Genomic DNA, 72,089 nt, shown 5'->3' with positions numbered 1-72,089 from the left:
GAGTGAGGCTGCGTCAGTCCGAGTGAGGCTGCGTCAGTCCGAGTGAGGCTGCGTCAGTCCGAGTGAGGCTGCGTCAGTCCGAGTGAGGCTGCGTCAGTCCGAGTGAGGCTGCGTCAGTCCGAGTGAGGCTGCGTCAGTCCGAGTGAGGCTGCGTCAGTCCGAGTGAGGCTGCGTCAGTCCGAGTGAGGCTGCGTCAGTCCGAGTGAGGCTGCGTCAGTCCGAGTGAGGCTGCGTCAGTCCGAGTGAGGCTGCGTCAGTCCGAGTGAGGCTGCGTCAGTCCGAGTGAGGCTGCGTCAGTCCGAGTGAGGCTGCGTCAGTCCGAGTGAGGCTGCGTCAGTCCGAGTGAGGCTGCGTCAGTCCGAGTGAGGCTGCGTCAGTCCGAGTGAGGCTGCGTCAGTCCGAGTGAGGCTGCGTCAGTCCGAGTGAGGCTGCGTCAGTCCGAGTGAGGCTGCGTCAGTCCGAGTGAGGCTGCGTCAGTCCGAGTGAGGCTGCGTCAGTCCGAGTGAGGCTGCGTCAGTCCGAGTGAGGCTGCGTCAGTCCGAGTGAGGCTGCGTCAGTCCGAGTGAGGCTGCGTCAGTCCGAGTGAGGCTGCGTCAGTCCGAGTGAGGCTGCGTCAGTCCGAGTGAGGCTGCGTCAGTCCGAGTGAGGCTGCGTCAGTCCGAGTGAGGCTGCGTCAGTCCGAGTGAGGCTGCGTCAGTCCGAGTGAGGCTGCGTCAGTCCGAGTGAGGCTGCGTCAGTCCGAGTGAGGCTGCGTCAGTCCGAGTGAGGCTGCGTCAGTCCGAGTGAGGCTGCGTCAGTCCGAGTGAGGCTGCGTCAGTCCGAGTGAGGCTGCGTCAGTCCGAGTGAGGCTGCGTCAGTCCGAGTGAGGCTGCGTCAGTCCGAGTGAGGCTGCGTCAGTCCGAGTGAGGCTGCGTCAGTCCGAGTGAGGCTGCGTCAGTCCGAGTGAGGCTGCGTCAGTCCGAGTGAGGCTGCGTCAGTCCGAGTGAGGCTGCGTCAGTCCGAGTGAGGCTGCGTCAGTCCGAGTGAGGCTGCGTCAGTCCGAGTGAGGCTGCGTCAGTCCGAGTGAGGCTGCGTCAGTCCGAGTGAGGCTGCGTCAGTCCGAGTGAGGCTGCGTCAGTCCGAGTGAGGCTGCGTCAGTCCGAGTGAGGCTGCGTCAGTCCGAGTGAGGCTGCGTCAGTCCGAGTGAGGCTGCGTCAGTCCGAGTGAGGCTGCGTCAGTCCGAGTGAGGCTGCGTCAGTCCGAGTGAGGCTGCGTCAGTCCGAGTGAGGCTGCGTCAGTCCGAGTGAGGCTGCGTCAGTCCGAGTGAGGCTGCGTCAGTCCGAGTGAGGCTGCGTCAGTCCGAGTGAGGCTGCGTCAGTCCGAGTGAGGCTGCGTCAGTCCGAGTGAGGCTGCGTCAGTCCGAGTGAGGCTGCGTCAGTCCGAGTGAGGCTGCGTCAGTCCGAGTGAGGCTGCGTCAGTCCGAGTGAGGCTGCGTCAGTCCGAGTGAGGCTGCGTCAGTCCGAGTGAGGCTGCGTCAGTCCGAGTGAGGCTGCGTCAGTCCGAGTGAGGCTGCGTCAGTCCGAGTGAGGCTGCGTCAGTCCGAGTGAGGCTGCGTCAGTCCGAGTGAGGCTGCGTCAGTCCGAGTGAGGCTGCGTCAGTCCGAGTGAGGCTGCGTCAGTCCGAGTGAGGCTGCGTCAGTCCGAGTGAGGCTGCGTCAGTCCGAGTGAGGCTGCGTCAGTCCGAGTGAGGCTGCGTCAGTCCGAGTGAGGCTGCGTCAGTCCGAGTGAGGCTGCGTCAGTCCGAGTGAGGCTGCGTCAGTCCGAGTGAGGCTGCGTCAGTCCGAGTGAGGCTGCGTCAGTCCGAGTGAGGCTGCGTCAGTCCGAGTGAGGCTGCGTCAGTCCGAGTGAGGCTGCGTCAGTCCGAGTGAGGCTGCGTCAGTCCGAGTGAGGCTGCGTCAGTCCGAGTGAGGCTGCGTCAGTCCGAGTGAGGCTGCGTCAGTCCGAGTGAGGCTGCGTCAGTCCGAGTGAGGCTGCGTCAGTCCGAGTGAGGCTGCGTCAGTCCGAGTGAGGCTGCGTCAGTCCGAGTGAGGCTGCGTCAGTCCGAGTGAGGCTGCGTCAGTCCGAGTGAGGCTGCGTCAGTCCGAGTGAGGCTGCGTCAGTCCGAGTGAGGCTGCGTCAGTCCGAGTGAGGCTGCGTCAGTCCGAGTGAGGCTGCGTCAGTCCGAGTGAGGCTGCGTCAGTCCGAGTGAGGCTGCGTCAGTCCGAGTGAGGCTGCGTCAGTCCGAGTGAGGCTGCGTCAGTCCGAGTGAGGCTGCGTCAGTCCGAGTGAGGCTGCGTCAGTCCGAGTGAGGCTGCGTCAGTCCGAGTGAGGCTGCGTCAGTCCGAGTGAGGCTGCGTCAGTCCGAGTGAGGCTGCGTCAGTCCGAGTGAGGCTGCGTCAGTCCGAGTGAGGCTGCGTCAGTCCGAGTGAGGCTGCGTCAGTCCGAGTGAGGCTGCGTCAGTCCGAGTGAGGCTGCGTCAGTCCGAGTGAGGCTGCGTCAGTCCGAGTGAGGCTGCGTCAGTCCGAGTGAGGCTGCGTCAGTCCGAGTGAGGCTGCGTCAGTCCGAGTGAGGCTGCGTCAGTCCGAGTGAGGCTGCGTCAGTCCGAGTGAGGCTGCGTCAGTCCGAGTGAGGCTGCGTCAGTCCGAGTGAGGCTGCGTCAGTCCGAGTGAGGCTGCGTCAGTCCGAGTGAGGCTGCGTCAGTCCGAGTGAGGCTGCGTCAGTCCGAGTGAGGCTGCGTCAGTCCGAGTGAGGCTGCGTCAGTCCGAGTGAGGCTGCGTCAGTCCGAGTGAGGCTGCGTCAGTCCGAGTGAGGCTGCGTCAGTCCGAGTGAGGCTGCGTCAGTCCGAGTGAGGCTGCGTCAGTCCGAGTGAGGCTGCGTCAGTCCGAGTGAGGCTGCGTCAGTCCGAGTGAGGCTGCGTCAGTCCGAGTGAGGCTGCGTCAGTCCGAGTGAGGCTGCGTCAGTCCGAGTGAGGCTGCGTCAGTCCGAGTGAGGCTGCGTCAGTCCGAGTGAGGCTGCGTCAGTCCGAGTGAGGCTGCGTCAGTCCGAGTGAGGCTGCGTCAGTCCGAGTGAGGCTGCGTCAGTCCGAGTGAGGCTGCGTCAGTCCGAGTGAGGCTGCGTCAGTCCGAGTGAGGCTGCGTCAGTCCGAGTGAGGCTGCGTCAGTCCGAGTGAGGCTGCGTCAGTCCGAGTGAGGCTGCGTCAGTCCGAGTGAGGCTGCGTCAGTCCGAGTGAGGCTGCGTCAGTCCGAGTGAGGCTGCGTCAGTCCGAGTGAGGCTGCGTCAGTCCGAGTGAGGCTGCGTCAGTCCGAGTGAGGCTGCGTCAGTCCGAGTGAGGCTGCGTCAGTCCGAGTGAGGCTGCGTCAGTCCGAGTGAGGCTGCGTCAGTCCGAGTGAGGCTGCGTCAGTCCGAGTGAGGCTGCGTCAGTCCGAGTGAGGCTGCGTCAGTCCGAGTGAGGCTGCGTCAGTCCGAGTGAGGCTGCGTCAGTCCGAGTGAGGCTGCGTCAGTCCGAGTGAGGCTGCGTCAGTCCGAGTGAGGCTGCGTCAGTCCGAGTGAGGCTGCGTCAGTCCGAGTGAGGCTGCGTCAGTCCGAGTGAGGCTGCGTCAGTCCGAGTGAGGCTGCGTCAGTCCGAGTGAGGCTGCGTCAGTCCGAGTGAGGCTGCGTCAGTCCGAGTGAGGCTGCGTCAGTCCGAGTGAGGCTGCGTCAGTCCGAGTGAGGCTGCGTCAGTCCGAGTGAGGCTGCGTCAGTCCGAGTGAGGCTGCGTCAGTCCGAGTGAGGCTGCGTCAGTCCGAGTGAGGCTGCGTCAGTCTGGCGTCACCAGTTGGTGGTCTGTCTCACGTTAGCATTTGTGTGGCAGTGTGTGTCGTTTGGAACACACACACACACACACAAGCACTCCGACGACAAACTTGAAAGCCAGAAAATGAGAGTCTTGCCACCCCGCCAGTAACAGTACTCACCTAGTGGTCGCCCGGTCGGGGCTTAGTTCCTGCATCTGGGCCGCGCCGTATAGAAAGGGGTAGTAGCTTCGCGGTCGACACGAGAGCAACAGGAGTGAAAGCACGACATCGGGCTAGGAGAGGGGGGGGGGGCGAGCTGCGACGCCGTGAGACGGACACTAGATCGCGTGTTCTGCGTCCGTTGAGGCGACTGGCAGCGGACTGTTCGGGAGAGCGTTGGGGGTGCTGCGCCAGGTCTTCGCCAGAAATCCCAGTTTATTATAAGTTAAGTAAAATTTAACAACTAAACGAAACACCAAATCTCCAATCACTTGTTTTCTTGGTGAAGCCACCAGCCGTTTTGTTTTGGGGTCGTCCCACCATTCTTCTCCATTTGCCCAACCGCGGAAAGGTGGTTATTTATGAATTGGGTGGTCCGTTTTTCCCTTGTGGAGTAGGGGCGGGTTAGAGCAATCTGCGGGTCAGCCTGTTCAGTAATCCCCCTGTCAATCTGCCATATGTTAATAGCTGCCTCTGTCATGTTTGGCCTTTACACCTTAAGCAATAAATTCGTTAACGCCGAATCCGACAAATTCCTTAAATATGTTTTTATCTTGCCTGTCATCTTGCGAGGTGGTATATGTGCAATCTAGAGCATGTTGGTACATTTTATGTAGAACTGGATTTCATGGATTATATACTAAAATGACCATTTAAATAAAAAGTTGCCACCCTTCCACCGTAAGAGTTCTTTTGAAAACAAGTTGCACTTTCGGTCGCCAATAATTTTTAATGTGAGTGTGAGAGAAATGGAAATGGTACAAAACAGCGTGCATAATTTGTGTGTTTGGTACCAGTGTGAGAGTTTGGTGCGTTGCAGATGTTAAAATTTTTAGTTTACAGATTACTTTCGTCTTTGAGAGGCTGTTGTGAGCGGTCATGACTACGGCCGTGTCAAAAGGGAGCGGCAAGGTTCTAAGGCCGAGAGCTCTTCCTGTCAAAAAAAAATAAAAAATTTATTTATGCCTCTGAATACATCGTAACTTGATATTTAAAGGGTGATGTCATATTTTTAGAAGTATAAACAGATTAAAGACTTCTAGGAATAAAATTTCAATTTATTGAAAAAATTTGAAGAAACGTATTAGTTACCATTGGCACCTACTTCCACGCTCACATAGTGTGATTACGAGCGATTCATCAAGAACATTAAATTCTTAAGAAAAGGTTTTGAAAGTACTTTAACACATTTAAATTCACAGTTCAATCTCAGTCGCTTTTCTGAAAACTTATAACTTACTGTATATAAAATTGCATAATTCAAGCTAAAATGTATAAAACATTTCATAATCGAATTCATTTTCAATCTCTGCTTACATTCAGAACTAGTAGTTGGCGTTTCTAACAAATTTATAATTAAAATGTAGATACCGTACAGAATTGTATAACGAATAATAAACATTTATTTCTGGATTCATTTACGAAATAATAATCGAAAGTAAGTATGGAAGAGAAACTACAATTTTTGTTAACAAATTAATTTTTACTAAACTCTTTGGAATATGACGATATTGCAGTGCTTGTGTTTCTCTTGTGTTTCGTAACGGCTATGGTCGCCGCAGTGCATAGTCATATCACATGAATTCGCAATTGCGAATAATGACTACCGCCAGCTATAGAATGGAATAACAGGTTCGAGTGCCGCTCCCGCACAAATTTTGACTAATTTCCCGCTTATCGCGAGAGGTCGCCGTACACTTTGGCTATTCGTGCACGGCTCACGGCCGGACCCAGGCTTTCATATGTCGTGAACCATACACAAATTTTCACTGTCGTCAATCCATTCTACAGCTGAGGGTGGTCATTATTCATTATTCGCAACTGCCAATTCATCTGATGTCTTTGTCACACTCTTCGGAAATACCATATTCCAGTCTTAAGCGTGCCTCTTATGTATTTTGTGCGAACACTTGTAAAAAAGCCGAAATTACTGCTACTAGAAACACATTAAATTGTGAACGGCACAGTGACCCTCTTAAGGATTTCTGTTTATGTTCTCGTATTATACTTGCACACACATCGTCCTTGCTGAAGTCACTGCGCAACGGGACTGGCGCACTGAGTCTGCAGGAAACACGGAACACGCACTTGTGACAGTTATGCTGCGGTATGGTTAACAGGTGCAGTACTGGGCTGGATCAAAGTGACACCGTAACTGGAGACGTACTCCATAGGTCAAGGCAGCGGGACTACGATTCTTGTGGGCAAATGGTCCCAATAGCAACCAGATTCAACGTGAAATTCTGGCTGCATTTGCATTAAATGCAGTGTCACACCCAGCCTTGGTGGAATGGTGCCAATATTGTGACCAATGCCGCAGAAACATGAGTGTCGTTTGTGGTCGATGTTGATGTCATTAGTTCCAGATCGGCATCAATGTTCAGCCAATCGGTGAACTGATCTGCAGCGATGTCAATATGCTTGGCCTCCGATAATGTACAACTTATTATTTGAAGTCTCCTCAAATTGAAGAAACTCTCCTCTCAGATCGAAATTGGACACTGGGTAAGAATAGCTGCAGCTGTGAATATTTCAATCTGAGAAAAGTTGCAAATGTTGAGCTTTTAGAACTGATAAAAATTTCAATAAGGATATTGATCCAAAATTGCTGCACACACATGGCGGAAGTTTGCGATCTTCATCGTTGTCCTACCAACCTATTCAGTACTTCCAATGTACAGTTTTCCCATATACCGTCTATGTCAGGACAGAGGTATCAAATGCACACTGTAACCGGAAATTTGCCATTCCTGTAAGACTGACCTATGATATGACTGCACTGATGGGTAGCCATTTTTATGCTGAGCGCTGCTGGGACCAGCGCGACGTAGCCTTGTTCATCACAGCACATCAACTGGAGACTGTTACAGCTCAGAGTACATTGAACAGCTGCCGGTGGAAGCCGAGGGTAGAAATGGCTCGGAGCACGGAAAAAGTTTAAATTTACAAAACACACCGAAAAAGATTCTCTTTTGCAAAACTAACCTTTTGTCAGACAACATGTACCACTGGGTACGCGATGAAAAATTTTGGTGGCAGCACTGTGCACCGTTTGTTAAGTGGAAGACAACCTTAATATCAGAAGAAAAAATGATGTTCGTTATTCCGCATCCATGTTCCTTTTTGCTGGAGCGGATAAAAATGCGGAGCAACGAACATACACTTTCTTCCCGAGGCTGATCTACCTACGACGTTACTCCCTATGACATTCAATGTAAACATGTAAAATGTTTTACGAGTTCCGAAGTGTTTCGTCGAGGAACTTAACACGGTAACAAATTTCGACGATTCCATCCCAGTTCTTAATTCCTCACCACCTGTTATATTTGTGATTGGTGTATAACCTATGCATACGCGGAACTGAAATGTTGCCTTTCTGAAATTGACAGCGACACCATTCACAGAAGACCACTAAATACAAACGCTATATTCCACTGATCTGATTGTACGTACGTGTGATAAAAGTAGCATTGGTTTTAACAACTAATTCTACGTGATGCTCGTTTTGTCCACAACTGTACGAGACCGCTCGCCTTTTCGTTATGCTGACCCGCACAGCTTTGAAGTCTGCTACACAGCACAACAGGCAAGGCGACCAAGTGCTACCAACATACTACGCACAGTCGTGAAACTGGAAACAGGTTGGCAAAGTTCGGGTAGTTTGTCAGTCATGTGTAATACATTTACGTGTTGTGTTCAACACACTAATAAGCATTAATATAGTAAGATAGAAACGCAAATTAAAATAAGCTGAAATTTATTTTTATTAGTACAGTTCATACTGCTTTCATTTATATCTCGATAACTGTTTCAGTTAAAGTACCCCAGATCGTTACAAATTAGACCATTTCGCGGCCGAATGCACTTAATATTTCGCTGTGTCAACGTTCAGACCGGTCATATTGGATTAGCGTTGTTGACCTATCATAAGAGTGTGCAAATATAGCAATTCATGAAGATTCACAACGAAATTCCGTTAATAATCATTCAGTGCCAAACTTAAGTCAATTCAGTTGTTGACATAGGCGGAAAAAGAAGGCAGTAACAAGTATGAAATTCTGGAGGAGTTTCTTTATTCTGTACGGGTGCCCTGTGGATGTCAATATGAGAGCAACAAAACGTATTGGGGGAGCGAGAATTTCTTAAAATTGCTTTACTGGTGGTCTGACTGACTCCATCGAGATAAGAACCGGAAACAAACGAGACCTCCATTGCAGTAACAAACACCGTTCACTCAGCTAGCAGACAACCCAGGCAAACAGCCCTCTATTATTATCCCAGACATGAATAAGCCGCCAATTTCGCAATGAAAATGGCAAAATGATCTGCAGTTTGTTGCATAAAGCATTCTAGACTCAATAACATGAATTTTCTACCTTTATGTCATCGCTTGTGTGACAGTATTTTATTTCGATAAACATCGCGAATTACTGTTATTAGCAAGTAAATCTAGTAAGATAATTCTGCACCATCCCTCGAAGTAAACGCCGACATAGCTGCCAAACGTATTGTACAATGTTTCGATTTCTCCATTACACTCGCCACTGCAAGCAAACGTTCATTAGCCAAAGTGTTTGTGAAGCTAGCTAGCAATGGGAATGATCGCACTTGAAAAACGCGGTGCCATTAATACTAGGATCTGAATTACCACATGTATAGGCAAATTGATTTTATTTGCATTCCTGTAAACGTGATCTGGATCGAAAGCGTAGCTACGATAAATGTTCTGATGTATCAACTGCAACCATAACATTTCGAATAAAGAATAGGGGCAATTATTTGTGTGTCCCTCATCTTCAGTAACTGTCGTAGCCACTTTCGTAGTTAGGACATCGTCACCTACATCGGTAAAAATGGAACCCTACTAATCTCACTTTCTTGTCCGTCTAATCGTCTACCCAATCCTTGAAACTCATTTACCTCGAGTACGGGTTGACATAATAAGCGTAAATGTATCCCACATCCTGTGGTATACTGTCCCGTATTGATGCAAAAAAGTGAGCTATGTCGACGCAGTTTAAAGATACGGCCGTTTATGGCAAGAGAATTTACGCGAAAGGTCAAAACATGACGTAAGCAGTTTAGTTGCATAGTTCTTAGAGCCATCAGTCCCCTAGACCTAGAACTACTTAAACCTACCTAAAGTAAGGACATCACACACATAGATGCCCGTGGGAGGATTCGAACTGACGGCGCAAGCAGCCGCGCGGGCCGCGATATGACCATGTTGAACGCACGGCTAATCCGCGCCGGAAAGCTCTTAATATCGTCTGATCACCGTGTGCATCACCAGAAGTGAATATCTATTTAGCAACACCAGTCTACTTGATAAACGTTTATTGTCATCGTAATTTATGTAAATGCTCTTTGACTAGAAAGGTATAATATTGAGACAGTAAATAACAAGAGGAAATTTGCTATAATAGCGAATAATTGAGAATTCGTAGGCATGAAGGAGTCAGTGAAAGCAGTCAGACAATATTTGAAACTAAGACTTCCAATCTGACAATTTGTGGAAAAATGTCATCCGTGAGAATAAAATTAATGGCAGTGCGATTAGGTTCCTGATCTATATACTGTTTAAAATTTACGTAGGAGCGCAGAATATTAATGAAGGTTAAATTCTTTACTTAAACCAGAGTACTGGATTCAGTCCTAGCATAGACGACAAATATGTTAACTGTTAATTACGATTTACACAAATTAAAACTCCCAGTTATTCTTTATATCTTGAAACTTGCTTCTTTTCTTCTGTGAAAGTGAATATAATTTAATTTTATCATCGTACTACTAGAGTAGTCTCTCAAAGCGGGCTGTAAATGGTTAAAATGAAATTAACTCATTACCTCGTCTAAAATGAGTTTTAGTTCCTGTTCCACAGCAGGCACCTCTCAATATTTTTTTGCACCTCATGTTTGGCCAGATGTGGTCAAACGGTGGGTCTCATGAAGCAGCACTGTTTAGCGGTCACAAACTAAAGTCTCAAAAATCAGTAAATAAAACTTTTCTTCTTCTGTTGCTCCGAATCGCATATACCAACCGCCCTCTGCTGCACGTCGACTGCAAGTCTATTGAGTATTTGATTTTTCTCTTATTTTCGGGACTCCTTACCTCCTCTTCTAGCCCAACCTTCGCTCTCCAATTACGCGTTCATAGGCAAGCTTCTCAATATTTTTCATTTGTGCTGCATTGCTTTGTACCCTTCTCGCATGTACACGTGGCTCAAATGGTTCACATGGCTCTGAGCACTATGGGACTCAATTGCTGTGGTCATTAGTCCCCTATAACTTAGGTTAGTTAGGTTTAAGTAGTTCTAAGGACATCACACACATCCATGCCCGAGGCAGGATTCGAACCTGCGACCGCAGCAGTCGCACGGTTCCGGACTGCGCGCCTAGAACCGCAAGACCACCGCGGCCGGCTGTACACGTGTTCCATGTATTGTTTAGAGACGGCATGACTAAAGTAAATTAAATATCACATTTGTTTGTCCAGATTCCACTTACAGACCTATTTTATATAATTCTAAGGAAACGCAGCAAAAAGAAACTTCTAAACAATCAGCTGCGACAGCTGTTAGCAGCATCAGCGGAGGTGTTTTTTCCAGCTCTTAGTATCGCATATAGCCTCATTCGGCTTCCACAACGGCCCGAAGTCTGTTGGTCATGGAGCCCTCAACTCTAGCCACGTAAGCAGGAGTTTCAAGGCACTCATTCCAAGCGTCATGAATCACATAAGAAAGCTGTCCAGAGTCGACGGTGACTGTCCCTTTTCCCGTATTACTGGGAACAATTCTGCTTAAATGTTCTCAATGGGATTCATGTCAGCTCCTTTAGGTGGCCATTCCATTGCAGTAGTATTACAATGGTTACCGAACCACCTCTTAACTAGACATGCCATATGAATAGGCGAGCGATCTTGCTGTCACAGAAGGCAACGTCACGTTCTCCAGAACTGATATGGAATTGCACGCATCGAGCCTTCCACTTCCCGCAGGAGCCCACATCCTTCGGCCGATACCCATACCGTTACCGACTCCCTGCCACTCCTTCAGCAACTGTAAATATATTTTCGATTGTGCCTAGAACATTTTGGCCGGTAAACAAGTTTTTTTTCCTGATGATGCCCAAGATAACTTTTTCGTCCGAGAAAAATCACTCGCCTCCAAAACTGGAGAGGTTTGTCGACATTTTCAGCGGCAGAAAGCAAGGCGAGCTTCTCTGTGGGATACAATGTCTGTCTCACAGCAGCGCTTCTTGCTCTCCGTAACACGTCGTCTAAGGGAAGGTGGACTGTTTCTGCTAACAGTATGGTCCAAAGTCTGCCCAAGTGGGTGGGTGTCACTGAAAAGGCGTATCTGCCGATCCTGAGCTGCTGGTGTTTTTGCGGCGACTGCCATGAGGCTTTCTATTCAGGTTCCACCCTCTTCCTTTCGTCTAATCCACCAGGCTACCTTCGACTTGTGAAGACCCACAGTTCTAGCTACATAGCAATTTGAAAATCCCTCTGTATGGAGTACTATTATATCGCCCTTGTCTTCCTCAGCCAGATGGGTAATTTAGCGTTGAGTGAACGATTCGTTGCGGTTAGTATGTGCTGCAAAAACAGCTCTAGAATAAAACGGACTTCCTCCACCACGACTGCAGCCACAATGCAATGGCCAAGTATGTGAACCACGGAAATCGATGGCATAAACGAGGGATGGCAAGCTCGTACCATTGTCATTACATAATGGAGCAACTTAGAATGTAATTTTCTCAGAATGGACTGGTCCTCTCTTGTCATTTATCACGATAAGGAATGACATGAAATGTTTCTTGCGTTAGGCCTGCCGTATATGCAAAACGTAAACATGACGTTTCTGAAAGATCAGGCAACATGAAGAACACACCGTAAATTTCAGCTGTAGAAGGTTGCCTTATAAGTAAAAGGTGTTTATCCTAATAACAGTATTTTGTTAATTACATAAAGATCCCGATTGATTATCACACAAACGATGAAAAACTGGTTCAAATGGCTCTGAGCACAATGGGACTTAAACCTAACTAACCTAAGTTCTACGGGAGTGATGACCTCAGACGTTAAGTAGTTCTAAGGACAGCACACACATCTATGCCCGAGGCAGGATTCGGACCCGCGACCGTAGCAGTCGCTGAGTTCCAGACTGTAGCGCCTAGAACCGCACGGCCACAGCTGCCGGCCACAAGCGGTGACAAAAACGTGAAATTTCTACCTTGCGAGTGCTGAATGTTCTGAACAACAGAAGCTGCAGATCATTTTGCCATATTCATTGCGAAATTGCCGGGTTATTCACGTCTAGTGTAATAATAGAGGGCTGTTCGCGTGGGTTGTCTGCTAGCGTAGTGAAAGGTGTTTGCTATTTCAAGGGAGGCACTGTTTGCTTTCGGTTTTGATCTCTATGAGGCGAATAGACCATCAGTAAAGCAATTTTAATAAATTCTCACCCCCTCCCTAATCGCCAATACGTTTTATTGCTACCTTTACTCTGTACCGGCGCCCTGTGAAATTCTACAGTAGTTTCATATTGACATCCATACTTGTTACTGCCTACTTTTTCCGCCTCTGACAGTTAAAAAATCATTCAGTGTTACACGTAAGTCAATTGAATTGACTTTCGTTATGAATCTTCACGCATTCCTAAATTTCCACACTTTCATGGTAGGTCAGCACCGGTAATCCACTGTGACTGGTCTGAACGTTGACAGACCGTTTCGCGGCCGAATGCGCATAATATTTTGCTAATTCGTAACGACCTGGGGTAGTTTGCTATTTCGATTAGCTGAAATTCATAACTGCTTTAATAAGACATTTTTATTAGTACAGTTCACACTAATGAGCGTTTCTTCTTTCTTTTATATCTTACATTTACGTGTTGTGCTCAACACACGAGTAAGCATTAATATAGTATTACACATGACTGACGAAGTTCGGGTAGTTCGTCAGACTTTTTAATTTCACGCCTGTGCATAGTATGTTGGCAGCACTTGGTCGCCTTGGCTGTTATGCTGTGTAACAGACTTCAAAGCTGTACGGATCAGCATAATGGTAAGGCGAGGGGTCTCGCTTGTTTTGTCCACGACTGTGTATCATGCAGGATGTCATGTCCTTGTGAGAAACCCAGGTTCCAATATTAAGCCTGATATCTCGCTAGTCAAATAATTTGACCAACCTACGCAGGTGAAACTCTTCTAACGCCACAGGGAGGTGTCACGAATGTGGGCCTTTTGCGTTGTTTCTGGGAGATAAGTCTGCGTCACGATGGCGACGCCAAGCATGATCTACGCTTCAGGTTAACACACCGTGATTGAGTTAAGTTTAACGATCCATACCTGCACTTTTTTTATATTTGTGTCCACTGCAAGGTGACTTTTTCAGGTATTTGCAGCTATGTTAACAATAGAAAATGTTTCAGCCAGGCGCTTCGTCAGCTTTATCTCAGAGACTTGGTATCTCACCATTAACTCATACCATAGGTAAACAGCTGCTATATCAAGCCAGTTTCTTTTGCTGAGACCAAATACGGGAAGAGAGTATGAACTCTTAATTGGTCAAACCGTATTGGGCCTTCTTATGTGTGGTTATGATGTGCATGTATAATTTTGTTTTACTTGATAACAGTGCATTTTGGTAATGATTGTTTGTTTTACAAACGTCTGTAGAGTTTTATCTTACGTAACTCAAAACGAACTGTGAGATGTCCACACTGGAACATGTCCGCCTAGTTGCGAATTTGTACTTAACCAGCGTAATAATTTTGTTATTTAAAGATAATATTTTATGTATATCGTGTCCGTTCTTTCTGATGTGTTCCAAATGGAACTGATATATATATATATATATATATATATATATATATATATATATTATATATGTCGTGCGTACGTGAGGATAATGGGCGGGTGCAAACGTCAGCTGTGTGTGTGTGTGTGTGTGTGTGTGTGTGTGTGTGTGTGTGTGTGTGTAGAAGTTGAGAATTTGTGTTTCACAGGATGTGTGCGAGGACAGTCCGGTGAGTTGGGATGACCTACTAAGAAGGAGAAGCAGGTTCGAATCGCAGTCAGCCACAAATTTTCGGACTTGGCTATTGATTTAAAACAATAGCCACTCAAATATTTCGACAGAAAGAAAGTACAGGAATTTTAAGTGCAAGGCGGCAAATGTCTTTCTGGAACTTACTTTCCTTTGATCCATCAACGAAGGAGTAGAGATGAACTTTGGAATCCTCAGCAACTACTGCTCAGCACAGGGGTTCGATAAACCCCAACATAACACTCTTACAACTTTTGGTCCATAAGGAAAGATAGTCAAGAAGTCCAGGTGTTTTTTAGTGTGGCCAGTATTTATGGCCAGGTAGACATTAGCGTTGATTACATGTGACAGAAATAGTAAAAGTACTGTGTGTCTTATCAACACCGACTGGGAACAATAGCGACAAACGAAAATGGAGCGTTAATACTTTTGATCGATTTCCCTGTGTTTTCTGTTGTAGTTGACGTTCCACCGACGTGATCCCTCAAGCTAAGAAATGACGACCCGGATCACTTCCTGACCGCCCCGCCGCGCCCCGCCCCGCCGCGCCCCTCCCCTCCCCTCCCCTCCCCTCCCCTCCCCTCCCCTCCCCTCCCCTCCCCTCCCCTCCCCTCCCCTCCCCTCCCCTCCCCTCCCCTCCCCTCCCCTCCCCTCCCCTCCCCTCCCCTCCCCTCCCCTCCCCTCCCCTCCCCTCCCCTCCCCTCCCCTCCCCTCCCCTCCCCTCCCCTCCCCTCCCCTCCCCTCCCCTCCCCTCCCCTCCCCTCCCCTCCCCTCCCCTCCCCTCCCCTCCCCTCCCCTCCCCTCCCCTCCCCTCCCCTCCCCTCCCCTCCCCTCCCCTCCCCTCCCCTCCCCTCCCCTCCCCTCCCCTCCCCTCCCCTCCCCTCCCCTCCCCTCCCCTCCCCTCCCCTCCCCTCCCCTCCCCTCCCCTCCCCTCCCCTCCCCTCCCCTCCCCTCCCCTCCCCTCCCCTCCCCTCCCCTCCCCTCCCCTCCCCTCCCCTCCCCTCCCCTCCCCTCCCCTCCCCTCCCCTCCCCTCCCCTCCCCTCCCCTCCCCTCCCCTCCCCTCCCCTCCCCTCCCCTCCCCTCCCCTCCCCTCCCCTCCCCTCCCCTCCCCTCCCCTCCCCTCCCCTCCCCTCCCCTCCCCTCCCCTCCCCTCCCCTCCCCTCCCCTCCCCTCCCCTCCCCTCCCCTCCCCTCCCCTCCCCTCCCCTCCCCTCCCCTCCCCTCCCCTCCCCTCCCCCTCCCCTCCCCTCCCCTCCCCTCCCCTCCCCTCCCCTCCCCTCCCCTCCCCTCCCCTCCCCTCCCCTCCCCTCCCCTCCCCTCCCCTCCCCTCCCCTCCCCTCCCCTCCCCTCCCCTCCCCTCCCCTCCCCTCCCCTCCCCTCCCCTCCCCTCCCCTCCCCTCCCCTCCCCTCCCCTCCCTGTCCCTCACGCTAAAGCGATTTCCAGCCCAGGTGCTTGCCCAAGTAAGGCACGGGAACAGAATGGCGAAGTAACGAAATCAGACACTAAATCATCGCAATAGCTGGTGTCTGCTCCATGGAGCACAATAAGAGGTAAATGTCAAACGACCGTCAATCGCCTCATGGCTGTGAAAATGCAGGACAACAGCCCTTGGCAAGCGAACTACCGGCTTAAGGAAACAATCTTAAGGTTGCCACCTCTACACGGCGACACTTCGTCCGTACAAAGCCAACGTACTCGCCTAAGTATTTGAAGAAATTATGACCCACAGAAGCAGAATACTTGGAACACGAAACAACTGCCGACGGCAGTTCGCTTGATTTCTCACACGGGAAGATTACGTCGCCGCGTTACCGCCTTTTGAACAGAGGACTCAACAGTCAGTCATATAGCCGTATGTCGGCCGGAGACTGCCGGCAGAGGTACACGACGATTATTACAATACGTAGAACGACGGCCAGCTGGGCAAAATAGGTGGTGAATAATTATAATCAGGAAAAAGAAAACCCGGCTGGTGTGGCCGAGTGGTTCTAGGTGCTACAGTCTGGAACCAGGCGACTGCTACGGTCACAGATTCGAATCCTGCCTCGGCCATGGATGTGTGTGATGTCCTTAGGTTAGTTAGGTTGAAGTTGTGCGTTCTAGGGGACGGATGACCTTAGAAGTTAAGTCGCATAGTGCTTAGAGCCATTTGAATCATTTGAAAAAGAAAAATCAAATGAAAACCTTGTTCAACAACACGTGTTGGAATGGTGAAGTGATACCAATGTAAGCAAGAATTAATTTGCTGTGTACGCTCACTTAGTTCCACTTTAAATCCAGAACTTTCCCACCTTATGTTTTACACCTCGTTCACTGCACGAAAAGATTTCGCAACTTATTAGGCGAGGCGCAACGCGGAAGACGGGAGTATATAAAATAAAATGCGGGTAATGTGAATGTTTTTACATGAGACAAGCAGGTCGAGAGTTCAGGACAAGGTTTAGAACATGGGTATGTGATCAACACTAGCGCATTGGGTTTTTAATTAGAAGATGAAAGCTGTACCCTGGCTTCATTAGAAATTAGCATGACAATTTTAGACACTATGGACATGTTAGAAGTACGTTCATTCATTTAATTCCTCCAAGTGGCTCCATAACTGATCAATGTGCGTATCAGTAAAGAATGGTTTTTTAGTGTTTTTGCATGAATTTCACAACAAATCGTCAAAATATACCGAACGTTATCACTTTTCGGAAGCTGGGTATATAGACCGCCACCTCTCCCTTTACTATTATTTATGCCTACACTGGTTAATTAATATAACGTTAGGTTTTTATCAATGGTACTGGAAGGAAACGTCTTCAATTTCCACGCTTGACGTTGAATCAGGAAGTGCACTAATATTCTTCTGTTACCTTTTTAATATATGTCTTGATTCAGTAAGCAGAGTAGTACATAGGTAAGAGACTATACGTTTCAACGTTTAAATTTTTTGTGATTATGGTATGTTATCCTTTTAACATAACTGTTTTAACATGTTAGACAATGCCATCTCGTGCTCATCTACCAGTGATATGTTTTATTACGCTTACGTGCAAGCACACTACCTGTGTTTTTGTTGTGTTCTAATGTCTTGACGTGCAGTGAAAGTTTGTCATATCGATATCCGCCAATATAAACGACAGGATGGAACAAATGCCCGAAGCCGTTATGTTTGACGCATAGTCAAGTAGCGTAGTTTAAAGGCTATACCAATAGTTTCGTAGTCTTCGGAAGTCATTCCCTTCGAAATAAAAATATATTTTCCATAATTTTTAACGCATTTCCTTTTATTTTGGACTGCTGTGATGCGGGCCTGCACATGTGGACATTGAACCACACAATATGTACAATTCGTTATTGGTCACAGTTTAAAAAAATTTAAACACTGCGGTATATCTAACACTTGTTTGAAGACAGCAACGGATGGTAGTTTTGCTTGAGGACGTAGCTGGGACAAAATGTGCACAAGCACCCCGTATTATCAGCTCAACTGAATGCTGCTGGCACCCCTCAGTCCTCTTGCGAAATAGAACAACCGCTCCCAACCAAAACACCGTAACTGTTACAATAGCAAGTTCCGTGAGTACGGTCGTCGGACCGTGCTTAACTAGCGTCACGTGTGACGGTAGTCTCTGCTTGGTAAGTTGCAAATGGGACATTCTTATAAGGTGAAGTTATTTAATCGGCAAGATATGACTCCTGAACGTTGTCCCTTCATGATATAAAAATGTTACTCGGGTTTCGAAGTGAGAGACGTTTTCAAACAGTAGTCATAGCCAACAAGCTCGTGCACAAATGTGGCGAAATATATCTACGATACTATGATATCGATCTTGATACGTCATCTGGAGCGTCGCGTGCATTATTACTATGACTACCCTGATCTTTTATGTTTCACAAATTTTAATTGCCATTAAGGGGTTGCCCTCGACCATTTGATTACAGTCTATCCAGTTCACTGGCGATCCTGCAGTGTCACCGCCAGACACCACACTTGCTAGGTGGTAGCCTTTAAATCGGCCGCGGTCCGTTAGTATACGTCGGACCCGCGTGTCGTCACTATCAGTGATTGCATACAGAGCGCCGCCACACGGCAGGTATAGTCTAGCACTCGCCCCAGTTGTACAGCCGACTTTGCTAGCGATGGTTCACTGTTTACACACGCTCTCATTTGCAGAGACGACATTTTAGCATAGCCTTAAGCTACGTCATTTGCTACGACCTAGCAAGGCGCCATATTCAGTTCCTATAATTACTTCGTGCATGTATTCTGAATAGATAATATTGTGAGTCATGTACCGTCAAGAGCGACGTTCCTCATTAATGGATTATAGTTAAGTATCTAACTAATTACGTCCGCTTTCTGAATTTTCATTCCTTGTCATGTTCCAGACCTCACGTCAGCATAGTTCTTCCCTCCTCACGCCAGCCTGCGTGACCTAAAACGCGTGCATTTCGGCCTCCAGTCTAAACACGGTGTCGGTCCTTCTAACACAAAAGACTGTACAGCGTCTGGTCACTACCGTATCAAGGGCGTAGAGCAGTTCAAACGTGAGACGTCTGTGTTCAAATTTTTAACCAACTGTGTCTCACATCAGGCCAAGGAGCCCTAAGCTGTACAATGAGAACATTTTTATGCACGTTTTACACTTTTCTGATGCTACACAGCTTAAATTGAGCGTGGCTGCATTGCACAGTCGACGAAAGCTGGAAAAACTTCGCAATTCATCAGTTGATGACGAGGTGTTTGTAATTCTTACGTTTCGGTCTTAGGTTTCCATGTAGTGTCTGCATACTGTACTATTTCACATCCACCAGTTTGCAGGCGTCACACTGACTGTAACGCAGCAAGTTATCACGAGACGAATGTCGTTGCAGTAAGCCACACAGCCATCCTGCGGTCACCGTACTAAACGGCTTTGCTCTTTTGCGCTTTGCTCACTGCACAGCTGACGCTGCCTGCCGTGAGAACTGCACAGAATAATATTCAGTAGATACCAAGATTCATACCCTCTAGGGATCTAAATAATCTATATTAGTTTTTATCCGACTTCGTTCAAATGTGGTACACAGCCTTTTGACAGCATCACTCCATTAATGACAAAAATCTGAAATTTAATTTATTATAAAACTTACGCTTGTTTTTTAAAACCAAGTTAGGAACAGTAACAGATTAAGCCACTGTCAAACTGACAATGAAAGTCAATTTATCAGTACATAAAAATCAATTAATTTGTGTTACATAAGGCACAGTGACTAAAGTTTTAAAAAGCCAACTCAAACATCGGTAAAAAGTATTATATTGTACCGTGAGAGTGCGTGAAAATTCAAGAAAATTAATTGAGAGAGTGTACGTGGGACATATAAAAAGTTATGTTTTATGGAAAATGAAATATTAAATTTTAATGTAACGTAACTTTCCCACGGTTCGTTTGTACAACCACGATTCAGGTGACGCATTCCGGCTGCTTTTATACAAAAGCAAGCACACACCGACATACAAGTTAGAGGCGGAATAAGTTTACTTCTCAATTTGAAGGATATTTCGGAATTCTATATTTTCTTAAACAAAATACAATAAATTGAGGTTTTGCTGACATTAGTTACTAAAAAATTAGTGACTCGATAAGGCAAGACTGGCTGTGGATCTAAACGACCAATCAGAACGTTCCTTCCAGATCATTGTCGCGGCAAATCAGAATTAAGCTGTTCCCGTGCGAAAAGAGGAGTGGGCATATAGGAGAGTACATCGGAAAGTAATCACGTAGATGTAGACGGGCTAGCGAGCCACTCTGCTATTCACAATGAAGTGCCTGGCTGAGGGTTCAAGCTTTGCTCGTTTTTCCCGCGTGCCGAGAGTGGAAGGGTGGAGACACTTCCAGTTTTCTGTGCGAGCCTTGATTTCTCTTATTCTTTTGCTCCCCACCTATATAGGGTGAAATGACCATCACGATAAAATATTTTCGCTATCGGAGGAGAGAACTGGTGATTGAAATTTCATGAGAAGATCCCGTCGCAGCGAAAAACGCCTTTGTTTTAATGATAGTGTCACCTACTTGATACGTGAATTGGAGTGGCAATCTCGCGATAATACAAAATGAGCTGCCTTTCTTTGTACTTTTTCGATGTCATCCGTCAGTCCCACCTGATACGGATCCTACACCGCACAGCGATACTCCAGAAGAGGGCGGACAAGCGTAGTGTAAGCCGTCTCTTTGGTAGAACTGTTGCACCTTCTTAGCTGTTCATCTCTCGCCAAGATTTTTCGACGGTTCTACGGGCAGATGTGGACAAACTACGTTGTTTTACGAGTTTCGCCGAGTACCTTATCAACGCTTACACAAATTACGCCGTTTCCACCTAAGTTATTAATTCATCACCGTCTGTTACATTTATGGTTGGCGTATAACATGAGCATGTACAATTTCAGGAAAGCAACATTTCGATTCTACGTGACACTATTTTACGAAAGTGGAAAATAATGTTCCTAGAAAACCTGAGTATCACAAATACAATGACAAAAAAACCAAATACTACTTTCGTCAGCAACTGATTCTGCTTGTTGTACGTTAGGGATTACGTCATGTCCTTGTGACATATAGAGGAAATTTGCAACCGGTTGGCTGGAAATTTGTGACATTTTTAGATACAGAGGAAGCCCACCAGTGATACCTCGCTAGTCAGAAGTGTTGTACTTGGTTATGTTGGTCACCGATGTGTACGAGAAAGCTCATCGCATCAATAAAACAAGTTTGGACTTTCCTTCATTGTCATGTTCGAAGGAAAAACTTACTTTCAGAAAGATGGTCTACCCATGGGTTCGCGTCTGTCTGGTTTTTTTTTTATTTTTTTTTTTTTTTTTTTAGAAGAAGTATTTATTATGATCGCGAAAGGAAATTTTTGGACCACAATAGGGAATTGTGTCAAGAAAAACATCACAGTTTCTTACAGATATGTGCATGTCATTACCCGCAAATGTAATGAAAATGTCGAAGAAGCGGAACACTTAATTCCATGGAGGGAATTCAACTTCTGGGTTAAGTTCAGTACTGAATTTGAAAAAGGAAGGGACCCTTTCTTTTTTTAGATATACAAATAAGCACGGAGAATTCACAGGTCTAACTTGGCATTTTTGGAAACCAACTGGATTAGATCTTATCATACCGATATAAAAAGGACTACCGTTTGGTTTTCAGGATGGCAAAAATCTATGCTAACCTTGGGATAAAGTTTTAATTGGACAAGGATGCGATAAATAAGGAAATCGGTACTATAGTGCAAATCCCTCGCAAATGCGTAAGATGAAGCTGATATTACGAGACCAAATGAAGACGTTTTTACTATGGTTGCCACAAGCAAAATGGAAGGCAGCGAAGTAAAACACATCACGTTACCGTTTTCTGAATCATTTACGCAAGAGATTGCAAATTTGTGTTTAGAATCGTACCTGAACACCGAACTTAAACGGTTGTCAATTTGGGAAACCTGTTGAGGCACATTTCGGAAACCGTGCACATTATTTTATATACTCCCGTCTTACAATACGTAATGTGCAGATCAAGTGAATGTTTTTACGTGGGAGAAACAGGATGAGCGTTCGAAACGAGGTTTAAAGAATATGAGTTGCGAGCAAGGCCAGCGTGTTGGGTTTCAATTTAGAAATGGAAAGCAATTCGCTGCCGGAATTAAAAGGTAGCATGACAGTTTTGCACACACATTTTATCAGTTTCTTCTTTCACTCCCCCATTCGAAACCAGTCTCTTATGGGTTCGGGTTCTGAGTCGCCTCTGAAATCATTTTTGTAGCACGCGCACACGCACACGCGCACGCGCACGCACACGCGTGACTGTTTTTGTTGTGGCTATCTGCGACTCATCATCTTCGCTGTATGGTGAGATACATGAGAATTCAAATTCAGCCACGCAATGCCACGGTAATATCCCTGTCGTCGTCTCCTCCTCCTCCTGCGCAACAAGCCACTAATTTTTTGCCTCATGCAGCCGAATCACCTGCTACACAACCAACAACTAAGCAAGAACAGAAGGAATACTCCCGTGATGACTGTTTACATCCCTCCAGCCAACAAATATCTGAATGTGTATCCGCGAAGCCTTGAAGAAATTTATCAACCCTCCTTAACTATGTCGCTACATTATAGCCTCACCTGGACGACGGATTTCGCCAGTACACACCACCCTTTCGTTGGTCTTTATTATTCTGCAGACCGACTGAGGGAGAATGCTGACACCCCTGTAAAAGTAATTGAGGAGCATTCTCTAGCCTCTGCGCCCTGTAGTGGTGAGCTTTTGAAGGGTAACACTCAGTAGCCACCAAGGTGATACCCCTTAATTTTTTCCTTTATCTCCTCGTCATGAGTCCCCGCCAGTGGAAAGTTCGCGGCCTTAGATCCAACAAGGTGAAAATATGGTTGCTTTTGAATCGCAGCGTTCACTTGTTTCCTGCCCGCAGGAAACTAAAGTGCATCCTCAGTACCTCTGGCCTGTGGTATTTCTGTCAGGCATGTTTTGACCTCCGAAGGACAGCATTACCTCTCATGGGTAAGTCATGTAGCTCATCCATGATTACATTCATAGTCGCACCATCTGCCCGAACATCCAGCTGCAAGCTGCCGCAGTCTTCATTTCCCTTCCTCATTTCACCTTTGGGGGACACTGCAGGAGCCTCCACGAAGACCGCGTTCACCACTCCTACAACAAGCAATCGGGCGTCCACTGGAAACGACCTAGTCGGCCAATCTTGCAAACACCGGAGCACCAGAAGCAAAGGTGACAAAACAACTCTCCGAAGAGACTCAAAAAAGGCCTTTATCAAGACGATCACTAGTGATAACTTCCTGCAATATTGAAGGCTTATCTGTAAATAAAGACATTTTATTATCTGACATGTAACACTAAGACATCAGAGTTGTTCCGTTTGCACAAGAAACACATAGGGCACCAACTAGCCATAGACCAAAAATACAGGGCATGAAATTAGTTCTTGAGAGACCACACGAAAGGAACGGAAGTGCTATATTTGTGAAACCGAACTTAGTCATAGGCTCCTGTGCTCTGACCTGCGAATAAAATATAGAAATTTTAACAATTGAGCTACATTCATGTACTGTAACATCCGTGTACAAACCACCCAGTGCGAAGTTCAAATTTACGGAGCCTGGAAATTTCCATTCAAAAAACATTAAAGTTGTACTAGGAGATTTTAACTGTCACGGTCTCGCATGGGGTTATAAAGAGAAATGACAATGGCGAAACGCTGGAGATCTGGGCAGACGAGGCTAAACTGGGTCATGTATCAATTTCAAAGTTGCCTGCATCATTTAACAGTGGAAGATGGAAACGAGGATGTAATCCAGATAACATCTTTGTCTCCGAAAAGGCATCCCTGCAAACTGTAAAGCAAATCGAGGACCCAATTCCAAGATCGCAACACAGACCAATAACTTGCTGCATTACTGCAGTAATCAAATCAGATGTAGTGCCCTTCAAAAAACGCTTCAATTTCAAAAAAGCTCATTGGGAACTTTTCACAGAGGACCTTGATAAGGAGATCTTGGAAATTAAACCAGAGATGCAATCATATGAAACTTTTATAGACCTTGTCAAGAAAATCTCTCGACGGCGCATATCTAGAGGGTGCCGCACCCAGTATATCGCTGGACTCATCGTACAGTTCTTCATACTTTTTCAGAGCTTCCTTGCTGCTACCATTTAGGACCCCTTCTCAGAGGAAACGATCCAGGCAGGTGAGGAACTGATGTCTGGTATATCCGAAGCGAGAAAGAAAAAGTGGTGTAACCTCCTACAAGAGACGGACATGAAGCACAGCAGTAGAAAGGCATGGAAACTGGTCAAAAGTCAACAACGACCCAACAGAACCACAACCAAATTACAGTGAAGTTACACCTGATCATATAGCTCACCAACTACTCATGAACGGAAAAACTAAAAGGAAGATTAGGAATGGCAAAATTAAAAGAAAACTTAAGAACGGGCGAGCTAGGAAGCTAATCTCCTCGTTCATTCAGGAGCTACAAGATGCCATCAACGATTTGAAAAACAATAAAGCCGCTGGCCTCGATGATCTGAGCAAATTAAACGTTTTGGAACAGAAGTACAAGCATGGATCCTAGAGCTAATGAATAACAACAATGCAAATTCCTAAACTGTGGAGGAAAGCTCGGGTTATTGCGTTACTAAAACCAGGGAAAGACCCAGCTGAAGCTAAAAATTTTCGGCCTGCCTCACTGCTTTGTCATTTATTTTAAGTGCTGGAGCGAATGATCCTCAGACGCCTAGCTGATTATGTGGACAAGGCCCTCATTAACGAACAAGCTGGATTTCGACCAGGAAAATCATGCTGTGGCTAAATCCTTAATCTTACACAGTACATCGAAGACGGATATCACAGAGGAGAAGTAACTGGGGTCGCATTCCTGGATCTCAGTGCTGCATTTGACACACAAACGGTGTAGTCCTTAGTTAACCATAAGTTGCTTACCCAGAAAGTGTATAATGTCATTAAGGACTACACCCTTTCTATGTTCGTGAAATGCATACTACAGAACAGACGCTACTATGTAACCTTACAATCTAAAAGCAGCCGATGGAGGACACAAAAATGGACTTGCACAGGGTAGTGTCTTGGCTCCAATATTATTTAACATCTATACCAATGATCTTCCCATCAGCCACCAGACACGAATGTTCAAAGGTTTTATCCTGTGTGGCCACTGCTGCATCATGAGCATATATGAACAAGTGGAGGAGAATCTCACAGGAGCCTTAACAGAACTTGCTACCTATTACGTCGGCAATAATCTCAAACCAAACCCTAGTAAATCTCAAGTATCCGCCTTCCATCTTAGAGTTTCCGTTTGGCTTGTTTGTTCCTGAGTCATGTGGCAAGGGAAGAGCTGAAACATACAAACAGCCCAAAATACCTGGGAGTAACATTGGACAGAGCACTTACTTTTAAGCACCACTGTCACAACACTTTTTTTTTAGTGTCTGTGCCAGGAACAACATACTGCGGAAGCTAACAGGTTCATCGTGGGGAGCTCAACCACATGTCTGGTGCTGAGTATATCAACTGCGGAATTTGCGGCGCCAGTTTGGAGGAACTCTGCTCACACTAACCAAGTTGACGTCGCCGTAAACGAAACTGTACGTATTGCCACAGGATGCCTCAAACCAACTCCCACATACATCATTTATCCCATCATAGGCATAGCACCACCCACTATCCGCAAACAAGTAGCAGCCGAGATCGAAAGATCAAAACAAATGAATGATCCTCGACACCCGATGCATATGCACCGAAAACCACGTGTCCGGCTGAAATCCCGCAGGAGTTTCATTGAAACTACTGAAGAGCTCGCCACCTAGCCAGTCGCAAGGCGGCTATCTGTTTGGGAAATAATGGTGCCACACTCCACAATGGAACTACTTGCGGAGGGATCTGCAGGATTTCAACTACCTTTTACAACTTGCAGGTCATTAAACCGACTGCGCACTGGAGTAACTGAGTGCAAATTAAACCTATTTAAATGGAGTTACAGTGATAGCGATAGGTGTGAATGCGGAGCAATACAGGACTTGGACCACCTACTGATTTGCCCATATATGTCTATAGCAACATAGTTTGCTTTGTCATTGACTTTCAAAATATCATCTGTAATGCATGTTAATTACTTGGAAGGGAAGATATAATTTGTGCATCCGGATAGGGAAGAAGAATTTCACCTCTTCCCTTTTGTACTGTTTATATCCCTCCGTCATTTGGTGTAACCAGGGCTGGCTTTCTCATTGTGAACCTCCCTTACCAGAGAATGAAAAAGTGGTTACTGGAGAGAGATTTTGTGCACGGTTAAGCACGATTTGAGAAAATTCGAAGAGCTATTCAAATAACAGAAGACCAAAGAGGAAGTATGTCAAGCACATCATCGTTAAAGCAGAAACCGACTTTAAGGGAAAAGTTTTCCGTTAGAAGCATTTCTGTCGACTTGTTTGCTCTAAAGGGTGACAGGCTGGAAACGAATTGGTCAGAGAAATATTATAAAAGCCAGAAGATGGAAGGAGTACTTTTATTTCCAAGCATGATGAAACCAAAGTGCTATTCTGTTTCCAGTCGCTAACTACAGCTGACTAACACTGTACTCCCTCCCCCCTCCCACATGAAATAGCTTGAGGAGGGAAGCGCAGCTGGAGACAGATTAAGGGCCACGAAGATCCGTACAGGTGGTGAGAAACTTGCAGAACACTAACCGGTGATTATTCAAAGGATTGAAGAAATATCAACAGAAATGGAAACGCTGCGAATCTATCAAGCCCGTAAACGAGCGTGACACAAAAATGTGTATTATCGTTGAGTGGCCCTGCTTAGTCTAAGGTAAGAGATCCTAAATTTTGTTTAAATTACGTCCCTCGATTTCTTCATGTGTGGATACGTGAAGGACAGCGTGTATGCGACAAAAGTGGACGACATTCCTATGCTGCGAAATCTTATCACTAATGCGATTGCAGGCACAACAGAGCAAATGTTACAAATAACGTGGCGAAAATTTGAATATAGACTCTACATGTAACGATTTGTAGTACGGAGAATATAAAGGTGTATTGATGATAAATGAATAAATTGTGTTTGATGATCTACAATGTGGTGCATTTCTCATTGTATCGTCTGTGGGTTTTTCCCCCTGGGTCTCTGAAATCAGGGAGGTTTGAGTGGGATTTCTGTATTATGTTATGGAGGACATTCACTGGTCTTCCACGGGCCCTGCGGTAGTAACGAAAGGCACAATAACCGCTGTGGAGAACGTATACAGCTGGTCTGTTGTAATGTTCACCTCTCCAACGGTGATGGCACGTTCCAGCAGGAAAACTGTCAGTATCAGAAGGCCATAATCGCGCTACAGTGGTTTGAGGAGTATTATAATGGGCTCACGTTGAAGTCTTAGCGTCACAAAATTGCTACCAACTTCGCCAAATTTGTGGGTGCGAAGCTGCCACCCGATAGGTGGAAACAACCTCTCCGTAATTGTGTGACCTGTATCTGGTACCATGGAGCAAGTCTCTGGAGAACCGCAATAGATCGCAAAATCGTCAACGAAATGGGAGCTGTAGATGCTCACCAAACACAGGTCATAACAGGGTTATTGGTGCGAGTGAAGAGCACACCACTTACGGTAGAATGGAGGGTGACGAACAAGGCAGGACCCACATGTACCTTATACATCCGCTCTTTTAAAAATTCCTCAACGAAACGGGGCATGCAGCCATGGAAGCCCTATGTGTAGAACGCAGAGGATACCAGTCCTCCAGCAGGTGTCGTGGGCTTTCTCGAAATAAAAAATTACGGCCACAGTCTAGGATTTTCACACAAAACCCTTCATGATATAGGCAAAGTGGAGAGGTGGTCAACTGCAGAACGGCGCGCTCGATCCCCACACTGTGCAGTTGTTTGTGAGTTGGAACACGTAAGTCATTCCCAGCTGGTATGGTGGCTTGAGTCCATCACTTTAGAAACACGGCCGGTGAGAGAAATGGGACGGTAGCTATAAAAAATGCTGCTTGTTACTGGGCTTATGCATGGTTATGACAGTCGCGTAAGTCCAGCGTCTGGGGAACCTGCCCTCCACCCAGGAGAGATTGTACGTATGAAGGAGGAAGCACGTGTGTGCAAGGGGTTCTGCAGCATCTGAATGTTAATCCCAGTCGTCCACCGCAGGGTCCGACGATATTAAGTGAGAGCCTCTGGCGGCGTGCACTGAACTACAGACACACCACACCCCCACAACACCGCCAAACACCGCAAAACACACACACACAATTTTTCTTATGTCGTTTTTGCCAGTTTTGTTGAGTTCCACCTCCTTAACATGAAAAGAAAGGAAAAAGACAGGCTGGCTCTTTATTTTCTGGCGACATCAGAGAACGATGAAAATTGTAAAAGAAAACCTGATGAGGAATCGTCACGCTTCTATGAATTTCCGAGCAGGAGGTAACTCCGTTATGACACAGTGCCAGCCCAGCACGAGGCGTCTGGCAGCATCTCACTAGCCAGCTACGAGAGCTCACCAAATGAAAGTTTAATCCGTCACGTCGAGCAGTGGATCACACTTTACGAGTCTGCCCTCAACTCTTATTGCCAGAGAGATGACATCTGATGATCCACATCCACTTGCAGCCCCTGCTAGCGCAACTGCCCACACAGCTGGTGCAGCTGCAGCAGGTGCCGATTGCCCCACACAGCGGGTGCTCAACTTGCAGCTGCCGTGGTCATCGCTACTGCTACTCCGCTCACTTCATCATCCATGCACTCAGGGAGCACTGACTGGGATTCTACTTCCTGATTGTCCTGCCACATCATACTGTCAACATGCTGTACGTCAATTGCTGGATCAATGGCTTCCTCGCTTAGACCTTATTCGACACAGCTGCACAGAGGACGTCCATGCCACGACGGTGTACGTCAAATGCAGCAAGTTACGGCTGCTGGAGGACGTGCACTGGAATGGTGTTGTCGGTGAACAGCATGTAGTGGCCTGTGTCTCGAGGTCACGGCTGCAGACTGGAATGGAAACCCTGCCTTTGTTCATTGATATCGTCGAAGGGCAGCCAATGCACCTTGTACTCGGCCTAGATATGCTGCGTGCACACCATTGCTGCATCTACTTGCAGATGGATGTGCTGCGCGTTGCCACATCAAGCACGGAGACGCCATAACTGCAGCCAGTGGGAGCTGACATATTACAGAGCCCTCAGTGATCAGGGATCAGGGATTAATTACAGTTTTCAAGAAGTTGCATTCCAGCTGGTGTTGGGTATTAACTATACAACAGGGCCGGTTTTATATTTACCTTCGGTATACAGGCGTAGTACACCTGTCCAACTTTAAGCGAAGTTCCATCTGAGACACAAATTAAAGTCCAACATGTACGACAGCGGAGTGTTTGTAGTTGTATTCATTATGTCATGCTTTATTGTCCAAAAATAGTTGTAGATATTCCACACACTCGTATGGCTGTGGATTATATGAAATATCGTGGATTTATCAGCAACTACAACGTAGAAACGTTTCTGAAGTATATGTTTTATCTCTATAGCTATGAAAGAACCTCACAGTTATGACCAGACGATTTTAATTTCGTCAGGCCAAAACAGCAGATGTAATACCGGCTAACATCATCGCATAGCAGCCTGTGTCAGGAAAAGCAATCCACAGTGCATTATCATCAAATATGTTGCAACAGCAACTATCTACATCGAGTGTTATGTAACAGGAAGTACCCCACGTGTGTTCCAATAACCACAGCCCAAGCAGGTCAGTTATAGTGTCGACAAGGCTAAAAGGTTAAATATATGATCGAAAGTGCGAGGGACTCAGGTCCTTGTGCGAGTAAATCTTACTTCTGTGTTTAACAGAATGGCAGTTACCGTCAGATACAGTATCAGTGTTTCACGTTACGTACGTAAATTAACAGAATTATGCCACGAATGATCGTTGAATTGCATTTGCTTTTTCATTTCGTTTCTACTGCACAGGATTGTGTGTGCTGTAAAAAGTGTGTTGCATGCTGGGATCCTCCCGGCTCAAGATTGGTGATGGACATGGTGGCGGGGGATGGGCTATTGATAGCTCCTGAAATGCAAGTTGAGAGGTTATGTTTTGGCTAGCAGAGAGGGAGGGCTGATTGGTTCCTCAGATGAGAGTAAATTGTTCGGTTACACGGCTCGTGGTCTTTGTCACTAGGCCGCACAAAAGATCGCAGATTCTGCACACTAACTTGCGCGATTTTGACTTAAGCTGTCGGACCTTGAGACTATTTCGTTACACGTGGATTAGTTTACGCATCTGAGCGCGAGGTCAGAAGAACTGGGGTACTAACGCATTTAAAAATTTGAGGTACCGTTACTGTCGTGCTGCTAGTTAAGTAGCCCTTTGTTACCAATTAAACCTGTTATTCAAGTTCTGGAGAGAAAGGAGTAGAAACATTTTTGAAGAATGGTTACAGCCAACAAGGAGTTGCGCTAATATGGCGAAACTTTTCCACGATATTGTGTATGTCGTACGTGCTTTCGCTGAGAATTTATGTTTAATAACCTTTAATTCGCTGCCCTCAACCATCTGACCGCAGAATCTCCACTGAAGTGAACTGAATCGTCATACATTTTCATGGCGCACAGCTGGACCTCGAGTCACCTACAAGCCAGGTTTTTGCTTATGATCCTCATATGTTAGCCTAAGACAAAATACGTTACACAATGAGGAAACACACTACCTGTCAGTTTGCAATCCAGCCGAGCTCAATATACGCTATGTAGCTTTAGATATGGTCAACACTTGTTTCAGGAAATTTGGAAATGCCTTCTTACGAACTGCGTACAGTCCTAATACCTTAGTGTAAGTAACACAAAGCTTACAGGGAAAGCTATTTCCCAACTACCACCTTGTCCTACTGATGAATTAACCTCTTGTTTCGCACGTAAAACGAAGGCAGGAAGGAAAGTTAAGACCTTATGTCGCAATAATGAGTATGTTATTAGAGAGAGCAGAGCTATTTGGGGAAGCATGATTTAGCCATGTTGCTTCCTTAATTTCAAATAAACCGTCCCGCCATCTGCATTGCGTCATTTACGATTATCATTAAGAAGATAAACCTGGATAGTTGCCACGAGACCTGAACAGTCCTACAAAAAGCGAGTTCCGTGACTGAGGAAGGGCCTGTTCTTTAAGAACCGTAAGCCACCAACAGCTAACAACTATTTCATTGAAGTAGTTGCCGCACGTCCACAGTTCTAGGTGCTATACAATGTGACTGGCAGAAGACAGCATGTTAGGAAGTCACTCTGTATTCTCGTACTGTACTTCCACACACATCGTCCAAGCTGAAACAACGAGACTCGTGCATTGTCGAGACAGAGCGTCTGTTCTGCTACGGTACGGTCAACAGGTGCAGCGCAGGGTGCGAGTGTAGTGTAGCCGTAACGAGAGACCTACTCCAAAAATGAAGGTAGCGCGACTGTACGATTCCTCAGGGCAAATCGTCGAAGTAACTACCAGATGAAAGTGAAATTTGAGCTGCGGCTAAGCGAAATGCAGTGTCACACCCAGCAGCAGTGGAACGGTGCCACAATCGCGGCCAGTAGCGCAGAAACGTGGATGAAGCGGATCGCGAAACAATGTCCTCAACATCGACCACAGCCGATTGGTTGTGTATTATCGTCTAACCGATTTGCAGCGATCTCAGTTTGCTTTGCTTGCCATAGTGTTTTACATCTGAAGCCCCCTCAGAAATGAGCTTGTACGGAAACTGATCGAAATTGGACACGCATCTCCACAGCTGCGGGCAAGCTTATGAAGTCTGATCGTGATGTTGCGTCTGTGTGTTTTGTGAACCGGAACAAATTTTATTAAGCATCATGATTCAACATCGTGACGTACGCACTACTTAGATAACTTCACCTATACGGCGAAATATTAGAACTACAATCACCACCTTATCAGTTTTTCTATATGCCAGGTATGCTAGGACTGATATCAAACACACAGTGTAACCTGAAATTTAATGGCCTACATTTTGAAAGGTTTGCCACTGGCAATGCAATAACCAAAATCGCCCCTAAACTCACCGAATACTAATGCCGTTGCACTTCCGTCTCGTGGAATGTCCACATGGAATCTGAAAAGAGTTTTCTGTACTCAATCATTCGAGCGGGAAGGAGCGTAAATTTTAGAAGTGATCTTAACCGAGAAATAACTGACCTGTGGTCTTATTTAACGGTTTAGTTTTAGGACTACATACTGATGGGCAAGCACTTTTATGCAGAGCCTTGCGAGAACCAGTGGATCGTACCTTTGTCTACTAGAGCTCGTCAGCTGAAGAATGACCGCTCACGTGGTATTACAAGTTTTCAAATTTAACGTAGCTGTTCCTCAGGCATTGTATACCAGGGCGTAAGGGAGCGAAGATTTTGGTGTCAGCACATTCCACTTATTATTTGAAGCGAAGGCATGCTTCAAGTGGAGTAATTAATGTGACTTTCTCCCGGCATTTTAATTGTCAATGTCTTTGTTCCTTTTGAATTGCAGTGGATATATACTTTTTCTTCATGACGTACATTTACCGCTAAACGTTATTCCATGCAACATTATTCAATAAAAATACGCAAAATGGCGAGAGACCAGCGAGTTGCTTGACAATATTTTTCGATAATTCGAAGTAAAACTTGGGCATTTAATTTGTTTTACAAGTTCGAAAATCTGTTTTATCGATTTCAAAAATTTCGACGTTTCCAGCCTAGTTACTAATTCTTCACAATTTGTTGTATTCATGTAATAGCTCAAGATATGAAGACTCAATTTCAGAAAGGCAAAACATTGGAGAGTGACACCAACGTATTATTGAGTGGTTCTCTGAATGAACATTACTTTCCACTTTTCTTAGTGTATGTATGTTTGTTGCTGGCAACAGCAGTATTTTTACAAATTCTGCTTGTTGTACGTTAGACATGAAGTCATGTGCTTACGAGAAGTTGAGGACCTAACGGTAGCCTTCAGGAACCTCCGGAAGCGATTCTCGCTTCACAGACGAACCTCGCCTGCTTTGTTCGATTTATTGAACTGCACGGAGAGCTGTCATCGGTGAGAATTTAGTGTTTACCGGCAGCTATACAGCACCCCTCGGTCAATGGCCAGTCCCAATGTTCTTTCCAAGGAACCTTACATATTGATGACGTTCCGTCAGGTGTGAATCCACTTTAATGGGTCAACACACCATGACATCGCTAACCTCTATGACCCCAGCCATTCATTTATTCAGGTTTATGTCCACTGCCAGATACCTTCTGGAAGTATTTGGTACTGTGCAAACACAGTCGCAAAGATTCAGTCAGTAGCTTCGGCAAGGTAAGGTAAGTACAGGAAGTAGTTACAGAAGCTATTTGCCTTGCTATCTTACCATTGGCTCGTAGCATAGCTAGTTTAACAGACGAAATAAGGGAAGCGTGTAACAACTTTGTAAAACCGCATCACAACGCACCATTGAATTAGACCATAACAATGTGCCTATATAATATTATTCTAGCTTATGACAGGCGATGACTAATGTGTTTAAGGCGAGCCAAAGGTTGCGTTTCATTGGCAGGACACTTAAGTGGACTTGTTGCATCTTCTGAGACAGCTTACGCTACACTCGTTCGTCCTCTGTTAGAATATTGCTGCGCGGTGTGGGATCCTTACCAGGTGGGATTGACGGAGGACATCGAAAGGGTGCAAAAAAAAGGGCAGCTCGTTTTGTCTTTTCACGTTATAGGGGAGAGAGTGTGGCAGATATGATACACGAGTTGGGATGGAAGTCTATGCTGTAATGACGTTTTTCGTCGCGGCGAGACCTTTTTACGAAATTTCAGTCACCAACTTTCTCTTCCGAATGCGAAAATATTTTGTTGAGCCCAACCTACATAGGTAGGAATGATCATCAAAATAAAATAAGAGAAATCAGAGCTCGAACAGAAAGGTTTAGGTGTTCGTTTTTCCCGCGCGCTGTTCGGGCGTGGAATGGTAGAGAGATGGCAGAGGGTTCATCGAACCACAATCATACTAAGCACTTAAATGTGAATTGCAGAGTAGACATGTAGCTGTAGAACATGTACACCATTCACGATTGAGCCAGTGGGGGTTACAGATACAAGGTTTTTTACGGATACTGTTGTTGTTGTGGTCTTCAGTCCTGAGACTGGTTTGATGCAGCTCTCCATGCTACTCTATCCTGTGCAAGCTTCTTCATCTCCCAGTACCTACTGCAACCTACATCCTTCTGAATCTGCTTAGTGTACTCATCTCTCGGTCTCCCTCTACGATTTTTACCCTCCACACTGCCCTCCAATGCTAAATTTGTGATCCCTTGATGACTAGAAGAAGGGATCGGCTGGTAGGACATGTTTTGAGGCAAGTTGTGCCACAAACTTCTCTTCTCCCCAATTCTATTCAATACCTCCTCATTAGTTACGTGATCTATCCACCTTATCTTCAGTATTCTTCTGTAGCACCACATTTCGAAAGCTTCTATTCTCTTCTTGTCCAAACTAGTTATCGTCCATGTTTCACTTCCATACATGGCTACACTCCAAACAAATATTTTCAGAAATGACTTCCTGACACTTAAATCTATACTCGATGTTAACAAATTTCTCTTCTTCAGAAACGCTTTCCTTGCCATTGCCAGTCTACATTTTATATCCTCTCTACTTCGACCATCATCAGTTATTTTACTTCCTAAATAGTAAAACTCTTTTACTACTTTAAGTGTCTCATTTCCTAATCTAATTCCCTCAGCATCACCCGATTTAATTGGACTACATTCCATTATCCTCGTTTTGCTTTTGTTGATGTTCATATTATATCCTCCTTTCAAGACACTGTCCATTCCGTTCAACTGCTCTTCCAAGTCCTTTGCCGTCTCTGACAGAATTACAATGTCATCGGCGAACCTCAAAGTTTTTATTCCTTCTCCATGGATTTTAATACCTACTCCGAATTTTTCTTTTGTTTCCTTTACTGCTTGCTCAATATACAGATTGAATAACATCGGGGAGAGGCTACAACCCTGTCTCACTCCTTTCCCAACCACTGCTTCCCTTTCATGCCCCTCGACTCTTATGACTGCCATCTGGTTTCTGTACAAATTGTAAATAGCCTTTCGCGTCCTGTATTTTACACCTGCCACCTTTAGAATTTGAAAAAGAGTATTCCAGTCAACATTGTCAAAAGCTTTCTCTAAGTCTACAAATGCTAGAAACGTAGGTTTGCCTTTTCTTAATCTTTCTTCTAAGATAAGTCGTAAGGTCAGTACTGCCTCACGTGTTCCAACATTTCGACGGAATCCAAACTGATCCTCCCCGAGGTCCGCATCTACCAGTTTTTCCATTCGTCTGTAAAGAATTCGCGTTAGTATTTTGCAGCTGTGACTTATTAAACTGATAGTTCGGTAATTTTCACATCTGTCAGCACCTGCTTTCTTTGGGATTGGAATTATTATATTGTTCTTGAAGTCTGAGGGTATTTCGCCTGTCTCATACATCTTGCTCACCAGCTGGTAGAGTTTTGTCATGACTGGCTCTCCCAAAGCCGTCAGTAGTTCTAATGGAATGTTGTCTACTCCGGGGGCCTTGTTTCGACTCAGGTCTTTCAGTGCTCTGTCAAACTCTTCACGCAGTATCTTACCTCCCATTTCGTCTTCATCTACATCCTCTTCCATTTCCATAATATTGTCCTCAAGTACATCACCCTTGTATAAACCTTCTATATACTCCTTCCACCTTTCTGCCTTCCCTTCTTTGCTTAGAACTGGGTTGCCATCTGAGCTCTTGATGTTCATACAAGTGGTTCTCTTCTCTCCAAAGGTCTCTTTAATTTTCCTGTAGGCAGTATCTATCTTACCCCTAGTGAGATAAGCTTCTACATCCTTACATTTGTCCTCTAGCCATCCCTGTTTAGCCATTTTGCACTTCCTGTCGATCTCATCTTTGAGACGTTTGTATTCCTTTTTGCCTGCTTCATTTACTGCATTTTTATATTTTCTCCTTTCATCAATTAAATTCAATATTTCTTCTGTTACCCAAGGATTTCTAGCAGCCCTCGTCTTTTTACCTACTTTATCCTCTGCTGCCTTCACTACTTCATCCCTCAGAGCTACCCATTCTTCTTCTACTGTATTTCTTTCCCCTATTCCTGTCAATTGTTCCCTAACGCTCTCGGATACTATCCGAATTAAATCTCGCCTTACTTTAAATGTGAAATGTCCATAGTGAAAAATGTCTGCCTTGTCACATACGCCTACTTAACCAACCTGAAAACTGCCTGAACGGAATATTGAGTGTGTTTCTGGTATGTTCTTTGTGACATGTTGAAAATGACCGACACCATTTTGATCCTGCAGCGAAGACATACTAAAACAAAGTAATTTCAGACACTCGCTGAAAGCAGGCATTGATTTCTACCAACGACTAAAGTTAAACATTTGTGCCGGATCGGTATTCGAACCAGAGTCTCCTGCTTACTAGGCACATAACCTGCCCTTTAAGTCATCCAAGCCAACTGATCGTATGAACTGCACTTACTACACCAGCAAGCCTGCCGATAACCCCAAATTCATAATTTATACGCACACTGACAATATTATATGCGGCTGCAGCTACAAGACGCTGCAGAAATTACGGATCAATAAAGGTAAACTGCTTAGCAGACTAGCCTTCTTACTTTGTTGTCGGGGTAAGGAAGTGATGCCGCAATTCGCGAACCTACGACATACTGTTAACACCAAGAAGACGAGACGCATTTTGCGGCGGGCTGGTTCTGCTATAGCATGAGAATACATCCGGGTCACGAGGCTGGAACTGGAAAAGAACGCCAAGAGCCTGTTCACTCTCCACGTACGTATGGCTTCCTGTCTTCCAGCACACACTTGGGAATGGGTACACGGTAATACTTTTGCTAATAGTGAGCTGATCAAGGAGGAGGCCACCGAAAAGCAGTGTAACGAGTTCCTTCGCCTTCCATGTGTACGACAAGTTAAAACTTGCGCTCACAAGGTGGTCATTCATCTGACGAAAAGAAGTGGATGAGCGAACTGTTTCGGTGCTGTCGAAAGGCCTGAATTTCTCCACGGTCGAAAGACGCTCCCAGAACGCGGACTCTGAGGGAACTCCTCTTGTGGTCTGTTCTACACCACTGAGCCTACAGAAGAAGTAAGTAGACACATTTGTGAAGTACTTGACAACTCAAAAATGCCTAACAACAACATTTCGGCTGCAGACCACAAGTCACTACCGGTACTTCGGGAAGACAAGGATATAGTGGTCCTAACAGCGTAAAAAAAGAATGCGACGGTGCTGATGTATGTCAGCAGGAGGGTGTCGATTTTCTGCCATTACTATTCTTGCTTCAAGTGAGAAATGATGCGACTGCGTCAGTGACACTTAAGACCATGGAGTTGCTCAATAACTCAGGAATACAGAAGGAGTATGAGGAGACTACCAGAGGGCACCAGTACCACCACGAATGTATGGCCTACCAAAAGTTCACAAGAGGACGTTTAATTACGTCCGATTTAGAGGACGCGCCGGCATAGGACATTTCCACAGCTCGGCGAGATGTTTGGCAATCACCCATAGGGAACTGTCCCCATCTTTTGTAAAACTAGGCGGAATTCGTCAAGGTACTGTAACAAATGCGCTTGGATGAAGATGTGTTAGTCGGCTTCGATGTGTCGTCATTATTCCTACGGGGGGCACTGGAAGATTCTCTAGCACTGATCAAGGCACATTTCGATGAGGACATAGTCCATGCCGAAAGAGTTTGCCTAACCACCACCTACTTCAAATGTCGTGAGGAATTTGAAGAGCAAATAAATGGTTTTGCTATGGGTACCCCTTAGCACCAAACATGGCTAGCTTATACGCGAAATACTTGAACGAGGTTGCACTGGACACAGCTGTAAAATGCTTACGGTTTGAGTGCAGCTATGTGGATGCCACCTTTGTGGTATGGCCACATGGTAAAGGTAACCTACTTGAGTTCCTGCAGCACCTGAACGGTATACATGAAAACATCAAGTTTACCGTGGAGCTAGAGAAAAACGGAAGCCTACCCTTCCTGGACCTCCTGGTTACTATAGAAGTAGGAGGCAAGCTGGGACATTAGGTATATAGGAAGGAAACGCACACGGACCGATGGCGCTAGGATCTGTTACCATTGAGCTCTGTACATGACATTTTGGTGCACAGGGCGAGGTCCATTTGCGACAGGAAGAGCTTACAGAGTGAATTACAATATCTAAAGCAGACCTTCAGAAGAAACGGCTACAGAGAGAAACTAACAGAGCTTTGAGGAATAATAAGAAGGGAGGAGGAGAGAGACCAGAGGACGACGACAATATTTTCTGCGTTCCTGCCGTATGCGGCACCAACAACAACGAAGATAGCAAGGATGCTTAACCATCACCAAGGGAAGACCGTCTTCCAAGCAACGAAGAAAATCAAATATATTCTTGGAACGACCAAAGACCCACTAGGGTTAATGACATCGGGTGTTTATAGAATTGGATGCGGATGCGAAATGCAGTACATAAGGCACACGCAACGTTGCATTACACAGCGCTGTACGGAATATGTAAGAAACATGCGCCTTAGACAGCTTGGTAAGTCTGCGATGGCCGAACACAGCATCAACGAAAAGCATGTCTTCGAATTTGAAGAAACGGAGTTATCCAACTCAGGCGGATTTTGGGATTCGGTGATAAATTTTTGTGCAGACGAATTTCTACCGCTTCTTTTAATTAATCGAGAAAGTGGTCACCATCTCAGTACAGCTTCGGATCCTACATTTAGGAAAATTCGGCAAGAACGCTCCAGTCCGAAGGGGTCCGCGGCCGGCGCTGATATCAACAGACACCGGCAAACGACGCCCACACGCGCGTAGCATCACCACCACCACCACCACTGGCGCCAAGCGCCCAATGCCCAGTGCCATTCCTCTGGCACGTGATTGGTCGGCGCCTGGAATCTGATAGCGGTCCAGCGGCTACAAAGGCGCATGACAGACATCCTGCCACATTTCCAATTCGGATTCCGGCAGAACCACTCTGCCCCACAACGGATCATGAGAGTGGTCGAAGCAGCCGCAGAGGGCTTCAACCACAGAGGCTACTGCGGGATAGTGCTACTAGATGTAGCCAAAGCCTTTGACTCAGTATGGCATAGAGGGCTACTTTACAAGTTGTACACACAAGTGTTTCCCAGGAGCATAGTCAAGCAGATTGGAAGCTATCTCACGAATAGAACTTTCTCTGTCAAAGTAGTAACAGCCACCTCCACTAAGAGGCGTATTCGCGCTGGGGTGCCACAGGGCTCGGTCCTGAGGCCCGTTTTGTAGCGTCTGTACACTGCGAACACACCAACGGCCCCCCTGGTGCACACCACACAGTACACTGATGATACAGCCTTCGACACAAGAAATGCGAACAAGGACTTTGTCATCTAAAACTCTTTGTAGCCTACGGATGACCTAGAAACTTGGGCCCGTCGCCGGCGAATCACCATCAACTCCGAAAAGACGCAGGCTATGCTCATTACCCGTAGGCTCTGAAGGCGCGAACCTTAACGTTCTCCCCCCCCCCCCCCCCCCGTCACCTAAATGGAACCCAACTCCTCTGGCGCGGCACCGCCAAGTATCTTGGCGTAACCTTGGACTCTCGCCTTAAGTGGAAACCCCACATAGACGAGGTCCACAGGAAGGTCTGTGCCAGAATGTCCATCCTGTACCCAATCCTCAACCCATCCAGCTCCCTTCCCTACTCAGCAGGAGTGGCCAGATCAGTGCCTGGTATATGTTCAGTCAGGGAATACTCGTGTCCTGTCTGGGGATACGTGGCGAAGCAGCACCTGGACGAACTCGAGAGGCTGCAGAACTGCGCCCTCAGGAGGGCACTGCTTCTACCTCTCTGATTCCCCATCGACGATTTGCATGCCGCTGCTGAAATCCCACTCCTGAAAGCATAGAAGCCCCTTGCCAGGTCTCCAAAACGAAGGTTCTACCAGGTCAGGAAACTCCCTCATCCACTCTCTAGGTCGTTTGACATGTCAAGCAATAAGCGCAATCGCCCCATGACGATCTTAGACGACTAAGTCGAAGAGAAAATCCCAATATCCTTTCCCAAATCCTGCTCCTACCCAAATGAACACAATTATCTCGCCAAACCTCAGTCAAGTACCAGACACACACAAAACCATCACATTTCACAGACACCAAAAAGTACAGACATAATCTCACACACAAGTACACAGGGGAGTAAAAGCCGCAAGGCTACAAACTCCCCGTCACACTTCCCCAAAGAGGGGAAAGTAATAGATGAGAACAGCAGCACCAGTCCCCCTCGCTGAGTAGCAGTCGAGGGTTGAGCATCGCTCCTCTCACTCGCGCACTCTCAGCCGTAGGCCCCCGTTTGTAAGCGTGACAACACAAGAGTTTGTTCGGCTTTGCTTTCATAAAGCATCGGCGAGAACTCAGTCAAGGTCTGCAGTAAGGAATTACGGCGGGCAGGATATTTTTGGCGACGCCCGACAGCAGAATTGTCGTCTTTCCTTTTGTAATTGCGGGACGTCGAGCTCCAGTGGTGCCTTGAAGTCAAAGCGGTCCACCGCTGTCGACAAAGGGCGTGTCTTTTTGTTGCCGCGTGCCGCATCTCCGGCGGTCTCACACTTCAGCTGCCGCAGAGCTAGGCTCTGCCCCCCCCCCCCCGCACCCCCGCACCCCCCAAGATTAGGGAAAACGTGGGTCAGGACCTAGCGGGCGGCCGCGGAATCGCAGACAAGATTTCCGCCGCCGCCGATCAGACCTCCGCGTCCACTAGGAAAATAGGGCCAGCAATGCAGCCGGGCCACCTAAAGGTGTCAACGATGACTAACTAGCATCCCCTTGGCAGCTGGCCCACTTTCCGCTCCGGACATGGCGAGAAATACACCAAATAACGCAGTCATACACAGTACGCCGACAACGAAATACACCGTCAGTACTTGCGATCCTGCCCGCCCCGCCCCCCCAACCTCGTCCTGAGTCCGCACCTGCTTGCCAACGCCACAGGCACTTCTTCCCGACTACATTGCGTCCATGAAGAACAGCAACCAGATGACCCGTCTGCCGACCAAAATCCTCTCCCAACCCACCCCCTCGTCCCAGTCTTCCACCCGTTCCAAATACCTTAAATGCCCCCACGCAAGTCCACCACATCCAACCAGCACCAGGACAAGAAGCACTGCAAGAGGAAGAAGCACTCCACCACACCCACCCCAACCACTCCCACACACTCTGAGGAGCCTGCGCCTGTCGTCGCACTGGGAGGGAACCAGGCAACACCGTCCGAATCCTGCCCTGTTCCGCGGTTCCCTTCCAGTGCCCGTGTCTTGCACAATGCTATGAAGAGCTGTTGAAGGCACAAATCGGGGGAGGCAGTTTCCAGCCAAAACTTGCTGGTGGAGACAAAATTAAAAATCACACTACATCCACTTGAAAACTACACCACAGTCAAAACACTTTTAAACAACAAAAACATACCCCACTACACGTTCCCCACAACTAAAACAAGAAACAGAAACATAGTAATAAGAGACCTCCCAAGACCAGTGTCCCCCCAGGTAATTAAAACAGATTTGACTGCCCAGGTGTACGTCGTCAATGCGGTCCAGCAAGTGGCCACTATACCAGAGCACACTCCTGGACATCCACAGAACAAGAGGGAGATTAAAACGGTCTTCGCTGTACCTGTCACCACTGAACCACTGCGCCGTAAAAACAAGACGGTGCAGTGCTTCAGGTGTCAGGGCCTGAATCACATCGCCGCCTACTGCACCATGCCAGTAAGGTGCAGGAAGTGCGCCGAGGCCCACGACACAAGAACATGTACACTACAACACACGGACCCACAAATAAGGTGTCCGCTGTGTGGCAAACACCACAGCGGGCGCAAAGGACTCACTCACTCACTCACTCACTCAAAACACGACTATCCCAACCAGTCACACAAGAAAACAAAAAACAACAACACACACAGAGAGAGACAAGGCCCAGTAAAACCAAGACCAGACACACCCAGAGCAACATACGCAGAAGTGGTTTCTCCCCAAAGAAACCATGAAAGCACGGCCCTGTCACCACTACAACAATCACAAACACAAGAACAACACTGGGATAAATGCACGAACAACGACCAGGTCCACCAAGACAGAGGAAGCTCTAGGGAACCCCACACACAGTCTGTCTGTCCCCACCCCCCCCCCCCCCGCCCCACGCAGTTGTTAGGCGTTATGGTGCAGACCATGAACCTCGTCATGGAAATGATAAGGGATTTCAGGGAAGCTCAGAAGCAGATCCTCGTTGCCCTTCAGGCAGCAGTCCAGCAGTCGCTCCCCTCTGCGACTTCCTCAGTAGCCTCAAAACCCCATCATGGATAGACGACCAAACATCCAAAGCCTGATAATGTGCGTCTTTAATGCAGACTGCATTGTTAATCAAGAGGTCGAGTTCAGAGAGCTCATGAAGGAGTTCTCCATCGACATATGCATGATAACTGAAATCCATCTAAAACCGGGAATAAAAGCGACACGTTAGCTACCATAAAGACAGGCCAACCCAAGGCGGAGGAGTGGCCATATACATAAAGAGGGATCCCACCACCAGGTATTCTTACCAGCTACCAATAAAATCGAAGCAGCGGCGGTGGAAGTAGCCACTGCCATGGGACCCCTAACAATCATTGCTACCTACCGACCCCCACAAGACCAGATAGGTGAGGGAGGGAGACATAGCTGTTAAAGAGAAAATTGAAAGCAATCTTCAATGCCAAACATCCCGATTGGAATTCTAGAGTAACCTGCAGAGCAGGCGCCAGATCGCAAAAACTAGCGCGCACCCACCATTTCGAAACATACGGGCCAGTCGACCCCACACATTTTCCAAAAAATGGAGGCAGGCCAGACGTGTTAGACATAGCTCTCACCAGGAGGATCGCAGCGTTTGTGGCCGCAAGGACAATCAACACAATGTCCTCCGACCACAACCCAGTGATCCTAGAGGTCGACTGGGTAGCACTCCCACGGTAACAGACGTCTTACGAAGGTACAAACATGGAGTGATACCTAGAAACTGTCGCCTCTTATATCGCTCGCGCTCCGCCACCTACTGCCGAAACAGTTTGACAAGCCCTACAAGACCCAACAGGTATCATCCTGCAGGCAGCAGAAGAGGCCACCCCTCCACGAAGGGATGGCCCGCCGCCGCAAATACAGCTCCCGGAACACTTGCTAGCACAAATTCAACAGAAGAACAGAGTGGCAAAGGAGTGGAAGATCACCAGAAGTCAGGCCACCAGGAGGCTGCTCAATCGTCTAGAGAGAAAACTGAAGGTAGCGGTCAATGAGCACAGAAACCAATAATAGGAAAACCGTGTCACAGCTCTCAAAGTAGACGATCATACACTATGGCAAGCAACCGAACAGTTTGCAAAAAGACGCGCTAGGATGCCGCCACTGCACAGCGAGCGGGGACTGGTCTACAGCCATGCTGGGAAGGCGAACGCTCTCTCTGACTCTTTCGAGACGCAGTTTCAAGCAGCAGAACCCTTGCTGGAAACACGCAGAAGTGGTCGCAATACACAAACCAGGGAAAGACCCTCTATTCCCTCTGCACTACAGGCCGATTAGCCTCTTGCCAACTCTCACCAAGATCTATGAGCGGCTCCTGCTAAGACCCATACAGGAACTTATTACCAGATAGCAACTTCTGCCGGATTTCCAATTCGGGTTCCGGCAGAACCACTCTGCCCCCCCCCCCCCCCCCCAACAGGTCATGCTGAAGCAGCCACAGAGGCGTTCAACCAGAGAGGCTACTGCAGGAAGGTGCTACTAGATGTAGCCAAAGCCTTTGATTTAGTATGACATAGAAGGGTACTCTACAAGCTGTACACACAAGGGTGCCCCGGGGGCATAGTTAAGCTGATCAAAAGCTATCTCACGAACAGAATTTTCCCTCTCACAGTAGACACTGCCACCTCCACCAAAAAGCGCATTCGTGCTGGGATGCCACAGGGAATTGCGCAGTGTACAGACTGTACATAACAGGCCCCAGGACACACTCCAACAGCCAACCTGGTGCACACTGCACAGTATGCAGACGACACAGCCTTCTACAAATAAATGCTAACAAGGACCTGGTCGTCTGTCCGCTACAAAGGGGGGCCGTCGCTCGCATATCACCATTAACTCTGAAAATAGACAAGCTATGCTGATTATCCACAGGCTCGGAAGGTGCTAATCTTTATGTCCCCCCTCCACGTTCACCTAAATGGAATCCAACTTCCCTGGATCACAACCGCCAAGTACCTTTGACTAGTCTTACATGGAAACCCCACATATACGAGGTGAACAAGAAGGTCTGCAAAGAATGCCCATCCTATACCCAATCCTGAACTCTACCTCCCTTCCCTACCCAGTAGCACTGAACGTATACCAGGCCCTGATCCGGCCAATCATGGAATGTGCGTGTCCTGTCTGTCCAGGTGATGCTTCGTCATGTACCCCAAACTCCAGAGACTGCAGAACCGCGCCCTCAGGAGGGCATTGCATTTACCTCCTTGATTCCCCATATATCTGCACGCCACAGCTGAAATCCCACTCCTGAGAGAGCGTTTCCAAGATGTGAAAGGGTTTTCCATGAATGTTCTTCCAGATCAGGAAACGTCATACCGACCTAGGGAGTGAATGAGGGCATGTCCTGCGATAAACGCCCCATCACGATCATTGACGATTAAGTCGACGAGAAAATCCCAATACCCAATCCCTTAATCCTGTTCCTTCCTATGTAACACCAATCATCTCGCCTACCTCAGGCAAGTACCAGACACAAACAGAATAATCATCACATGTCACAGACACCAAAAAACTACAGAAACAATCACGAACACGTACAGAGGGGAGTACAAGCCGAAAGGCTACAAACTTCCCCCTCACACTTCCCCAAAGAGGAAAGTAACAGATTAGAGCAGTAGCAGCATCGTCAGTCCAGTCGTTCGGTGCCAGTTGTACTGTGCGGTGATCACGTGCAGAGCTGCAGGAGCACTTGCAAAACTACACCAAGCCATAGGTTAAGTCTCGTGGGTGCGTAACGCTTTGAAACTTGGGAGCCAGGCTCCGCTCTGCCCTCCCCTCCCCTCCCGCCCCCCCCCCCCCCCCCCCACTCAAGAGCATATTCACGAAGCAGCTTCGTGCAAGGAAGGACAGGAGAGAGGAGAAAGAAATGGAAAGAAATGAAAAGAAAAGAAAAAAGAACACCAATAAATTCTAACCCCCTACACCTGAGGAGCACACGGTTTCTGAGCCAACGACAGCACCTGTCGTCACCCTGGAATGGAACTAGAAACTGCTGTCCTGGAAGGGAACTGCGAAACCGGGGAGGACTGAGGGTTTTGTGCTAGCGAGAAAAACCTTTCGCCTGCCGAGACTTCTACATGCTCAGGGAGTGGACCCCACCCCAAACTGGTATCAGACTGTAGCTGATGCATCAGACGGATCATGAGAAACAACAGCACAGAATCACACAACACGCGACCACCCACCGATCATCATGGAGTTTCCCCACAACTACGAGGAAATTCATGACATGATGAAACCACACCTCAAGGGGGACAACTTTACAGCACAAGTAACAGGCGGGGGGGGGGGGGGGGGGGAGATCACTCTACACAACATCGAAAACTACTACACCATCAGAAAGGCCCTCACAGACAAAATGTACTCCATTACACATTCCCCACCACCAAGACAAGGAACAAGAACATTGTCACTAGGGACTTCCCCTATGGCTCTCGACCCAGGCAGTCGAGAGACCTGACAGCCCACGGATTTGTAGTCGAAACAGTAGAGCAGATGGGTAAAAATGGGCCAGAAGGCAAGTCGCCACTATTCCAGGTTACTGTGCCAGACACACCGCAGAACAGGCGCAAGATAAAAGCTGTTCTGGCAGTCCCTGTCACCACGGAGCCGCTCCTCCGCAACAACGAGGTTGTGCAGTGCTTCAGGTGTCAGGGACTGGATCGCATTGTCGCCCACTGCCAGATGCTCGTGCACTGTAGAAAATACGCTGAACCCCACGACATTAGCACTTGCACAGTAAAACACATGGACCCACAAGGAAGGTGTGCGCTGTGTGGGGGGAAAACAACACAGCAGGGTACCAAGGCTGCGAGGTCCACATAAACACACTGAAGGCAAAGGGTGTGAAGGCCGTCCCCTCCCTCCCTCCCCCCAACACACACACACACACACACACAAAAAAAGACACACACAAAAAGACACAGCTGCCCCATCAAACCACACAGACAAAACAGAACAGAAAGACAAAACTTGGGTAAAACCAAGGCCTGACACTCCAAGGGCAACATATGCAGAGCTAGTCTCTGCACCAAAGAACCACGAAAACGTCGAGAAATCGGTGCAAGCCTTGTCACAACACTGGAGACACGCAAGAACAACACCAGGAAAAACAACTGCTCTGATACATATGCTTAAGTATCTTCACAGTGTAGCAGTCTCAGTGATTGTTGCTGCTTCTCTTGCCGTTTTTTAAGTCTACAGCGACGTTATGGGTGCAGAGAACCGGATCCGCCTGACGTCGGGTCGAATGATAACACTGCCCTAAAAACAGACTTATGAAAATTGTTAACACACTGATATCGGTAAAGTTATTGTTCAGAAAAGTAACTTTACGTTGAAATTTGGATGGTTTCAGCTTGGTGTGTGAGCATCTAACAAAAGTGAACTGTGCAAATGACGTGCATGACTAACCGGCTATTTTGATGTATGTTCTTGAAGCCCGTATTTTTGCCCCCCGAGACCAAACGTTTTATTGGAACCTGATCGAGCTGAAGTACGACGAAGTGAAATAACTGGACTCAAATCTTTCAGCTTTATCAGCAATACCCACGATTCGAAGCTATTGCACGTAACGAATTCGTTACCTTGCGAGCGGATACTTATGCAGTCAACCAACAACCACTTAGTAAAAAGCAGACTTCACAGGAGACATCTCCTCCTGCTTACTGTACGTATTTCCCCACTTTAGGAAACCGAACACTGGCTTGGGGAGACATGACGAAATTGTAGTGATGTGTATCTGAACTGTAATAAGGCGGTGATATACATGGAGACGTGGTGGCTTGTTTCGAGTCGGTCCATCGCTGCTTACCTAGCATGGCTTCGTTGCCGAGTCGAATGGCAGGGTCGTGCTTCGGGTCCGGGGAGTGAACAAAGAGACAGACACGAAACTGATGGCAAGAAGACTGGTAAAACACTCGCTCCGTTCAGAATGTGAATGCTGGGTCTTTCAGGACCAGAGTTTACACGGCTTCTATTCTGCATGTCGGTTATTTCGGCGAACCTATGCTAGATTGTCACATGGGCTATCAAGCACACAGCCAGGAATGCTCCTGGTACCGATAGCATTCAAAATCGTGTTTGGAAAAGTTCACGTATTAAGATGAATACTTGCCATGCGTAACGAATGCCATCCTGCAGCTTTAACACTTCCCTGCGTGCGGGGGAGCAAATAGCTGGGGAGCAAATAGCTGGGGAGCAAATAGCTGGGGAAGACCAGTTCTTCCCACAGGAATATCGACCCAGCAGTGATTACCACGTTTAACAGGTGTTCAAAAAGTGGTCCTCGAACCGCTCACTAGGCAATTTATCAGCATGGTCACCCTGAAACCGCAAAAATTCCGCTTCAGGTTTCACCATTCTACCGTGCTCCAACGTAAGAAGCCATACGTATAGTGGAACAAAGGAATCTGTACCACTCACAATGCTACGACGGCTGTGTTTCTGAAAAATGAGAAGGCTTTGGATCGCTTATAGCACGCTTATAACGGCCTCATATGCAAACTTACGTATTGTTTCAGAAAACTAAGAATAGAAATACAGAATTTAGATGGGCTTATTCTCTCTAAATGCCACTCAGAACTATTATTTATTCTTTAAAAAATGTAAAAGTAATTATTGAATTTGTTTGCTAAATTAATCTCCCGACGAGTCCATCAAACATTTGTACTCTTTAAATGCCACGCGGACGAAATTTTGAAGGGCAAAGTTTCTGGAAAAACTTATTGCCGCAAGCGGTGACAAGACCATCTTTTGTCGGGCAGTTGGCACGTCAGTATCCCACGCTGCTTAATTTGTTGCGAGGAGTTGGGTGGAGCGGAGGGGTGTGTTTGGGCGAGGGAGAGGGGGAGGGGTTCGGCTGTGTGTAGCACCTACCCACGTGACATCCCATAATGAGAGAGTAAATGTATCTTCAATATATTTATTGCAACACTATCCCATATCCGAAATTTCACAGTTTCAAAGTTTCTTGTTCTTGATCACGAATGTATTCAGTAACACCTGATCACCTACTGAGGCGGCGTGCTTCCATAATGTGTTGATAAAGCCGCTAGGTATCTTCCCTAAGAAGCTGAACAACTCCGGAAAGGAAGGAGCGCGTACGACCGGGAACTGCTGGCTATGTACGAGACTGTCAAATACTTTCGTCCTTACGTCGAGTCTCGCGCCTTCACTGTATTCACAGACCACAAGCCGCTGACATTCGCCTTTTGGAAAAATAACGTGAACAGTTCGCAGAAGCAACACATTTCGGAATCTATAATATCGTAGCGGACTGTCTCTCACTTCGGTCACACCGGACTATGCAGCACTTGCAGAAGCACGGAGGTCTGACCAACAGCTGCGAGGCCTGTTAGGAGATGCACGGACGTCACTGCAACTGCAATCCGTAGATACTCCAGGTGCAACTGTATTTCGATGTGTCCACAGCTAAGTCACGTCCACACCGGCCTCCTAACTTCCGACAGCAAGCTTTCGAACCCCTCCGCGGGCTGAGCCACCCAGGTACGCGATCTAAGCTCCGTCTGGTTCTACATCGCTTCAGGTGGTCTAGAGCAAAAGAGGATTGTATGAAGTGGACGAAGTATTTTCTCTAGCCAACGCAGTTTAGTCACTGACGTTGGGGATATTAAGTACTGGGACATATAGCGTCCCAGTGAGATTCACCGATGTTCACGATGACGTCGTTGGACAGTTTGTCGCCCTCAAACGGCCATCGCTACCTGCTCAGCACCACCGACAGATTCACTCGTTGGCCCAAAGCAGTACCAATAGACAATATCTCTGCCGAAACCTTGGCGCTTCCCGCTGTGTCGCATTGGATATCGCGGTTTAGCTGCCAGCTCCACGTCACCACCGATAGACACACACCATTAGTGTCTGTCAATGGCGTCAAATACTGAGTTTCGCGAACAATTCAATTTTCGGACAACCGGCTACCACCTGGCAAGCGCTTTGGTTGCTGCCGTGTATCTCTCTGCCAGAGTCGTCGTGAGAGACAGTGATCAGAAAGCAGGCAAAAATCAGAGCGGCCAGTTGAAGCTGACACCACCTCTTACGGAATCGACAGGCATCAGGAGTGTTGTCTAAAGCTTCGTGTCATTCACAAACTGAAAAGGAGGATTTGCTGACAACATACGCAGTAGCCAAATTCCACCGCTATTAGTATGGCACGAAATCCGACTTAGGGAGTGAAGAGATCTGTGATGCGTTCCTTTTTCACCCGGCGAAACAGGTCCCTATACCAACTGTCCAAAATGTGCGAAGATGGGCTTTGTTGTTGTCTCAATACCAGTACGAGACCGTGTATCGTCTGACAGCTCAACGTGGTAATGCGGACGCACTTTCACGTCTTCCGATTCGCCCTGATACTGACACTTCTGCTCAATCTTTGTCACATCGACAATCAGGATTCTGAATTGCTTCGAACTTTTCTTTGAACTACAGGAAAATAGCGAATGCCTCGGAAGCTGATTCAGATTTTAACATTTTGCTAAAATGCATTCGTTCATTTCGGCAGGCTATGGACGATGAAGTAGAACAGATGTCGCTTGTGTGGAAGACCAGTTCGCTGCGCCACAAAAATTCTGACCTTGGGCCAAGTCGCAACCGCCACGGCAACGTGTGTACACAGACACTGTGGGATCTTCGTGGCACTTTCGTTGATTGTGGTGGACACTCATAGCAAGTTTCCTTTTGCTGTGCCAATGAACTCGACAACGGCATGCAGCACAGTTCAGGCGTTATCCTCTATTTTTTTCCCCTCTACTTGCGTGAAGTCAGCGTGTCTGGAAAGGGCCCTGAGCACATCCAATGAATAGGAAACATACTGTGAACGCAATGGCATGCAGTTTCTAATTAGTGCACCGTCGCAACCACTGTCAACCGGCTAAGCGGAACGCTGAGGAGCGAAGTTTTGCCATCTGTTGCTTGAAGACAAACACACACACACACACACACACACACACACACACACACACACACACACACCAGTGATCGAGCAGTGCAACTGGTTCTAGCCTCCTATCGTTCGCAACCACGAGATGGACCATCGCCGGCGAAATTCCTTCAAGGCCACCGCCACCGGTTTCTGGTCCACCTGCTCGACCCTCAGCATCCGGCGCCGAAGCAAGGCCGCAAGTATCGCTTAGCTCCGCATGATACTGTCTTTTACAGGGTTTTAGCCGCAGCAGGCTGTGGTCGCCATGCGAAATCGTCCGTCGACTTTGCGCTTGCAGTATCTTATTGCAGGTCCAAATGGCTTGCAGCACCGGCATCACTAGCAAATTCGCCAATGTCCTTTGAAAGGTCATCGCGCAGTCTCTTTTTCCCCCAGGTTCACCGATCTTAAGGACAACGCGGCCACAGCAGCCGCGAGAGGGCTATCATCGCGAGACGACCCCATGAAGACGGAGCTTTCGCCTCCTCTCGTCCTACCGATGCAGCTGCACCCTCCCACACTGCGGCAGCCGACGTCTTCCGCATCTCGTTATTGGCCTCCGGAGGTGGACGCGTACCCTTCTGGTCGTTTTCTGGGGGACATTTCCGCCAGAGCAAAGGCTGGAGACTACGTGGCGGGGTACGACCTGAGGCTTAATGTCAGCAGGCACAGCTTCCGGTCCAGCGCAGCGTCAACCCCCCCCCCCCCCCCTCCCCACCGTTGACGCTCTCCCTCCACCACGACGGTCCGTTCCTTTGGGAGGGAGGGATATTCCGGCGTGACAAAGAGCCCGCACGTCAGCCTGGAAGGTAACAGCCGAGAAGGCTGTGAGACGACGTCAGGCAATAGCAATGCTGGGTAGGGCCGCACCGTGACAGGAGCTGCACTTATACGAAGGCAATGTAAGCGCCCCTACAGCTATCAAAGGCCGCACTAGAAGACGAGCCGTCATCCCAACTCTTCAGTCCGGACTTCTGATCTATAGCCAATAACTTACTTGCATGGAAATTGTATATATCGAAGGATATTCAGAATTTGCAAGCCAATTTCTTGCGACGCATCATTGTACATCTTAGTTTACTGCTGCATCCATTACTCTACTAGGGACTTACTAGGTGCTTGTACTAAAAAGAACGTGAACTAAACGGGCTGTATATGCTCTGGTTGACCCACCTCATACCATTCATGTAGCGGAGACAAAGCCGACGAAGAAGTGTTGTTTACAAAATTTATCACTTTCTCAGATTCTCTAAAGAACACGTACTACATCACCTCAAGTTCTCGTCTACGTTGTATTGAAAGTTGTCACAACCAGCCTCTTAGTATACGAAGTCTACATTTAACCACGTCAACCGGAGACTTACCCTTATGCTTCCAGTGTTCACGTTATGTGAAGCCAGAATGCACGATGTATTGATCACTTGCACCTTCCTTCAGGCATTTTGACAAGATAGACTGAGTTTTCCGGTCGCATGTGCGTTCTGCTTTGTAGAACACCTTTTTCCAGAAAAACAGTCTCAAGGTTCCGTCCTTAGTGTTGTCCCCTCTGCTACCACGATTAACCCTGTAATGGCCTCTCTTGCTGACCATCTCCGGCTCCTTTTTTGTTCACGATTTTGCCATCTATTGCAGATCTCCACGGACCTGTCACTGAGCGCTGTCTAGCCATGTATTGTTTGTCTTTACCCCTGGAGCATCGACAGTATGAATTTCTGGCGATGTGAGTGGAAAAACAACTGCTACAGACGGTTGTAATTGGTTTCCCCTACCGCCTTTACATATTGGGCCTGTTGCCCTTCCGTTAGTTGAAACTACGAAATTCCTGGGGCTCATCTTCGATGGGAATCCCTGTCTGTCCTACCATGTCTAACCTGGCAACTTACGCAAGCTATTGAGGAACCGCATACAGTGTCAATAGTACTTTTTGGGGGTACCGAACCACCGTCCTCCGTTTGTACTGGTCCCTTGTCAGTTCGAAACTCGACCAGAGGTGCTTTGTTCATACGTCTGCACGCCCATCCGTGTCACGCTGTCGCAACCCAATCCTCCATCATGGCATCGGTTTGGCCTTCTACACCAGCCTAGTTGAGAGTCAGTCTGCTGAAGCTGCAGAACTATTCCCGTCTTAAATCTGTGATTTTGTCCTCATCAGGTATGCATGCCGTTAGGCTGCCATGCATGGCCACCCATCCTATGCCGCCTCCTTCGACGATTCCTTTGATGGCCAGTGAGGGGGTGCTGGTCCCCCTGGAGTCCAGTTTCCGTATTTGCTATGGCGGCTTAACATCACAGTACCTGCAGCTTTCCCAATGGGTGTGAACCTGTCACTACCTTGGCTTCGCGAAGTGGCACAAGTTAACCTAGGCCTTCATTTGCTTCCTAAGAACACTACTCCCCCCTGCGGGTTCGGGGGTTAGAATAGGCCCACGTTATTCCTGCCTGTCATAAGAGGCGACTAAAAGGAGTCAAGCTTTCCGGCCTTATGTGATGGTCCCCTGTAGGGTTTCACCACAATCTCTCAATTTTCCGAGGAGCGAGCTGATTGGGAAGGGCGCCTTACTTGGTGCATTGGGTCCATCTTGCGATCAGACTTTTCGCCAGCTTATACACCGTTGAATAGCAGTCCTGTCCGCTCTCCATCTCTTGGGCATGACTGTTTCTGCGTGCGGTTTATACCTTGCACTGTGCAGTGCCTCTTCCTGCACCGATGGCGACCATGGACCACATGTTACCTAACATCCAGCACGGTAGCCAGTCCGTTGTGGTGGGGCCGCCATGTCCCCTATTGGTTGTAGCCCCTTGACAACACAGGGATCAGTCTACTGATGGCTGCGCCGTTAGCTCCCCACGTATGCCAAGAAGTAGATGCCTATCCTCCTGGGGTATCGCGACTCTCGGAAACGGCCATCCTGCCAGGTGGCTCTTGCCGTGGCGCCTGAGGGGAGGGCCTTTGGTCGGAGTAGGTGGCATCAGGGCGGATGACCCGCAATGAAGCATGGTACATCGTCTCTCGCTGGTAGCCAGCCGCCAGCAATCTCAAAGCGTTCTTGGGCTCAGTTGAACGCTCAGAAGCACGATTCGAAAATGTTTCCCTCCCTGGCCACACCGTGGGAGGAACGTAAGTCTCAGGATGGCAGTAGCAGTTATTCGCCCCGCTTCTTAGTTTGTACGAGGGTTGATGGGGAGTCTTCTCTCCACAAAGCCTCAGTTCTTCGTCGAGCATTCAGAGGACAAGTTTGGGGAGGTGGAGGGCTTGTCAAAAATGCGCTCTGGGTCAGTCCTGATACAAACGGCATCCTCTGCCCAGTCACGACGGTTACTCGCTTGTGACAAGTTGGGGACGTTGCCGTTACGATCACACCCCATAAGAATTTAAATATGGTCGAGGGAGTTATTTACCATAGGGATGTTCTTTTGCAGTCTGATGAAGAGCTGCGAGCCAATTTAGAGCACCGAGGTGTACATTTCGTCTGGCGAGTTCATCGGGATCCGAAGAAAAATCAGATTACTACCGGTGCCTTCATATTGGCCTTCGAAGGGGATACATTACCGGAGAAAGTCAAGGTGATGGTCTACCAATGTGACGTTAAGCCCTATATCCCTCCCCCGATGCAGTGCTGTAAGTGCTGGAAGCTCGGCCATATGTCTTCTCGCTGCACTTCCGGATTCACATGTCGACATTGCGGACGCCCATCACATCCCAATACTCTATGTGCCCCGCCTCCCATCTGTGTCAACTGCGCAAAGCACCATTCACCTCGCTCGCCAGACTGCCGAATTTTCCAGAAAGAGCGTAAAATTATGGAATAAAAGACCCTGGACCACTGACCTATACTGAGGCCAAAAGGAAATACGACCGACTCCATCCTGTGAGAATGACATCTTCCTACGCTGCTGCTGCTGCAACACCTGTGCTAGCCCAGTCTGTTTCTCCAATTGTGGTCAGATCGACGAGTAGTACAACTACTCCTGCCCCCTCGCCAGTGGGGGACTCTACCCACCGGGTTGCTCCTGCACCACCTACCTCAGGAGCAACACCATCCCACCCGTTGGGGACGTCTGTCCCCACTTCTAAGTGTCCAACTTCTTCGGCTTCTCACGCTCCCAAGGGGTCCCTCCCTCCCCAGGTTTCCTCCAGCGAGAAGGCTGACGACCGACAGTGGCGTAAGTGCCCGCAATCAGCTGGTTGTAGGGCTTCACGATCCTCCTCCGTCCCGGAGACGGAATCGGTGTAGCCCTCCCAGCCGGTGCGACCCAAGGAACGGCGTGAGAAACCCAAGAAGAGCTCTCAGCCCAAGGAACTCGCGGTGGCAGCCATCCCACCGCAACCTTCCAGCTCTGCGTCTGAGGATGAGGTGGAGATTCTGGCGACCGCTGAGGACCTTGATCTCGCTGGTCCCTCAGATGCCACGGGAAGCACTATCCCCGGTGCTCAATCGGACGCAGCAGGTGACACAGCGGCGTAATCTTCCTTCCCAGTCCCGTCCCGCCTTTCTCAGCCATGGACAACACCATCCTCCTGTGGAACTGCAGCGGTTTCTTCCACCATCTAGCTGAGCTCCGCCAACTTTTCAGCCTTCACCCTTTCCTCTGCATTGCTCTGCCGGAAACTGTTTCCAGCAATGCGAACCCCCACCCTCTGTGGCTATAGGGGTAATTTTAAGAACCGGGCAGCTTATGAAGGTATGTCTGGTGGCGTCTGCATCTATGTCCTGAACTCTTCACAGCGAGTCTGTTCCTCTCCAAACACCTTTACAGGCTGTCGCTGTTTGGGTGTGGACGCCGCAGGCTGTTACCGTCTGCAGTCGGTACCTTCCACCGGATGGTGATGTCGCGCAGCATGTCCTGGCTGCTCTGATAGCCCAATTGCCGCCACCTTTCTTGTTACTGGGCGACTTTAACGCCCATTATCATCTGTGGGGTGGGTCAGTGGCAACAGGTCGAGGCGCCATCGTTGAGCATTTATTGGCGCAGATCGATCTCTCGATATTAAATGATGGTGCCTTCACACACTTCAGTGTGGCGCATGGCACATACTCCGCCACTGACGTTTCGATCTGTAGCCCTAGCCTCTTACCGTCTGTCCAATGGAGAGTGCATGACGACCTGTGTGGTAGTGACCACTTTCCGATCTTTCTGTCACTGCAACAGCGTCAGTCTTCTGGGCGCCCTAGCAGATGGGCTCTGAATAAGTCTAACTGGGACTTATTCTCCTCCACTGCCGCTATTGAGCCTCTCTCTAACGATGACATTGATGCAGTGGTTCAATCGGTCACCACCGGCATCGTTACTGCCGCCGACTGCAATTCCCCGTTCTTCTGGGTCCCTTCGGCGGCCTACTGTGCCTTGGTGGTCGCCTGAAATCGCTGAAGCAATTGAAGCACGCCGGCGGCCGCTCCAGCGTCACAAGCGACATCCCTCAATCGAACACCTTTTCGCCTTCAAACGGCTGCGTGCGCGAGCCCGCCGCATTATCCTCCAACGCAAGCAGGAGTGCTGGGAGCGGTATGTTTCTACCATTGGCCTCTATGTCACTCCATCGCAGGTTTGGGCCAAGATTCGCCGCCTCTATGGCTATCGGACCCCTGTCAGTGTCCCTGCGCTCTCACTGCAAGGAGCAGTTTGTATTGACACAGATGTCATTGCAAACCGCTTGGCAGAGCACTTTGCTCTGAATTCCGCTTCTGCCAACTACCCCTTGGGCTTCCGCCCCATTACAGAGCGAATGGAACGTCGGAGTCTCTTTTCGCACCCACCATCCTGAATTGTACCATGTTCCATTCAGTGAGTGGAAATTTCGCAGCGCTTGTCCTGATACCACTCCTGGGCCACATAGCATCCACTCCCAGATGCTGAAACACCTTTCAGTGGACTGCCAGCGACGCCTCCTCGATCTTTACAACCGCATTTGGGTCGAGGGTGAGTTTCCGTCGCAATTGCGGGAATGTCTTGTTGTCCCCATTCTGAAACCAGGGAAGAACCCTTTGGAGGTGGACAGCTACCGTCCCATTAGCCTCACCAACGTTCTTTGCAAGTTGCTTGAACGGATGGTGACCCGGCGCTTGAATTAGGTACTAGAGTCTCGAGGCCTTCTGGCTCCGTCTCAGGGTGGGTTCCGTGAAGGCCGCTCCGCCGCCGACAATCTGGTGAGCCTGGAGTCGGCCATCCGTACTGCCTTTGCCCGCCGTCAGCATCTGGTTGCTGTCTTTTTCGACATGCGGAAGGCGTATGATACGACATGGCGTCATCACATTCTTCATGGATGGGGTCTTTGAGGCCCTCTGCCGATCTATATCCGGAATTTTCTATCGTATCGTACCTTCCGCGTGCACGTCGCGGCCTCATATAGTTCCTCACAAGTCCAGGAGAACGGTGTGCCACAGGGTTCTGTTCTCAGAGAGTGTGTGTGTGTGTGTGTGTGTGTGTGTGTGTGTGTGTGTGTGTGTGTGTGTGTGTGTGTGTGTGTGTGTGTGTTTAATAGCTATTACCGGGCTCGCTGCGGCCGTGGGAAATTCTGTCTCCGCTTCCCTGTATGCTGTCTACTTCTGCCTTTAGTACAGCTCTATTGGCACTGCAGCTGCTGAACGTCAGCTACAGGAAGCAATCCGCAAGGCGCAGTCTTGGCTGTGGGAAAATGAAAACCATGCGCTACAGCCCAAGACCTGCGTTATGCATTTCTGCCGGCGACGCACTGTTCACCCGGAGCTGCGGCTTTTATCTTGACGGCGAGCTTCCCGCACAGTTATTTACTGTGTCGTGAGGATCCCCCCCCCCCCCCCCTGTCGTTGTGGGGCGTCCTTGACGGTGGTGCATATTCTGTTGGAGTGCGCCCTTTGAACTGTGCTCAGGCAGACTTTTACGCTGCCTGATACGCTCTCTGCGCTTTTATCTGACGACTCTTCTATAGCGGACATAGTTCTGCGTTTTATTCGGGCAGGGGGGATTTTATCGCTTAATGTAAGAATATATGTGTGTGTGTGTGTGTGTGTGTGTGTGTGTGTGTGTGTGTGTGTGTGTGTGTGTGTGTGTGTGTGTGTGTGTTCTGGCCTATGGCCTATGGCCAACGATTTTTCTGATTTTTTTCATGTGTTTCTCGGTGGTTGGCTTTTTCCTTTTTGTTTGTATGGTCGGCCAACCACCATCACACACTGATTTTAGTTTTTCTTGTCTGGTCCTTGTCTACGTTTCTCTTGTTCTGTGTAGTCTGTCTTATCGTTTGTTAATCGTTTTTATTCTCTGTGGGTGTTTTTAGTATTTGGAAAAAGGGACCGATGACCGTAGCTGTCTGGTCCCTTTAACCCCCACCAACCAACCAACCAACCAACCAACGACACTACTCCAGCCTCGGTCTATAGTCTTAGGTTTCGCAACCTTCGCGTGGACCCTCGCAAGAGTACCTTTGTATACACTGATGCCAGTCGGTCTAACCGTGGGGAGGGGGTGCCTTCGTCATTGGAACCCGTGTGTTTCGATATCGGCTTCTGGCATCCTACTCAGTATTTACAGCCGAGCTCTTCGCCCTGTATCAGGCCACAGTACATCCGACGACACAGCATTTCGATAGTATCCTCTGCTCAGACTCACTCGGCACACTTAGGTCTATGTGCGGTGTACAGCGTCCATCCCTTACTCCAGCGGGTACAGCAAAACGGTCACTTGCTCACTACTGGCGGAGGCAGTGTGATGTTTTTGTGGGTTCCTGGTCATGTCTGTTTTTCAGAGTACTAGGCTGCTGACACTGCTGCCGAGGTTGCAGTAATCGTACCTCAGCCCACCAGTTTTTATATTCCGTCTGAAGATACCTGTGTTGCCGTCTGTCAGGAAGTCGTGTTCCTCTCGCATCGCCAATGGTCTTCCCTCCACCGGAATAAGCTCCAGCTTATTAAGCACCTGCCAGCGGCTTGGCCGACCTATTGGCTCTCCCGCAGGGAGAAGGTCTTTAACAAGGTTGCGTATAGGTCACTGCCATTTAGCCGTCGCCATTAAAGTGGCGCTCCCCCACCGCTTTTACACACTGCGGCCAAGTTTTAACTATCCGCCATTTCCTGACGGAATGCCCATTTTTTATCCGTTCACGTTCCCGCTTGGGTTTGCCGTCTGAGTTACCGGCCGTTTAGCAAATGACTCGCGGGCTGTCGATCGCGTTATACTTTTTATCCGTCGTAGCAATATGGGAAAGAACATGAAGTCTCCATCTCAGGCTTCCGTTTCTCTGTTGTGTATCATTCAGACCTTTCTGCACTCGACGGAAGAGGAGACAGCTATAGATATGTAGTCGTTTTAATTCTGTGTTTCGTTTTGTTTTAGAGCGCAAGAATGGCAGCAATTATCATAGACTACGTACCCGTGTCAGAAATATCGAACACAAAAATAAAGACCTGGTTAAACAACAGTCGTTGAATGATAAATTTGATTGAATTATCTAGGGGACAGCTGATAACAGCACTAGGTGGAACGTAAAGAGAATTAACCACATGAGTCATTAATGGTAACTTCATGCGAATTATTGCCACAGTGGTGTCCATTATTTACAACTATCTCTGCAATTATATGCATCTAATGATCCTTTTATTTCAAAATTCTACTCTTCAAATGTAAGCCAAACATTTACGAAAGTATGGTTTCTGCTGAGACTTGTGTCCTCGGTAGATTCTGTTGCCTGGTTCTCCTCCTGGAGTGGAGGGGGTCAATGCTCTGCTCTGTACTGTCCTCTGTGCGGTGGCATTGCGATGTTGACAGGGGGTCATGTCTGCGGAAGCTCCTCCCAGTTATTGGTGCGGGCTCCACTATTTTCACGCTACAAATGCCATTAAGTTCTTTCATAGGGACGCAATTTACGCTCTTTCAACCAACATTTCGCCTAAAGATCGTTTCTGCCTTCTTTCGACACATGGTCACGCAAAATTGAGAATGCGCGTGATGAATTACTTTAAAATTACTTTTTTGCGCTTAGGGCGAGCCGGTTTACCTCACTGATTAGGTGCAAGTGATTAATACATCGTGCATTCTGGCTTCACATATAGTGAACACTGGAAGCATAAGGCTATGTCTCCGGTTAACGTGGTTAAATGTAGACTTGGTATAGTAAGAGGCTGGAAGTAAGTGACAACTTTCAATACAACGTAGACAAGAAGGAGTACAGAGGAGAGCAGTTATTCAGCAGGTGTATTAGGCTTTCTACAAATCTAAGAACATTGACCAACAATTTCATGAATGGTTTTTTACGGGAATGCCAGACTGGTCCAAGTAAGGAGATGGTGAACTGCAGGATGCCATGCTCGAAATCCACACTGCGCGTTCGTGAGTAAATTGCGAGACCGGCCACGGCACCAGCGAGGGATGATGCTTATCTTCCATCACCTTGCAAATGCAGCTGGTAAGAGAAATTGAACAGTAGCTAGAAGGAAGGTATTTGTCCATTTATTAGGTATGGCCATGACGGTGGCTTCACACCAACGTCCGGGAAATGTGCCCTCTGCGCAGATGCGGTTGTGCGTGTTCAGCACAAAGTGCTTGCCCACAAGATAAAGGTGCTGCAACATCTGAATGTGGATGGCATCTGGCCCTGCGGCGGATCAACAGAGCATGATCTAGCTCCCTCATAGGAAAGGCGTCATTGTAGCGCTCACGATTAGGAGAACAGAAGGGATCGCCGGAGACGCCTTCGCTCGTTTCCGATTATGGACACCACGGGCCGCCATTCCTTGGAAGTTTCGAGTTTTTACGACTGAGGTAGGAACAGGGTCCACGATAACATCGTCTGCTGCAGTCAAGCCGCAAAGTGGGGAATGGACCATCGTCCTGGAGAGCTATCAGAGGTTGGCCCACACGATCTAATGAGTGGTACTGTGAAAAGATATTGCTATCCCGAAGAACACGGGACTATGCAAAAACCGTTTATAGTAAATGTTTTCCATAGGAGGATGATGGTTAAAAACGCGAGGAGCACGTCTGCTTTTTTTGTGGTTTTAGGGCGCGCTACTACAATGGTCATTAGCGCCCTGACTAATTTAGTAATGTACCGCGAAGCACAAGGTTAAAACAGCAACTAAAAAGAACAACACTATAAAACACGTATTAACAGACATAGGATTAAATAACTACAGCATAATCTAACGTCCATAGACAGGTGTGTCAAGTTGATAAAACGAAGAACGCAAGCAGCAGCTCCCGGGTCATCCGCTCAAATGGCCTCCGGAGTACATGGCAGGCCAAGATCAAGGCGCAGCGTAGGAAAATCCGGACAGGACGTTAAAATGTGGCGGACCGTCAGCAGTTGCCCACATGGACAGAACGGCGCCGGCGCTGCCGTCAGCAGATGGCGATAGCTGAACTGGCACAGTCCAATTCATAGCCGGGCCAAAACGACCTCCCGCCGAGAAGGACGTGAGGACGTGAGGACGTCCAAGCTGCGGGAAGTTTCAAGGCCCGAAGCTTATTGTTCCTAAGAGCAGCCCAATCGGTATGCCACAGCGGTAAAATGCGCCGACAAATGACCGTGCTACAATCTGATGAAGGGACACCACAAGAAGCCGTCCGAGGCTGGAGGACCGCAGCCTTGGCCGCGCATCTGCAGCTGCATCTTCGTTCCCAGGGATACCGACATGGCCAGGAACCCACATAAAGCTAACTGGAGACCCGTCGTCCACCAGCTGCTGAAGAGAGCTTTGGATCCGGTGCACGAAAGGGTGAACCGGATACGGATCACTGAGGCTCTGGACGGCGCTCAGAGAATCGGAGCAGATGACATAAGCAAAATGTTGGTGGCGACAGACGTAAAGAACAACCTGGTAGAGGGCAAATATCTCAGCTGTGAAGACCGAACAATGGCCATGTAGCCGGTATTTGAAACTTTGTGCACCGACAATAAAGTAACACTCAACCCCGTCATTGGTCTTAGAGCCATCTGTATAAATGAAGGTCATATTAATCAACTTCGAACGAAGTTCGACAAAACGGGAGTGGTATACAGAACCGGGGGGTAACCTCCTTTGGGGGCGAGCGGAGGTCAAGGTGAACGCGAACCTGAACCTGGAGCCAAGGTGGCGTGTGGCTCTCGCCCACTCGAAAGGTTGCAGGGAGTGAAAAATCAAGGTGTTGGAGTCGACGAAAGCGAACTCACGGAGGTAGCAGGACAGAGACATACAACCCTTTTTGACGGTCGAGAGAGTCGTCAAAAAAGGAACGATACGATGGGTGGTCGGGCATTGACAGAAGCCGACAGGCGTAACGACAAAGCAGCATATCGCGCCGGTAGGTGAATGGCAATTCACCGGCTTCAGCATGAAGACTCTCGACGGGAATAGTATAAAACGCTCCGATCGCAAGTCGTGAACCCCGATGTTGTATGGAGTTCAGCCGGCATAAGATGGACGGCCGTGCAGAGGGGTATACAAAGCACCCATAATCCAGCTTGGAGCGGACGATCGACCGATATAGGCGAAGTAGGACGGTTCGATCCGCTCCCCAAGACGTGCCACTGAGAACACGGAGGACATTTAGAGTACGGGTACAACGGGCAGCCAAATATGACATGTGGAGACCAACTAAGTTTCCTGTCAAATGTATGACCTAAAAATTTTGTTGTCTCCACGAATGGGAGAGCAACGGGGCCGAGTCGTAAGGACGGTGGGAGAAACTTTGTAGCGTCAGAAGTTACTGCAGACCGTTTACTCGGCAGAAAAACGGAAGCAATTGACGACACTCCAGGAGTAAAGACGGTCAAGAGAAAGCTGAAGACAGCGCTCCAGGAAATATGTACGCTGCGCGCTGCAACAGATGGTAAAATCGTCCACGAAAAGTGAGCCTGATACATCATCTGGGAAGCAATCCATTATTGGATTGATCGCTATGGCGAAGAGAGCGACGCTCAAAACGGAGCCCTGTGGCACCCCATTTTCCTGGCGAAAGTTTTCTGACAGGACAGAACCCACACGTACCCTAAACTGTCGATCCATTAAAAAGGAACGAATAAAAAGTGGGAGGCGACCGTGAAAGCCCCATGTATGCATGGTGCGGAGAATGCCCGCCCTCCAACAGGTGTCGTAAGCCGTCTCCAAATCAAGGAACACAGCCGCGGTCGGGCGCTTTCGCAAGAAGTTATTCATAACGAAGGTCGACAGAGTAACCAGATGGTCAACAGCAGAGCGGCGCCTACGAAATCCACATTGTACATTGGTAAGTAGGCGTCGAGATTCGAGCAGCCAAACCAACCGAGAGTTAACCATTCGCTCCATCACTTTACAGAGACAGCTGGTAAGCGAGATGGGTCGATAACTGGAAGGCAAGTGCTTGTCCTTCCCCGGTTTAGGAATCGGTACAACAATAGACTCGCGCCAGCATGCGGGAACATGTCCCTCAATCCAGATGCGATTGTAAGGACGAAGAAGGAAACCTTTACCCACAGAAGAAAGGTTCTTCAGCATCGGAATATGAATAGAATCAGGCCCTGGAGCGGAGGACCGTGACCGGGCAAGTGCATTTTCGAGTTCCTGCATGGTGAATAGGGCATTATAACTTTCACGATTCGAGGAGCGGAAGTTAGGTGGCCGAGCCTCCTCTACCCCCCTGGCTTCCTCCCCCGAAAGCAGGCAATGAGTGGAGCTCGAAACCTCTGCGAAAAAGCGGCCGAAGGCATTGGAGACATCCTCAGGGGCCACAAGGACGTCATTCGCGACCGCCAAGTTAGAAACTGGTGAGTGGACCTTAGTGCCAGATAGCCGGCGCAGGCTACCCCAGACAACAGGAGGAGGAGGAGAAGAAACTGTTGAAGGTGCTTGTGACAGCAGCCCAGCTGGCTTCCTTGCTTTCTTGCTTTCTTTAAAAATACGACGACACTGCGCACGTAATCGTTTGTAAGTGATACAATTCGCCACTGTAGGGTGGCGTTTAAAGATGCGTGAAGCACGTCGACGAGCACGTAAGGCGTCTCTACATGCTGCGGTCCACCAGGGGACAGGCACACGGCGTGGAGAAGAAGTAGTGTGAGGGATGTAATATTCAGCAGCAGTGAGAATGACTTCCGTGAGGTGTGCGGCCTGACTATCGCAGCTTGTGAAGGTTTGATCCTGAAAGGTCGCCCTGGAAGTGAAGAGCCCCCAGTCTCCTTTGGAGATGTTCGAACTAGTTGAGCACGGAGAGGGGGTATGAGGCAGGAGATGGGTAACATGGGAAGTGGTCGCTCGAATATGTATCAGAAAGCGCATACCACTCAAACAGGCGTGCAAGTTGGTTAGTACAAACAGAGGTCTAAATGGGAATAGGTGTGAGGTCTGAAAGGAAAGCAGGGGCGCCAGTATTGAGGCAGACAAGATTGAGCTGGTTGAAAACGTCTGCTAACAGGGAGCCCCTCGGACAGGATGCTGGAGAGCCCCGAAGAGGATGGTGAGCATTGAAGTCTCCAGTTAACGAAAATGGTGTAGGGAGCTGAGCAATGATTTGCAGCATGTCTGCCCTGGTAACGGCAGACGACGATGGAGTTCAAACGGTACAAATGGAAAATGTGAAAGTGGGGAGAGTAATGCGGACGGCAACTGCCTGCAGGCCTGTGCGCAGAGGTGTAGTGTGCCAAGGCAATGTGATCGCATGGGCGTAGCTTCGTTTCCTGGAGGGCTACGACGAGCGGACGGTGCAAGCGGAGCAACAATTTCAAGTCCTCTCGGTTGGAGCGAATGCTGCGAATATTCCAGTGAATTAGTGCCATCGTGAGAAGAAGGAGATGCAAGAAGGGGTCACCTCGAAGGCCGCTGAGGGCCTGGCTTCGAGCGAGCACTGCCGCCGCTAGCAGTAGGCGGACAGTCATCGTCCATTTGTTTTATAGGTTCATCGGCCACCTTGGGAAGATGGCCGGGAGGGGAGCTTCCTCCGTTGGTGAACGGCCAGATGTTCGGCTACCAGCGGTGCGGCCAGGCGAAACGGATGATGGCCTGGGGCGGCATCCGCTGGGGGGGCGCAGGAGGAGAAATGCGCCGTGGCGGGGAAGGAGAACTGTGCTTCCTATGAGCCTTCTTGGAAGGCCGTTTTGTGGAAGGATTGGTCGATGGCTGAGGGTTCGAGGTATGTAGAGTATCTGCACGATAAGGTTCTTTCTTGAAGACCTGTGCTTCTGACTTCTGGGTCTTCGTCCTGGCAGAAGCTGATAAAGGTGCTTGTGTCGGAGGGGCGACGGGAGGAAGAGGAGACGTCGACCGGGCGATCTTAGCACTGGCCGAACGGATGACTGTAGTGCTGAAGGTCAGATCGCCTGTCTGCGTCGCCACCTACCTGGTAGTCCGAGGAGAGGCAAGGACAGTACTGTACTTCCCCACTGGGAGCAACGTGGGCTTCCTGCTAGCGAATAGCTTGCGAGCAGCCGAGGTGGAGACACTCTGACCCGAATTTCTTGGATACAGCGTTCTTCCTTTTAGACGGGACAGTCGCGGGAGGAGTTGCATGGTCACCGCGACAGTTCACACAATGAGGAGACGGAGGTGGACAGTTACCCTCATGGGGATCCCTGCCACAAGTCACACATGTAGCCGCATTGGAACAAGAATGGCGAGTGTGATTGAAACGCTGACACTGGTAGTAGCGCGTAGGTGTCGGGACATAGGGGCGAACAGAGGTAACCTCGTAGCCCGCCTTGATGCGTGACGGCAGCTGAACACTGTCAAAGGTCAAGGAAAGTGTCCGGGTCGGTACAAGGTCATTGTTGACCTTTTTCATGACCCTATGGAGAGCCGTCACGCCCTGCTCAGCGAGGAAAGACAATCTCCTCGTCCGTCTCGTGGAGTGGTCTGTACTAGATCACTCGACGGATTGACCAATTCTAAGTGCGGTGAGCCTCCACCCAGGCAGGGGACGTGTACAGGAGTGTCGCCCGAAGCAGTTTTTGTGCCTGAATGGCGCTCTCAGTTTCTAGTAACAAGGTACCATTACGCAACCTGGTACAAGACTTGACAGATCCGGCTATGGCATCTACGCCCTTCTGGATAACGAAAGTGTCGACAGAGGAAAAATCCTTTCCGTCCTCAGATCGAGAAACGAGGAACGAGGAACTGTGGGGCAGGCGGTAGTACTTTTGTCACTGGTGGGTGTTCAAGTTTCCGTTTTCGGGCAGAAATCGAGAGAAAAGGAGAGAGAAAAAGGAAGAAGAAAGAGAAGGAGAGGAGAGGAGAGAAAAAGGAAGAAGAAAGAGAAGGAGAGGAGAGGAGAGAAAAAGGAAGAAGAAAGAGAAGGAGAGGAGAGGAGAGAAAAAGGAAGAAGAAAGAGAAGGAGAGGAGAGGAGAGAAAAAGGAAGAAGAAAGAGAAGGAGAGGAGAGGAGAGAAAAAGGAAGAAGAAAGAGAAGGAGAGGAGAGGAGAGAAAAAGGAAGAAGAAAGAGAAGGAGAGGAGAGGAGAGGAAAAGGAAGAAGAAAGAGAAGGAGAGGAGAGGAGAGAAAAAGGAAGAAGAAAGAGAAGGAGAGGAGAGGAGAGAAAAAGGAAGAAGAAAGAGAAGGAGAGGAGAGGAGAGAAAAAGGAAGAAGAAAGAGAAGGAGAGGAGAGGAGAGAAAAAGGAAGAAGAAAGAGAAGGAGAGGAGAGGAGAGAAAAAGGAAGAAGAAAGAGAAGGAGAGGAGAGGAGAGAAAAAGGAAGAAGAAAGAGAAGGAGAGGAGAGGAGAGAAAAAGGAAGAAGAAAGAGAAGGAGAGGAGAGGAGAGAAAAAGGAAGAAGAAAGAGAAGGAGAGGAGAGGAGAGAAAAAGGAAGAAGAAAGAGAAGGAGAGGAGAGGAGAGAAAAAGGAAGAAGAAAGAGAAGGAGAGGAGAGGAGAGAAAAAGGAAGAAGAAAGAGAAGGAGAGGAGAGGAGAGAAAAAGGAAGAAGAAAGAGAAGGAGAGGAGAGGAGAGAAAAAGGAAAAGAAAGAGAAGGAGAGGAGAGGAGAGAAAAAGGAAAAGAAAGAGAAGGAGGAGAAAAGAAAGAGAAGGAGGAGAAAAGAAAGAGAAGGAGGAGAAAAGAAAGAGAAGGAGGAGAAAAGAAAGAGAAGGAGGAGAAAAGAAAGAGAAGGAGGAGAAAAGAAAGAGAAGGAGGAGAAAAGAAAGAGAAGGAGGAGAAAAGAAAGAGAAGGAGGAGAAAAGAAAGAGAAGGAGGAGAAAAGAAAGAGAAGGAGGAGAAAAGAAAAAGAAGGAGGAGAAAAGAAAAAGAAGGAGGAGAAAAGAAAAAGAAGGAGGAGAAAAGAAAAAGAAGGAGGAGAAAAGAAAAAGAAGGAGGAGAAAAGAAAAAGAAGGAGGAGAAAAGAAAAAGAAGGAGGAGAAAAGAAAAAGAAGGAGGAGAAAAGAAAAAGAAGGAGGAGAAAAGAAAAAGAAGGAGGAGAAAAGAAAAAGAAGGAGGAGAAAAGAAAAAGAAGGAGGAGAAAAGAAAAAGAAGGAGGAGAAAAGAAAAAGAAGGAGGAGAAAAGAAAAAGAAGGAGGAGAAAAGAAAAAGAAGGAGGAGAAAAGAAAAAGAAGGAGGAGAAAAGAAAAAGAAGGAGGAGAAAAGAAAAAGAAGGAGGAGAAAAGAAAAAGAAGGAGGAGAAAAGAAAAAGAAGGAGGAGAAAAGAAAAAGAAGGAGGAGAAAAGAAAAAGAAGGAGGAGAAAAGAAAAAGAAGGAGGAGAAAAGAAAAAGAAGGAGGAGAAAAGAAAAAGAAGGAGGAGAAAAGAAAAAGAAGGAGGAGAAAAGAAAAAGAAGGAGGAGAAAAGAAAAAGAAGGAGGAGAAAAGAAAAAGAAGGAGGAGAAAAGAAAAAGAAGGAGGAGAAAAGAAAAAGAAGGAGGAGAAAAGAAAAAGAAGGAGGAGAAAAGAAAAAGAAGGAGGAGAAAAGAAAAAGAAGGAGGAGAAAAGAAAAAGAAGGAGGAGAAAAGAAAAAGAAGGAGGAGAAAAGAAAAAGAAGGAGGAGAAAAGAAAAAGAAGGAGGAGAAAAGAAAAAGAAGGAGGAGAAAAGAAAAAGAAGGAGGAGAAAAGAAAAAGAAGGAGGAGAAAAGAAAAAGAAGGAGGAGAAAAGAAAAAGAAGGAGGAGAAAAGAAAAAGAAGGAGGAGAAAAGAAAAGGACAGAAAAGTAAAGGACAGAAAAGTAAAGGACAGAAAAGTAAAGGACAGAAAAGTAAAGGACAGAAAAGTAAAGGACAGAAAAGTAAAGGACAGAAAAGAAAAGGACAGAAAAGAAAAGGACAGAAAAGAAAAGGACAGAAAAGAAAAGGACAGAAAAGAAAAGGACAGAAAAGAAAAGGACAGAAAAGAAAAGGACAGAAAAGAAAAGGACAGAAAAGAAAAGGACAGAAAAGAAAAGGACAGAAAAGAAAAGGACAGAAAAGAAGGACAGAAAAGAAGGACAGAAAAGAAGAAAAGAAGAAATCTATTGCGGAGGAATCCCCCATGATTGCCAGCGTCTCTGATGGCGCGCTCCTTCCTTGTGGGGACCCTCTCAGAGGGCACTCCCGCCTTAGGTGATTATTTACACCTCAGGTCACACCTCCCGAGAAACGGCCGGAGGGAGGCATCAATCGGCATGGTCGGAAGGTGTCAGCTCAGGCAACGAGCCCTCCCTGGGCCTGGCCTTTACCAGGGGGTAGATGCGTGCCTTACTTGTCTACCCAGGACGGGGAATTACGCGTTACCCCGTCACCGGCTACGGGTGCTAAAGCGTGGGTCGGCCTGCAGGCACGCACAGGGAGAAAGGAAAAAGAAAGGAGAGAGGGAAAGAAAGGACATACTGTCTTAAACGCCGAAGCGGAGAAGGAGGCAAGGAGGAGGAGGCAAGGAGGAGGAGGCAAGGAGGAGGAGGCAAGGAGGAGGAGGCAAGGAGGAGGAGGCAAGGAGAAGGAGGCAAGGAGAAGGAGGCAAGGAGAAGGAGGCAAGGAGAAGGAGGCAAGGAGAAGGAGGCAAGGAGAAGGAGGCAAGGAGAAGGAGGCAAGGAGAAGGAGGCAAGGAGAAGAGGACAGCGAGATGGAGAAGAACAAAGAAAGGAATCAACCAAAAGAAGGAAGAAACCAGAAGTGAAAAACCAAAATGAACGCAAATATAGGTCGTGAAACCGTCCGTCTCCGGACGCAGGCGCTAACTACCCCCTCGAGGGGGAGAAACTCCTTTTCGTCGCCTCTTACGACAGGCAGGAGTACCTCGGGCCTATTCTAACCCCCGGACCCGCAGGGGGAGAGCACGTCTGCGCGGGCGAATTGCGTCACGCCGCCTTAGTCCAGTAAGGAACAGGGACAGGGCATCATAATGGAACGTTCTGTGGCGCTAAGGGTAATATGTGGGCTACAACAGCTTGAAGTCGGGTAGTCAGGGAGATTGATTGCTGTCTCGTCATTACAGGATGACATGCATACATTCAGTAGCAGATACCAGAACAAAGCTTTTCCAACAACTTCCCAGCCATCTTCGCAAAAGGGAAGAGGATAGAAATACAGCACAGAAAAGAAAAGACGCTGCAAAAGCCGGGGGCCCCGAGGAACCCTATCACGAAATTGCTGAAGAGTTGCGATCCCCTGGGGGCTAGTTTTGCCAGGTCGTAAGAGACATCGCATCACGTAATGACACTTGAGTTGCTACTCATGATAGGCTACTGTACAAATTACATTACTGATCTTGCCGAGTGAGATAGCTATCGTCTGCATTAATGTCCGAGTGCACCAACCCAGGTCAAAAAGCACGATAACCGCGATCATTGTTAAAAGTAAATCGTGTTTAAAATGTTCCTGCAGTGCACCAACGTTAATCGCTGGTCAGCAAACCGTCGTCAGCCAACCGCGCATTTGACCGCGATTAACTCTGCGTCGCTAGGGCACGTTCCATTGCAATGTACAAAGAAGTTAGCAAAGAGTAACCATGAAACTGTACAGATGATCGCTGGTGTCACATTCTCTATGTTTTCCGTCGACAAGGGGAAATGTGTATGTACCTCGGTTCCGATCTTTTTTTTAGAATAATGGAGAATAAAAACACCGAATTTATCGAAGGAGGAGGTAGATGTGCTGCTTGAAATGGTGGGTGCAAATGCATCCGTTCGTGAAAATAAGAAAACTGACGGCTGCAGCTCAAAAGAAAAACAATGTGGTCCCACGTGGAGGCGCAATTTAATTCTCTTACTGTTAAGTTTACTCATAAATTATTAACTCTTCTGGGTTCATGGTTTAAGCATAGGATACCGCACACACTGGCTTTTAGTTTGGATTTTAAATTTAAAACAAACAAAATAATTCCAACCGTAAGTGTACATAGCCCTATCACTTATTTCAGTCGTACGCCAATAACACAAAATTTCAATGCCGTGCTACTGTTAAGTTTCCGTTAGTCACATAATATTTAGTTTCCTGCTGAAAATTGTGAACATACGTTTCTCACTTAGTCCTGTGCCGTTTTCTTCACGCATGCATATACCACTTTCTTTTTAATGAACTGATATGTAAACAACCATATATAGATCTTAGATTTTTATTTCAGTTGTAAGTTAAGAGCCTCAGAATGCAAAATGAATGTAAATAATATAAAAATTAATTTATGGTACTACAAAATTTGTTTAATTTCATGTGTGTCAAAAAGATCCTGCGACAGGGTGAAAACCTGTCTGGAAAACATGAAAAGAAGACTTCGAAAAGATCTTTCAGAAGAAAAGGTGAAAGCGTACAAAACAGGTGGGGGGAAGCGTACCCAAAAAACCAAGATCCATGATCGGGCAGAACTGTTAGAAACTGTTGATTCCTCAATGAAACAGTTAAATGCACACGATTCCGATGCACAGTTTAGTATGATTGTGGATGTTGTCAACATGGAGTGCAGTGCAGTGAACACGCCACCTGCTTCAGTTGTTAACAGAGTGCACACAACGTAGCACTTGCCACACACTTGACGCAACAAAAAGTAAAGAGACATCAAAGAATATGCTGGTGGATATCACCCAGCTGCAGTCTGTTTCGCAGTTTCCTGACCCACCCAAAGGAAACATTTGCACACCGAAAAATAAGATGGCCGCCGACTGAGATCACAGGTATTTTCTTCGTCCGCTGGAAGAACTTATTTATGAGGATGTCTTGTCAAATTTAAATTTTCTTTGTTTTCTATATTTACTGTAGTATCCGTTCTTGTCACATTTCTGAATATTAGCGTCCCAGCAACTTTTATACAATACAATTTGTAGTGAGGCATTTAGAGAAATACTTTTGCAGAAACGAGTGCCCATCACAGCAATGTAAGCATAGCATATGTGGCTTTCCTAGCAATATTCTGCACCTGCTAATGTTTATGATGGGAACCCATTATTTCTGCCACAATTGTATTTGTAGTGAGGCACTTTTCAGCGGCACTATGCTATGACTAGGAATTCCCTTCTGCAAAGGTGAGCAATAGATACGTGAAAAAAACTGCATCATTATCAGTGACAGAGTTAGGGAGGGATTTTCCTCAGCAGTAACTTACAGTATGACACTTCTTAAGGACAACCCACAGCATTACGGTTCAGCTTTAATATTTTCCGAAGTAGCACACTCCTGAACTAATTATTGCTCTTACACTGATCCCCAAGGTATTAGACACTTCTGTCAAAATTCCATTGCCTTTTGTCCGACTTGCTAAGCATAGCTGCAGCTGCGGGTGTGTCCAATTTTGGTATGGGAGTAAAGTTTTAGAGTGTCCGTTTTATAGAACCGGAACCGATTTTAATAAGGATATTAATGTACAAACTATTCAATACATATCATCTTTCGCCAGATACATACGGTAGTCATCGTCACAGGGCTACTGGTTTTTACATATACCATGGATGTCAGGGCAGAAAGAGATGCTAACTGTGACGTCAAATTTATAGGAATGGCAAGATAGTCACATAGACCTAACCGTGAATTAACGAATGTTACTCGTAACATTCGAAACAGCAATACCATTGCAGTTCCGTCTCGTGGTCTATTCAAGCTTTTCTGCACTCCGTGTATGCCATCATTTAACTTGGGAGTAGTCTAAATTATGGAGGTGAACTTGAGTGACAAGTAACTTGTCTGTGTGCTTGCTTAATGACTGGTGTTAGAACTACATGTTGGCAGGTAGGCAGTTTTATGCAGAGTCTTGTGGGTACCATTGCAACATGGCCTTCTACATCTCAGCACACCAACTGAAGATTGTTAAACCTCTGGATATTGCGAGCAGCTGCTGAGGAAGGCTCTGACGGTGGAAATGGCCACCAATCGCTCAGGACCATGGAATAGGATCTGTCAGGGAAACCTTTTATAGTATGTTTTCAAATTCAACATACCCGTTTGTCAGAAATTTTATATCACGTGGTATGTCAAACATTTTGGTTGCAACACTGTGCACCTCCATTTTGACTGGAAGACATGTTTAATGTCAAATAAATAACGTTCGTTTTTCTTTGGTATTGCAATTTTCTACGTCTTTGTTCCTTTTGAACTGCAATGGACACTCATTTTCTTCCTGATGTAGGTGGGAAGGAAGATTTGGTTTCACCTCCCGTCGACAACGACGTCATTAGACACGAAGCACAAGCTCGCATTGTGTCAAGGATGAGGAAGGACATCGGCTCTGTCCTTTCAAACGAACTACCGCGACATTTGCCTGGAGCGATTTAGGCAAATTGCGAAAACCTGAATTGGATGGCCGGAGGCGCGGTTGAACTGTCTTCCTCCCGAATGCGAGTCCAGTACGCTGAAACTGCTCCCTCTCCCCCCTCCTCCCCCCCCCCCCCCCCGACGTGTATTGATTTAAAAACGTTATTCAATGACATTTATTGGAAGCATAGAAAATACCTGAACTTACTGATTGGTGCCTCGCCAAGATTTTACGATTCGACGTGCAAATATGCCCGAAGAACGTCATAGCCTTATAAGAAATGGAGGACCTAAGATTAAGCTTTATGGAACCTGATCGGTAATATCTCGTTAGTCAGGAAGATCTCACCTGCTTACCTCTATCCAATTATTTAACGCCATGAGGAAGTATCGCTACTGTGAACTTTATGCCCACCGGAAACAACAGACGACTCAACGGGTTCGCCGCTACTGAGTAACATGACATGCTGAGACCGGAGCAATTCGGCTTCGGGAATCACCACTCCACAATAGTACTCTTACGGGTCGTTGTTTGTGTTGAAGCCATGTGTTATATGTTCAA

General features: G+C 47.7%; 1 protein-coding gene across 1 annotated transcript; it reads left to right on the top strand.

Annotated features, from left to right (window-relative positions):
• The first annotated feature begins 45,236 nt into the window (after window positions 1-45,236).
• On the top strand, window positions 45,237-67,347 carry LOC126335643 (trichohyalin-like). The gene is made up of 2 exons (XM_049999100.1): window positions 45,237-45,314; window positions 65,083-67,347. Exons 1-2 carry the CDS (start codon window positions 45,237-45,239, stop codon window positions 67,345-67,347), a joined length of 2,343 nt encoding a protein of 780 aa, XP_049855057.1.
• Window positions 67,348-72,089: the final 4,742 nt, after the last annotated feature.

The sequence above is a fragment of the Schistocerca gregaria genome, chromosome 2, assembly GCF_023897955.1.
Source record: "Schistocerca gregaria isolate iqSchGreg1 chromosome 2, iqSchGreg1.2, whole genome shotgun sequence".
Classification (NCBI taxonomy): Eukaryota; Metazoa; Arthropoda; class Insecta; order Orthoptera; family Acrididae; genus Schistocerca; species Schistocerca gregaria.
This window is presented reverse-complemented; position numbering and strand designations above follow the sequence as displayed.

Excerpts from the sequence above, each read along its gene's own strand:
- LOC126335643 (XM_049999100.1), top strand. The coding sequence starts at position 45,237 with ATGGAGTTTCCCCACAACTACGAGGAAATTCATGACATGATGAAACCA. Across the intron at positions 45,315-65,082 it reads GGGACAACTTTACAGCACAA|AAATCGAGAGAAAAGGAGAG; the intron begins GTAACAGGCGGG and ends GTTTTCGGGCAG.